Raw genomic sequence first — 72,089 nt, 5'->3', positions numbered from 1 at the left:
CAACACAATTGAGGTGTAGAGGCAGTCACAAAATGCCTTATTGATGCAAAATTCTCCCCTGAGCAAGTTGATTTTATTGCTTTCCTACTTGAAAACAATTATTTTCTGTTTCATAATCCAATTTTTTTTCTTTTGCAGAAGAGGGTTACTGCGATAGGAAGTAATGTAGCACCGACTTATGCAAATATGTTTATGGCGCACCCTGAGGAGATGTGCGTCTATGTGTCACACCACTTCAGGAAAGATTAACGGCCGTTAGTTGTGACGGAAGAAATAACGGCACATGCAAGAATTTTTCTTCCGTCACAAGAAAGGAGTAAATTAATGGATGCTATTTTTAACATTGAAGTCTATGGCTGACGGATGAGCCTTTATGTCATCCATTTGAACGCAGTTTACAAGATCCGTTATTACTTCTGAGCATGCTCAGAAGAGGTGACATCAGCAGACTCCTGCAGTGCTGAGGGACTACTTCTACTCCCATCATGGAACAGACTTGTTTCCATGACAGGAGTAGTAATTCCCTAGCTGTAGTCTGCAGACAGATGGGGAGGCTACATTAGTGTTTGTACTACTACCCAACATCATGGAACATAATCTGTTCTATGATGGGGGTTGTAGTACAGGGGCTGAGGGATTGATCGCACCGAGTTTCACTTCTGGGACCCGATGCAATCCGAAGTTATTAAGCAGGGGAGTGGGCAGCAAGCTCCGCAACCCTGCAATGTATCAGTGTGTTTTAACTTTCATTTTTGAATCCCTCGCGTGGAGCCCTGAATGGTCGGTACTGAGAAACCATTCAGGGCTCTTAGCTGGAGGTTTAAAAATGAACATTGGGAGTAGCAGGGGCCAAAAAACACTGTGGGGGCAAGATATATAGCGCTGACGAGGAGGGCAGACATATAGCCTATATATCAAGCCCCCCAGCAGCGCATTATGACCCCCGCTGGCGCATTAATAAATATATAACCCCCTGTTGGCGCATTAATAAATATATACCCCCCTGTCAGCGCATTAAATATATACCCCCCGCCGGTGCATTAAATATATACCCCCCCCACCGGCGCAGCACTTCTGTATACCTATACCTTTTCATATGGCGGCAGGGGTATATGTATATAGAAGCACTGGGGGGCAGACATATAGCGTTATCTGCCCTCCACAGCGCTTCTATATACATATGCCACTGCAGCGCTATGTATGAAAAGGCCGATGCTGCTGCTAGTATGCTTTTCACATATAGCGCTGCAGTGGCATAGGTATATAGAAGCGCTGCACTGCAAGGGCACATATACATGCGCTGCGGGGGGTATATACTTATTGCACTGACGGGGAGTATATATTTAATGTGCCGGCAGGGGGTACATATTTACTAATGCGCCGGCGGGGGCCATATCTAATGCGCTGCTGGGGGGCTAGATATATTGGCTATATGTCTGCCCCCCTCTGCAGCGCTACATATCTTGCCCCCCACAGTGCTTTTAATATAGATATGGCTCCTGCTACTCCCAATGTTCATTTTTAAATCTCCCGCTGAGGGCCCTGATTGGCTCCTCAGTACTGATCATCCAGGGCTCCCCGCGGGGGATTCAAACATGAAAGTTAAAACACACTGATACATCGCAGGGTTGTGGAGCTTGCCGCCCGCTCCCCTGCTTAATAACTTCAGATCGCATCGGGTCTCAGAAGTGAAACCCAGTGCGATCAATCCCTCAGCCCCTGTACTACAACCCTCATCATGGAACAGACTATGGTCCATGATGGGGGTTGTAGTACAAACACTAATGTAGCAATGTAGCCTCCCCAGCTGCCTGCAGACTTCCGCAGACCAGCCAGGGAATTACTACTTCCATCATGGAAAGAAGTCTGTTCCATGATGGGAGTAGTAGTAATCTCGGCTGTGGGAGTCTGTAGGCAGAGGTGTTCGGCCATACATGAGGGATAACGTGGTCTTAACGGATGAATATTTATTCAGCCGTTAGCGCCCGTTATTTCATCCGTTATTAAACGTCCGTTTTTACACAGAAAAGGGATGTTTAATAACGGATGAATGCTCATAGTGTGAAAGCAGCCTAAGTTCTTGGGCTCAGGCATGTATGTTCAAAGGACCATGAGGGTTGTTTTGGTGGTAATTGAGCTGAATACTGGCAGCTATTCTGCAGTCAGTGTCTGTGTTTCTTGCCCACAAGTCAGACTTGTCCGCAGCAGAGATGTGGACCTGTGTGAATTTTCGCATAATTTTGCTATATATGCTATTGACAGAGCGAATGTGGAGCCATCCCTTTTCTCACCCCTAGCAGTTGATCGGACAATCTTTTTTTTTTTTTTTTATTAAATTGAAATATTTATTGGAGTTTAACAAGGTATATAAACAGATATGCAAAAGTGCAATTGGAAACAGGGAAGAAAGGTTCCCTCTATCAATCAGTAAAAGAAATAAACACTTGAATAAAATATACATTAGAGATTCGCAACAATGAGTAGTTACAATGTTTTCCCAAAGTATCAGTATATCATAGAGAAGCAAAACATTGTAAGGTATAGAGAATTGGATTTACACTCAATGCGATACATATCTAAGACACGGAGGTGTTTGGAGAGAAATCCCAAAAATAGAGGAGGGAACATGGGAAAGAAAGGGCCGGGGTAAGGGGAGAAGAACAGGGAGGGGGAAGAACAGAACAAGACAAAAAGTAGAAAAAAAGAGTAAGAAAGAAAGACTCATGGACAATAACGAAAGATACAAAACAGGTAAAGAAAGAACTGACTGTGTAAACGGGTTGGACACCATAGGAATCTTCAGCAACCACAGGAGTAGATGGTAGTATAATGAAAAGAACAAGGATATTACGAATGATAATAGGCAACTGATGGTAGTGTAAGGGTAAGATGAAAACTAAGTCTTCAGATATACGCTACCAAATTCCAGGGATGACATGAAGGTCAGCCCGGGTGCCCAAATCACACAATATTTTTCATGTTGTCACTTAGAGTCTGCCAAGAGTTCCTCCATGTGACAGAGATGTGAAACTTTGTGTAGCCAGGAAGAGAAGGATCGGGTAATCTCAGATTTCCAGTTACGGGGTATAATGGCTCTTGCTGCTATCAATAGAAAATGGATCAGCCTGGAAGTTGGGCGAGGCGTAGACTGGGTAGAACAGAAAGTAGTAGAATAGATGGAGTCCGGGGGAGAGTGAGCGAGGTTAGTTTGGAGATAGTCTTAAGAATGTGAGACCAAAATGAGTCCAGTTTGGAGCAGGTCAGCAAGATGTGAGTCATATTACCACCATGTCTCCCACAGCGCCAACATAAGTCTTGGACTGAAGGGTACATGCAACATCATAAGGTAGGTACTCTGTACTATCTGGTTAATATTTGATAATTTGTCTCCTGTGCTTTACAGGACACTGAGGCCTTGTGACAGAGAGCAATAGCTCTCGCCCAATCCTCGTCTGGGAGGAGAGAGACCATTTCTCCTCCCAGACCACTGGGAGTCATCATCTAAAAGGAGGGAGTACAGGATACTGATGGCATGAGATACCTGGGAGAGGTAGTGCATGTGTGTTCGAATCTGGTGAGCGCACGGTGTAGTTTAAAATCCGTTTTATGAGAAGTGTAAAAGTGGAGTAGTTGGTTAAATTGAAAGATATGGGGTATGGACTGAGTGGAATTATTTAATATATCTGGAAGGGGTTTCAAATCTGACAGGGTAAGGAGGGAGTGGTCAGAGGAATACAAAGAGAAATGTGAGACATGTGCTCTGAGTATTGATTCTAGTACAGGTGGGAGGGTACTGGGGGTACGAGAGGCAGCTGGGGGGGGGGGTGTCTCAGCCACAATAACACTCTGGGGTCAAGATCGGCGATCCCACCTTCAAAAGCCACCCATTGCTTTTCATTATTATTGTGGAAGCAATCAAGGACTCGGGTGAGAACTTCTGCCAGATAATATAGGAAACAATTTGGTAGGGCCAAACCCCCATTTGTCTTTCATCTTCACCAAACATGGATGTTTGTCAGCCCATATACAGCCTGACTGAAGCGCAGAGACCTCTTTAAAGGGTAGCTTCCACCATCCTATTTTTTTTTTGTCCCTGCCTATTGCCAATCTATCCCTAACCCCCTCCCGGCTTTTAATTTTATTTTTACTATATTAAAAATGCCTTTTGTCTGCCTGGCAGTGTGCTCACTACCAGGCAGACTTCCCCAGCAGGCACCACGTCACTGATGCCTGCTGGGGGGGACTTCCGCCCTTAGTTCATCTACATAGGGTGCCTCCAGCTGTTTCACCACTACAACTTTTTTTTGAGGGAAAGTGTATCCCCAAATATTTTATGTAGTGTGTGCACCATTTAAAAGGGTATGATGCTTTAAGGAGACAAACAGTTTGAGGAGTACGGGTGATGTTTAATCCCTTAAGGACCACAGGTGTATGGGTACGCCCTTGCTCGCTAGTACTTAAGGACCAAGGGCGTACCTGTATGCCTGTGGGAATTTCGGTCCCCGTATCAGCCGTGCGGGGACCGGACCAGGGTGACTGCTGATATCTATCAGCAGGCACCCGTGCAAATGCCCAGGGGGCCCATGTTGGCGATCGCTACAAAAAAAGTAGTCTGGACAGAGCAGGGGAACCGACTGTGACCGATGCCGAAGGTGTCCACTTACCCATAGGTGGCAGAGGATGGCAATGCGGCTCCCTGGATCCTATGGAAGCCGGTGAGTTACCTAGTAACATCTGGAGGGCTACAGTTTGGAGCTGTTTGCTGTGTGGGCATGCTGGGATTTGCAGTTTGGCAACAGCTGGAGGTCTACAGTTTGGAGATCACTGTACAGTGGTCTCTAAACTGTAGCCGTCTACATCTTGCAAAACTACAACTCCTAGCATGCCCACACAGCAGTTTGCAGTCTGGGCATGCTGGGATTTGTAGTTTTGCAACATCTGGAGAGCCACAGTTTGGAGATCACTGTGCAGTGGTCTCAAAACTGTAGCCCTCCAGATGTTGCAAAACTGCAAATCCCAGCATGCCCAAACAGCAGACAGCTCCAAACTATAGCCCTCCAGCATCTATTTCTCCTATTACCCCTTGTGAAAATTCAAAAACTGGGTCTACAAGAACATACGAGTGTAAAAAATGAAGATTTTGAATTTTCTCCTTCACTTTGCTGCTATTCCTGTGAAACACCTAAACGGTTAACACACTAATTGAATGTCATTTTGAATACATTGAGGGGTGCAGTTTTTATAATGGGGTCATTTGTGGGGTATTTACAATATGAAGGCCCTTCAAATCCACTTCAAAACTGAGCTGATCCCTGAAAAATTCCGATTTAGAAAATTTTGAGAAAAATTGGAAAACTGCTGCTGAACTTTGAAGCCCTCTGATGTCTTCCAAAAGGGAAAACATGTCAACTTTATGATGCAAACATAAAGTTGACATGTTGTATATATGAATCAATATACGGCCTATGGCTGCCGTAATTTGGTTCCTGGTTTTATTTATCTGGCCAGGTAGGTTAGTTGATAGGACCCGCATCATTTGAGAAACCTTGGCGTGGTGTGCGGGCTCAAGTGTGTCCTTCATATAAGGATATACTGGCTAATGTCTCAATTTTACATCAGTTTTGAGGGTTAGCTAATGTCATTGTTTACATTAACGACAGCAGTGAAACCACATTGTGATCCATAGGTGCAGGTCCTCCACTCCAATGTAGGTGCACAACTGCACCTGGAGTTGAGCACCTTGTATCACTTTAGATCACATCAATGTAAGTGGATGAATCAATAGATAATTTATTTGGAATGTCTATTTTCATACAAGCAGCAGCTTCAAAGTTAGAAAAATGCAAAATTGTAAATTTTTTCATCAAATTTTCGATTTCTTCAAAAAAGAAATGATGCAAATATCGACAAAAATTTACCACTAACATAAAGTAGAATATGTCCCGAAAAAAAATCTCGGAATCAGAATGCAAAGTAAAAGCATCCCAGAGTTATTAATGCTTAAAGTGACAGTGGTCAGATGTGCAAAAAATGCTCTGGTCCTTAACCCCTTAATGACCAAGCCCATTTTCACCTTAAGGACCAGGCCAATTTTATTTTAGTGTTTTCGTTTTTTCCTCCCCATAACATTCATAACTCTTTTATATTTCCATCTACAGACCCATATAAGTGCTTGTTTTTTGCGTGACCAATTGTACTTTGTAATAAAACCTATCATTTTACCATAAAATGTATGACGAACCCAAAAAAAAAAAATGTTTAGGGAGGAAATTTAAATGAGAACCAAAATTTTGCACATTTTGGAGGGTTTTGTTTTCACACTATACACTTTACGGTAAAAATTACATGTGTTATTTATTCCGTGGTGAATACGATTAAAATGATACCCATGACTAGATACTTTTATATTTTTGTACTGCTTAAAAAAAATATAAACTTTTTGTACAAAATCAGTAATCTAAAATCGCCCTACTTTGACCACCTATAACTTTTTCATTTTTCCGTATATAGGGCGGTATCGGGCTAATTTTTAGCGCCGTCATCTATACTTTTTTTTTTAGATACTACATTTGCATATATAAAACTTTTAGATAATTTTTTATTTTTTTTTTAAATAAAATGTGACAAAAAGGAGCATTTTTGGACTTTTTTTTTATTTTTTACGTTTACGCCATTCACCATATGGGATCATTAACATTATATTTTGATAGTTTGCACATTTACGCAACGGCGATACCAAATATGTTTATTTAAAAAAATTACGCTTTTTGGGGGTAAAATGGGAAAAACGGACAATTTTCATTTTTATTGGGGGAGGGGATTTTTACACTTTTTATGTCCCCATAGGAGACTATCTATAGCAATCCTTTGATTGCTAATACTGTGCAGTGCTATGTATAGGACACAGCACTGCTCAGAATTTTCAGTGATCTTCTGCTCTGGTCTGCTCGATCGCAGACCAGAGAAGAAGACCCCGGGAGACGGCCGGAGCCAGGTGAGGGGACCTCTGGCCACCATGCTGGATGATCCGATCATCCAATCAAAGTACCGCAATGCCGCAGATGCCGTGATCTGTATTGATCACGGCATCTGAGGGGTTAATGGCGGACATCTGCGTGATCGCGGATGTTGGCCATTACGGGCGGGTCCCTGGCTGCTGCTAGCAGCCGGAACCTGCCGTGTATGACGCGAGCACCCTTCCGATGCTCACGGTCATACACAGGACGTAAATGTACGTCCTGGTGCGGGAAGTCCCGCCAAACCAGGACGTACATTTACGTCCGTGGTCGTTAAGGGGTTAAGGTGAAAATTTGCTTGGTACTTAAGGGGTTAAAGTCTCACTTTAGGGGGTTTAAGTTTTTAATTACTATAGTCTGAAAACTGGTGGATCGGACACTCTTGTTCTGTGCTGACAGGACTAGTCCGATTGTTCTGGCTGCAGTTGCCATACTAGCCAGAAAATTACCTTAATAAAGATGGCTGTGCTGACTTTCTGATTTGCAGTGCTGAAGTCAGATGGTGATTACTATAGTGATGCGGATGCATCTATCTGATTGGCTGACTACTCTGCTGTGTTTCTTGCTCTCGATGCGAGAACGAGGCTGTGCATGCGCAGTGGTCTCAGACCACGCTGCCGTGCATTATGGAGTCCATACAATAAATTGTTAGCAATGTCGGTGAGTGATATCTCTATCCCCCTTTTATTAATTATCTATATGTGTACATTCTTGAGCAATTAACATGAATATGATTTTAATATGTACTGGACACTTTGTATAATATTAAAGATGCACTTTACTGGAATAAAAGGACATAATATAGCACTTTATGTACACATGACATGTTGTTTGCCCATGTATGATGATAAATATTATAATTTATTTGTTCTTGATGCACTTTGGTACATACAGTGGGGATCAAAAGTTTGGGCACCCCAGGTAAAAATTTGTATTAATGTGCATAAAGAAGCCAAGGAAAGATGGAAAAATCTCCAAAAAGCATCAAATTACAGATTAGACATTCTTATAATATGTCAACAAAAGTTAGATTTTATTTCCATCATATACACTTTCAAAATAACAGAAAACAAAAAAATGGTGTCTGCAAAAGTTTGGCACCCTGCAGAATTTATAGCATGCACTGCCCCTTTGCAAAGCTGAGACCTGCCAGTGTCATGGATTGTTCTCAATCATCATCTAGGAAGACTGGGGGATGTCAGTCTCAAAGGTTTTAAATGCCCAGACTCATCTGACCTTGTCCCAACAATCAGCACCATGGGTTCTTCTAAGCAGTTGACTAGAAATCTGAAACTGAAAATAGTTGACGCTCACAAAGCTGGAGAAGGCTATAAGAAGATAGCAAAACATTTTCAGATGTCAATATCCTCTGTTCGGAATGTAATTAATAAATGGCTCCAGAAAGATCTGGCAGACACTGGAGTTGTGGTACACTATTCCACTATAAAGAGATACTTGTACAAATATGGTCTTCATGGAAGAGTCATCAGAAGAAAACCTCTTCTACGTCCTCACCACAAAAATCAGCATCTGAACTTTGCAAATGAACATATAGACAAGCCTGATGCATTTTGGAAACCAGTTCTGTGGACCGATGAGGTTAAAATTGAACGCTTTGGCCAGAATGAGCAAAGGTACGTTTGGAGAAGAACGGGAACAGAATTTAATGAAAAGAACCTCTGTCCAACTGTTAAGCATGGGGGTGGATCAATCATGCTTTGGGGTTGTATTGCAGTCAGTGGCACAGGGAACATCTCACGAGTAGAAGGAAAAATGGATTCAATAAAATTTCAGCAAATTTTGGATGCTAACTTGATGCAGTTGATACTTGATACTAAGCTGAAGTTAAAGAGAGGATGGCTTCTACAAATGGATAATGATCCTAAACACACCACAAAATCCACGGGGGAATTAGGGTACCCAAACTTTTGCAGACACATTTTTTTGTTTTCTGTTATTTTGAAAGTGTAAATGATGGAAATAAAATCTAACTTTTGTTGACATATTATTATAAGAATGTCTAATCTGTAATTTGATGCCTTTTGGAGATTTTTCCATCTTTCCTTGGCTTCTTTATGCACATTAATATACATTTTTACCTGGGGTGCCCAAACTTTTGATACCCACTGGGGTGCCCAAATTATATTATTTGTGAGATTCACTGATTGTACAATGCTTGAAAAATACCAGGTGAGCTGGTTGAAATGTCGCTTGCTGTGAGACACTTTTTTATGGAATAAACACCAAAGTTTTTTCACCTTAAAAAGTGTGCTGTGGGCATCTACTTTATGCTATCTATCTATATAGTTGTACATCTGAAAAAAAAATATATATATAAATATATATATATATATATATATATATATATACATACACACATAATACATACACACACACACACATATATATATATATATATATATATATATATATATATGAAAAATAGCCCCACAATTTTGCAATTTGAAGGGATTTTAGTTTTTATGCCATAATAAACTTGTTTTCTTTATTCTGCATATGAGCACATTTACAACACTATCCAGTCTTCCAAATTGTTGTCATGTGTTATTACTTCAATAACTTTTTGTGCTGTGCAATGGCTATTTTTAATTTTTTCAAATATTTTTTTTTTACTTTTAATGTTTGTCAATACTAATTTGTGTAGATGGGACTTTTTTGATGTTTGATATTTTATGTAACCAAAAATGCAATTCTGGCATTTTTTTTTCTCCTTTTGTCATATTTTAATAGTTTGTTTTCTTGAAAAAATGGCAAAGGCAGTGATTTATTGGGGGATAGATATTTGAACATTTTTTAAACATTCTTTTTTAACCTTTTAGGTCCCCCTTGGGGACATTTATAAATAACCATTGATTTTACTGGTCAGTGCAGTGCCATTGATGAACTTCCTGCTAAGTAGGTCACCTTGTAGGCTTTTGGGGCAAGAGTTGCCATAGCGGTATCACCTACAAAGATGTTAAGAATATTAATGGGGAACAGAGGATATCACTTTAAATTAATGAAGTATGATAGTTTAAATGTGAGAAGGAACAACTTGCAGTCTTTCTACATGCTTTTCCTAAAGCTGAGCATACTGTCAGCACTGGGAGGACGCAGTTTTGGGGAGTCAGTGGGGGTTGTCAGAGAGGTCAGCCTGAAAGGGAGCTAAGAAAGCTTGGGTTGTTGGATAGTTCTACCCTAGTAAAAAAAAAAGGTTATAGCTTGGACTGGGAGGGCTGTGATATGTGTGAACATAAGGAGGAATATAAATTCAGCATCTAGATCAGTAGCTGCCTTGCGACATGTTACATGGCTTGGAAGGTTCCATTTTGCAACACAATGGGATAAACAAAAGTAAAGGAATGGGATGAAAGGAATGGGATGATCAAAGAGGGACTCTCAGGAAAAGGAATGACTTTGTAGAGTGACCCTTCTCCTACTTAATAGTGAAAGGTTAGTGTAAAAGTAACACTAACATGAGATACATGGGAACCCTACAGCGATTTGGAAGTTAAAACTGAATGGAATTGGCTGTTCAAGTTTCAGAATAAGTATTCCATAGTGCTATTTAAGGTAATTGTAACCACCAAGCTTTGGAACCTCTCAGTATGAACTTAGACCATTAAAGAGTACCTGTCATTTAACCTTATTTTCTAAACTAACTCAGATTATACTCCCTAACTACTCCTAACACCCCTCCGGCCCTTAAAAATGTTTTCTGAGCTTTAAAAAGCTATGTATCATACCTTTCCCCTTGCTTATATTGTGTGAGCTCCCGGCAGGAGAAAGTGGGCGTTCTCCAGCATGCGTAACATCACTGAAGTCTGTGAGAGCTGGGCTTTGCTATGCCCTGCATGGACTTCCTGAGTTTTGTCTCTGGGGGGGGGAGAACCAAACTAACTGCTTGACTTGCATCAGGGAATAGAACAGAGCCACCTATAGGTCATTTTTTCAATCACATTAAAAATAGATAATGGTTGAGAATTTTAACAGCAAAGTGTCTTATAATTACATAAGGAACAGTATATTAACCCGTTTATGCAAAATCAGGTACATGTACGTGGTGATTAGGGATGACTTCCTGCATCACCACGTAATGACAGCACAATTGAGTTCCCTTATGAAAAGTTCATCAAAGATACATGCCCGTACTCTTGGAGCTCCACTTCATTCCACTAAGCACACTGGATAATACACATACATAGGGCAAAGATATACTGACTGTACGCCAACTATAGTAAATTACAGCAAGTGAGTTGAAATTCAAGACATAACTCTCGATTTCTTTGGAAAAATTCTTCTGGCTTTAATTCTTTTTTTTTTCATTTTTCATATTGCACATCGGCTTGTCTCGCAGGACCTTTATGACAGCATATTAGCAGCAGAAAATAGCACCATATTCTGTAGTTTAACCAGTCATGGCACAACGTTTCAGGGGCGGACCCCTTATTCATATGCATTGACTGCTGGGAACACGAACTCCTAAGTAAGAACTCCACAGCTGCATATAATTAGCAAATCTCTCATAGTATTAAAGTGCACACAGAGCTAAGATTCTTATTATACACATAGCAAAGATTCTTATAAAGATTCTTTTCATTAGTGTGAACCGTAACCTGTTCCAAAACCTGCCAACTCAATTCAGCTATTTGATGATCTTGTTCTTTAAAATGTCTTGCAACTGTAGTCTTACCATATTTAGTAGATATTATTTCCAACACATCCTGTACATTTTTTAGGGCTTTCCTTATTGCTACTTTATGTTCATTAATACGAATTTTAATTTTTCTAGATGTTTGTCCTATATAACCCTTGCCACAAGGACATTTTAATAAATATATAAATTACTTGCAAATAAAAAACCCTTTGACTTGAATTTTATGACCTTTAGTGGGATGATGGACCACCTCTCCTTTGATACTGTTACAATTCATACAGGATAGAAAAGGAAATGTACCCTGTCTACGAGATTATAGAAAGGTCTGTCTATCTTTCTTTTTTTTTTATAGCAATGTCACTTTTAATCAACCTGTCACCCAGTGATTTTCCCTTTTTGTGTACATACATAGGTAAATCAGTAAATAATGTAACATAATAACATAGTTCATTAGGTGGAAAAAAGACCAGAGTCTATCAAGTTCAACTTATAACCCTAATGAGTCCCTACTGAGTTGATCCAGAGAAAGGCAAAAACCCCTCACACTGGAGGTAAAAATTCCTTCCCGACTCCAAATATGGCATCAGAATAAATCCCTGGATCAACGTTCTGTACCTATAAATCTAGTATACATAACCAGTGATGTTATTATTCTCCAAAAATGCATCCAGACCCCTTTTGAATTATTTTACAGAGTTCACCATGACCACCTCCTCAGGCAGAGAATTACACAGTCTCACTGCTCTTATAGTAAAGAACCCCCGTTTGTGCTTGTGTAGAAACCTTCTTTCCTCTAGACGTAGAGGATGCCCCATTGTTATAGATACAGTCCTGGGTATAAATGGATCATGGGAGAGAGCTCTGTACTGTCCCCTGATATATTTATATATAGTTATTAAGTCTCCCCTAAGCCTTCTTTTTTCTAAACTAAACAACCCTTATTCAGAAAATTTTTCTGGGTACTGTAGTCCTCCCATTCCCTGTATTATTCTGGTTGCCCGTTTTTGAATCCTCTCCAGCTCCACTATATCTTTCTTGTACACTGGTGCCCAGTACTGTACACAGTATTCTATGTGTGGTCTTACTAGTGATTTGTACAGCGGTAGAATTATTTCCTTGTCGTGGGCATCTATGCCCCTATTGATGAACCCCATAATTTTATTTGCCTTGGCAGCAGCTGCCCGAGACTGGTCACTACAGCTAAATTTACTGTTAACTAAGACTTTCAAGTCCTTTTCCATGTCAGTCGTCCCAAGTATTCTCCCATTTGATACATAATCCCAGGCCGGATTTTTCTTCCCCATGTGCATAACCTTACATTTATCAGTGTTGAACTTCATCTGCCACTTCCTAGCCCAAACTTCCAACCTATCAATATCCATTTAGATTATTAAAAACCTATTTCGGATCTGTTTTTAATAATCCCCAATATTTTTTTTAACGTTTTTTTTTTTTTTTTTTTAACAAGATTGCTTCTTTTATCATATGGGCCTACGTATACCACTGTATTTCTTTTTTCTTTTTTTCGTCCATATTCTCAATTGTTTTCTTGTTAATTCTCTCACGTAATTTTTTTTTCAACTTTTTTCTGACTATATATCCCTTCTCAGTAAATTTCTTAACTATGTTATCCCCTACTTTTTATATTCTTCATTGGTATTAGTTATCCGATATGCGCAAATGAACTGACTTCTTGGTAAACCCTTGAACACTGAAGGGGAACTACATTGATATAACATATTGTTCCTGTCCGTAGGCTTAGTGAACAGAGTAGTTTCAAATCCTAATTAAGTTTTTTTTAACCTCCACATCTAGTAAATGTATTGTAGTAGTATAATAACTAATCGTAAATTTGATTGTTTCTAGTAAACCATTTTACTCCTCTACGAAATTCAATAGTGCCTCTTTTCTTTCATGCCATAATAGGAACACATCGTCCACGTAGCGTAACCACATGGACAATGTGTTCAATAATCCTAGCAAGAAGATGTACCGGTCCTCAAATGTATTCATGAATACATTGACTAATGATGGGGCCACTGAGGACCCCATCAAAACACCATATGTTTGTAAAAAATATTCTTTGTCCAAACGAAAATAATCTTTAGTTAATACGAATTCCAATAAAGTCATGAGGAATGATAACATTCTATTGTCAAGAGTAGCATTTCTAGATAAAGCTTCACGTACATATTCTATGCCCTCCTCCTGAGGAATTTGCATATAAAGACTCTGTACATCTAACGTACCCAAAAAGGTGACATTCGTACTTGGTATACGTGCTAGTTGTAATAAAAAATCGGTGGTATCTAGTAAACATCTAGGTAGTTTTTTAACCTCTTTTTGCAGAAAGCTGTCCTCAAGGATCGCAAGAGGCTGGAGCAGGAAGCCCGATCCCGATACGATCGGGCGACCTGCCTGCCTTTGGCGATCCTTGTGGACTTTGGGTATAGTGTACAACACCGGTACTCTGGGATAGTCAATAATTAATTACATTTTTTCAGACATAATTCCGTCATGAAAACATTGTGTTATGCAAGTGTCTACGGTATTCTTAAATTCATGTGTGAGATTATTTTTAATTTTTTTTTGTAAACTTTTTCATCTGCCAACTGATTTTGAATTTCCGACACATAATAACTTTTATTCATAACAACAATGGCACCTCCCTTATCTGTTCTTATTATTATAAGGGAGGGGTCATTCCACAAAGCATTTAGAGCAGTCTGCTCCTCTTCATTTAAATTTGATTTTACATAAGGTACATTAAACCATAATTTGTCAATTTCCCTCAGGACTGTGTTAACATTATTATTAATAATGCGATCAAAAGTTGAAGATTTTCGTAAAGCTGTAGGAATCTAATCATGGGGGGACACTCTACCTGGTATGGAGCGATTTATATCAAATAAAAACATCTGCATTCTTATATTTCCACAGAATTTATAAAATTCTACTTTGAAATTGAATTTAGACTTTTCCTGATGCGGAACAAAATTTAGTCCTCTATTGAGAAGATTTACTTCATCTTGTGAGAGTGTCCGATCAGAGATATTAATTACTAAATTATTTATTTTGTTTTCTTTGATTTCTTTTTTTTCTCCCAGCATTTTCTTCTTCGTCTTTTTCTTTGTCTGACTGTGTAGAAGTCTCCCCTGTTGTTTCTCATGTAACCGTAGTTTGTTATCCCTTGGGCTGGCTTCCATTTGGTTTTCCCTAAAAAAAGGGACGGTTCGTGTCCTGTTTGTGTATTCATGCATTGCGTTTTTTGTTCTCCTTTTCAGACGTATCCGATGATGAATAATATCGGATGAATGCTGCACTGTTAGCAATATCAAATCCAAAGAGTGACGGTTGTTCATAGCATACCATTTCTGTTGAAACACAGCGTCATCGGGAAGCAAATTAGCGGGTAGTTTACACCTTAACCCTCTCGGTATACGTTTCACTTTTAAATACTTTGTTATACCGTAGTGGAAGCATGAAAAGACAGGTTCATTTATTTTTTAGTTAGCATTTCTAATCTTTTAGCATAGTCCACCTTGCAATTGTCTTTAGTGGTAGAAAACGAAAAACCTGCTTCAGTCGCTTGGGCCAGAATATTATTACGCTCATGTTCAGAAAATGAAAATATTTCAGCTGCATTTTCAGTGATTTGGGATAAATCGAAAAACAACATTATTTAAACAATGGAACTCCAAATTGAATGGATATTGTAAGTTCACGTAACGACAATACGATTGTGGTCCCTTATGAAAAGTTCATCAAAGATACATGCCGGTACTCTCGGAGCTCCACCTGCATCATCACGTACATGTATCTAATCGTTTTAAAATGGTCACAGCGCCGCCGGGTGCTGTGACAGTTTATTGGGCTCGGCTGTGCTGCACTGGCTTTGCTGCACTGTGCTGCGCTCTGATCATAGGTTAATCCTGTAGATGCTGCTGTCACTGAGACTGCAGCATCTATTTGGGTTACAGAGGGAGGGAGCTCCCTCTATCACCGATCGGCGGTCTGCAAAATGAAAGCAGAGCAAGCATGGTTGCCATGGCAACCAGAGGCCAGACAGTGGCATCCGTTGTCATGGCAACAGGATATCAGTCTAAGGTAGAGACTGTACTGACAGACATAGACATAATTCAATGGAGTATAAATGTGTATTCCATTGAATTATGTGTATAATAGTAAAAAGAATAATATTTGGTGTCCCAGTACAGGACCTCGTCCTGTCCCTGTCTTAAGTCCCCTCAGTCCCTCCATTCAACAGGGCTCTCATGCAGGGCTTTTCCCCCCTTGTTTATCAACTACACCTTCTGAAAGGCATTATAAATGTATTGCATGTATTGTTCCCTTTATGTATAAAGTTGTATAAAGGTATAGGACCTTCCTGGGTCATGTGATACTGTCATGTGTTGTACCTAGAGTTCTCTGTGTTCAGGACCTACAGGCTTTTCCACCGATGGGATTAGTCCAGCCTCCTTAGAACGTAAGGGGCTGTAGTCTCCAAATTCTCTCTTGTTCCTGACACTCAAGCAAGTGTGGAACCAGAAGCCACTACAAAACCGTGAGTTGCCAAGCTCTATCTACAAATTCCTAGTGGCTACTATTCAACTCAAATCCTATAATTAGAAGCACAGTGTCCTGCTTAAATCTCAAGACTACTAGTCCCAGCAAAGCCTGTGAGGAACCTGCATCCCGGTTATCTGAGGAGAAATTGTATAATTGTAAAGACTGTTTGCACAAGAATTTAAGTAAACGTTCCAGTTATCTCAAAAATCCTGCTGTGGACATTCCATTTATTTCCTGCCATTTTTGGGCCGGTTGTCAGAAGGGCCTTCTATACCAAACATCCGCGCCCTGGCGTCATGATAAATCAAGGGTTAACACCACCAGACCCTGTAACATCATTGCCTCACCCAGTCACCACAAATAAATAAAATAAAAATATAAAAAATTATAAAATTATGTATTGTTACGATTCTGGATGTGGATCCTACTAACCTGTGTGACGTTGACTCAGACCGTCTCGGGGAGCGGAGTCTAAGGTGCCATTGAACTTCACCAGAGCCTGCCACAAGGCAGGATGGGCTTGCTGCAGCAGGTGACACCCAGGTTGCTATCCCAGACACGGCTTGACCACACAGGTAGCTGGGCAAAACGAGGCACCAGAGGATGAGGCTGAAGCGTAGTCAAACTTGGCAGGAGGTCAGGGCAGGCGGCAAAGGTGTTTGGTCAAATAACGTAGCAGGAAGGTCTGGATACACAGGAAGAAGCAAACAGGCAAAATGAATGATTAATCTCAAGCTAGGGGCACTTAAGATCCAGCAGGGAAGTGGTGGAGGAGCTGGCATAAATAACATATGGGATGGACCAGACACCAATTTGTGGTGCAATGACCCTTTAAATCTAGAGAAGTTGCCGCGCGCACGCACTAGGAGATGGGGGCGTGCGCGCGGGGCAGCAGAGAGCCGGGCAGCAGGAGGTAAGCAATGGGCTGCATTTCGCATGTGGTCCCAGACGGCAGGCGCTCACGGTCAGGGTGCAGGACTGGAGCACTTGCTGTGACACTTGCCGTGACGGTCTAAAATAGCGCGCTGGGCTGGATGTCAGCCGGTCTCCTCGCCACTGTGTGAGTGCGTGCCGTCGTTTATACTTCTTAGAAGTCTTCAAATTGGTTGCCGGGTCGAGGTTGATAGTGAGACCCTCGCTGGCAAAGAGGCTTCATGTGACCCATACGGTCTTATTAAGTATAAGAGCATATATGACAGTGTTGGATTACAGTTGATCTGTTTTTTATATCACTCCTATTATTCTATTAAACACCCCTGATGACGTCACTGAACAACAAGTGATAGAAACGCGTCGGGTGATTTGGTCGCCGTATTGAGTGACCAAGGGGGTATTACCCAAAAGAGTACTCCTATATAGGTGCTCTGAGGGGGTCTGGGAGTGCTTTTTGCAAAATAGTACAGCACCGCTGACCAAAATTATATTTTAACATCTCTTTATTATTTTGGTATCAATATATCAAATTGCAAGCACTTATACACAATTATTGCTTTAAGTTTTAAAAAGGACTATTAAAAGTTATACTTTAAGCACCTCTAAACACCAAGTTCATATTTATTTATTTATTTTGCCAGCTGGTGTTTCAAATTATTTTCTTATAGGGACCCAAAAAGCGAGGACCCAGTTTATAACTGGGTACCTTTAAAAAGGATATACTTTGAAGACAAGTGGTAGAAAAAAAAGGGTGATGATAATATATAATAAAAATGAAGATTATATTATAATACAATTGGCTGAGACCGTGCTTCAGTGAATAAAAATGAATAAGATTTATTAAAATAAAAGATCAAATACATATAAATTCCCCTCACATGGCCATTGGGGGAGGAATATTTACATCAGAAGCATAAAATGCAATGGCAATTTGTTAGAAATAATAATAGCTGCCAAAGGATAGGGACAAGATGTCAGATCGCTGGGATCCCACTGCTGGGGACCCCTGGGATCTCAACTGCGGCACCCACTATCATTACTTCACAGAGCAGACTCACTCTGTGCATAATGACGGGCAATACAGGGGCCGGAGCATCGTTACATCATGGCTCCGCCCCCTCGTGATGTAATGGCCCGCCCCTCAATACAAGACTATGGGAGGGGGCTTGGCGGCTATAACTCCCCCTCCCATAGACTTGCATTAAGGGGGCAGGCCGTGACGTCATGAGGGGGCGGAGCCGTGATGTAACGATGCTCCAGCCCCTGTATCGCTGGTCATTATGCACGGAGCGAGTCTGCTCTGTGCAGTAATGATAGCAGGGTGCCACAGCGGGACCCCGGCAATCTGACATCTTATCCCCTATCCATTGGATAGGGGATAAGATGTCTAGGGGCAGAGTACCCCTTTAAATGAACAAAAATTTTTAAAAGTATATAAATTTGGTATTGCCATAACCATATCAACCTCAGAGTAAAGTTAACATGTCATTTATACCGCATGACGAATTACTTAAAAATCTTTTATAAAAAACAGCCGCAGAATAGATTTTTTTTTATGCACACCACCTCATAAAAAATAAAATAAAAAATGATCACAGTGGCACATGTACTCCAGAATGGTACCAATGAAAGTGTTTTTTTTTTCTGGCACCCCAAGGCCTCTGCAACTTTATATGATGCCAACAAAATATCCTAAACTAAAAGGAGGCCCTTCACGTCTGAGGCCTGTGTGAGAGACACATAGCGCACAAAGGTCACATATGGGATATTTCTAAGTGCGTCAGAATTCGGGGAATAATTCTTGAGTTTTATTTATTTGTCAACACCTACTGTGTTACAGAAAAATTATGAATTACAATAAAAAATTCTGCAAAAATTTTTTATTTTTTAAAATCCGCCTCCACTTTGTTTTCATTTCTGTGAAACACCTAAAGGGTTAATAAACTTCTTTAATGTCATTCTGACTACTTTAAGGAGTGCATTTTTTAAAACTGGGTGATTCATGGGGGTATCTAACATACAGGTCCCTTAATTCCACTTCAGTACTGAACTGGTCCCTGGAATATCAGATTTTGAAATTTTCTAAAAAAGTAAAATACTGTTTATCAAATTATGGGAACATAAAGCAGACATATTAAAGATGTGAAGTAATAATTAATTTGGTGCGCCATGACTGTTTATCGAAGGACAGAAAATGCAAAATCTAGAAAATGCTAATTTTTCATTTTTTTAACAACATTTTTCATTTTTTTTACAAAAACCGTTAAATATATCAATCAAAATGTACCACTAATGTAAAGTACAATATGTCATGAAAAAACAATCTCATAAGTAAAAGCGTTCCAAAGCTATTACCAAATGAGTGGGCACAGATTTAGAAAATTTGCCTTGGCCATTAAGGTCAAAACAGGCTAAGGATTAAAGGGGTTAACGTTTAGTTTGGTGACAGGTACTCTTTAAGTCTGTTGTGCCATTATTATTTGAAGAAAATATTTTGTTTAACTAATATAGGCTGGGACTATGTCACACATAGGCAATCCTTTCAAGCATAGTGTGTGTGTAATTTAATTGCTAAAAAATGATGCACCAAGAAGGAGCTTTAGAATTGAATAAAACTTTACATGGAAATGTTATGATGATATAAGTAAGTTATATAAGTGACTACAATGTTAGTGCAGTCAGATTGTTATTACTCTGTTGGGCCACCCCTAGCCTGCATACAAGATAAGATTCAGTTTGTAATGCAGGCATACAGGATCCATGTGGCATGCTTCATGTGGCATGTCACATTTGCTGGCAGATGTTACATCTGGGCCTTTAGATTTTGCACGCTTGTAGGTTGCTGAAGCTGGCATTCCAGGTGGTTCCATAAATGATTGATTGACAATATATTTGGTCATTGGGCTGGTCAAGGAAGGGTTGCAATCTGGCAGAGACATTCCTGAGTAACTTTTGCGCTGTAGGGGTGAGCATTATCCTTCTTAAAAATGCCAGTTGTAAGCCCTGCAATGAGAGGCAACATGTTGCCACCGTATGTCCTGCACATATTTCTGATCTACTAGTGTCCTTCTTATTGCTACTAGGGGTGGCCGGCTGCCATATGTGATGGCTTCTCAAATTATTACACCAGCGGTTGGGGCTGTATTGGGTGTGTCTGCCTGTGGTTCTGTCAGTAGTGTCAATTTCGTCTGTGTTTGGCTGTTGCATTGCTTGTTGCCTTGACGACACCCGAGCTAATCAGGGGGCATGGATGAAAAGCCAATGGCATCTGGCTTCAGCGTCTCTGCCCTTCCAAAGGGGGCTATAGAACCTTAGTGTGTTCTTTACACAGTGTCTGTGATAGAGATTATTTTATTACAATCGCTCCTGTCTTGTACTTTGCTATATTGAACCCTGCCAGTCCTGACCTTGGCTTGTGACTTGGCCTTCCTCTTGCTTTCTGATTTTGTACTGTGCCACTATCTTGGTTTTGACTTTGCTTGCCTTACTTTTATGTCTGTTTTGTTATTGCTTCCTTGGTCTTTGCCTCTTTAACCCACTGTGTTCTGACCTGCTCCCTAAATTCTTTACAGTGTTTGTCTAATTGTTTTTTGACATTGCTACACCCAGAACCTTAACCTCTTAAAGACCAAGGACGTATGAGTATGTCCTTGGTCCCGCTCCCTTGATATAACGCGGGGTCCCACGGTGACCCCGCATCATATCATGGTGGGCCAGGCATCATAGTGAAGCTGGGACCCGCCGCTAATAGCACGCGGCACTGATCGTGGTGCCGCACACTATTAACCCTTTAGCCGCACGCTCAAAGCTGAGCCACGCGGCTAAAAGTAAAAGTAAAAAGTGCCGGTTAGCTCAGTGGGCTGTTAGGGATAGCCACTGCAAAATCACGGCAACCCGAACAGCTTACAGGACAGCCGGAGGGTCCCTACCTGCCTCCTCGCTGTCCGATCGCCGAATGACTGCTCAGTGCCTGAGATCCAGGCATGAGCAGTCAAGCGGAAGAATCATCGATCACTGGTTTCCTATGAGAAACCAGTGCTCAATGTGAAAGATCAGTGTGTGCAGTGTTATAGGTCCCTATGGGAGCTATAACACTGCAAAAAAAAGTTACAAAAAAAGTGAATAAATATCATTTAACCCCTCCCCTATTAAAAGTTTGAATCACCCCCCTTTTCCCATAAAAAAAAAACAGTGTAAATAAAAATAAAAATAAACATATATGGTATCACCGCATGCGGAAATGTCCGAATTATAAAAATATATCGTTAATTAAACCAAACGATTAATGGCGTACGCGCAAAAAAATTCCAAAGTCCAAAATAGTGCATTTTTGGTCACTTTTTATATCATGAAAAAATGAATAATAAGTCCTATCATTGTAAATAGTACCGTTAAAAACTTCAGATCATGGCGCAAAAAATGAGTCCTCATACTGCCCCATACGTGGAAAAATAAAAAAGTTACAGGGGTCAGAAGATGACAATTTTAAACGTATTAATTTTCCTGCATGAAGTTATGAATTTTGTCCAGTAGTACGACAAAATCAAACCTATATAAGTAGGGTATCATTTTAATCATATGAACCTACAAAATTAAGATAAGGTGTCATTTTTACCAAAAAATTTACTACGTGGAAACGGAAGCCCCCAAATTTTCAAAACTGCGTTTTTTTTTTTTTTCAATTTTGTCTCAAAATGATTTTTTTTTTCCATTTCACCGTAGATTTTTGGGCAAAATGACTGACGTCATTACAAAGTAGAATTGGTGGTGCAAAAAATAAGCAATCATATGGAGTTTTAGGAAAAAACCCCGGTGCTTAAGGGGTTAATAGGGTAGGTAGTGACACTGTGGTTGAGGTCATTGTATAAAGGAGAGGGGCACCCCAAAAGGTAGAGACAGGCTTGGTTGAGCTCAGGGTCACACTTATGCCAGCCGATGTGACATGTCGTATTGCTTCACACTGAAATCAGGTTTGATTATCCACAATTATACAGTTCTAGTCCTTGGCAGTCTAGATTCTTGTTCATGACACCACTGCAAACAATGGCAGGAACAGGTGTCAAACACAAAATTTCCTTCTGCTAAGCTCTTGAAAATGATCTGGAAAAAGACAGTATTTTCCTACATAATCTTTTGAGGTAGTCACTGTGATCCAGTGATTTCTGTAACTCTCAATGAGATTCTAGACTCGTCTACTGATATTGTGTCCCACTCCTCATAAGATACTTCTCCAGCTGTCTCAGGTGTGAAGTTCTTTCTCCAAACTGCATGTTTCAGCTCCTTTCACAGATGCTCTGTAAGATTCAGATTAGGACTCGTAAAAGGCCACTTCAGGATAATCCAATGTTTTGCTCTTAGACATTCTTAGGTGATTTTAGCTGTGGGTTTTGGGTCATTGGGTCTGTGGGAAGACTCATCACCTGTGACTGAGACCAAGCTCCTGACACTGGGCAGCACATTTTACTCTAGAATTCATTGATAGTTTTGAGATATCATTGTACCATGTACAGATTCATGACACCTGTGCCAGATGCAGCAAAGCAGCCCCAAAACATACCCAAACTCCTCCATGCCTCACAGTAGGTATAGTGAAGCATGCTCAGGAAGGTCAAATTGTGTATACATAAAATTTATCAAATAATGTGCATCATAAAGTGCCAATAATCAGTGTAATCATAAAACAAATAAAGTACCTGAGGAGGGAGCACTCATTACCTTTCTATAGTGAGCTGCGTGTAATAGCAATGTATAAACCATCTGTCTCAGCATTCCTTCCTAGCTACTGAACATGCTCAAAAATATCCAATCATTCACCAGTATAGAGTATAGTCTGTATATAGCAATCCTGTGTATGCATGATCACTGCAACTGTCTGTTCACACTAGAAGTCAGCAAAAGAAAAAGTTTAAAAGGTTTTAACATTTTATGTACTTTGGTGGTACCATCTAATTCTAATTGATCGTCCATACACGGATTCTAATAATATTGCAATTATCTAAGGTATGATGAACTACATAATAGGTATTAGCGTTTTTAAGTGTATCTTAGTTCTTTTTTCAAGACTTTATTATATTGCTTCCTAGATGCTAAATATGGAATTCTCATGTGAAAATATAATGTATCCTAATAGTTTATATTTATAATAAGCGGAAAGTTGATCTTGCCTTTTAGTTTAGAGCCGGGTTATTCTCTAAAGCCTGAGGTGTCTTTCAGTAACCTTTGCTGTAATTTCGGGTTTATTTAATGTTCTGAGCCATAAAAGGTTTCCTTAAAAGAACAAACTTTCACATTGAAAAAAATAAGTTTCACCCTCTTGGGCACATTCCCATTGACTCCAGTTTATTATCCTTTCACATAGAACACTCACATCATGTCTATAATGCAAATACAGACCTACAAGAGAGGCCTGGAGCCTTGTATTGTTTTGAAAGCAGATTTTGTCTCCATGCTCTGCCATAGCCTTGCATCTCCAGCTTTTTTGTTAAGGAATGCTGCACCCCCATCTCGTAAGGTTCATGTGGTCCTCTGGGTACAGAGATGGGTCGGAGGTGCTGGCCAGAGCTGCCAGAATAAATAAGTGCCGCAGAGTATACAAGAAAAGGCTCTTTATACAGCCTTAAGAACAAGAAGAGGAAATGTATGTGGCTGTACATCTCTAATGATTCTCACCCTTCCCTTTTATTTGCCTCTGGGAATTGCTATTTACTATTTCTCAGTTTTTAGTTCCTTTATTACAAATGCTTACAAAGGCTATATTTTTAAATTTGTATTCATGTTTGCAGCTTTTTTTTTGAGCATTTCTCTCTATAAAATACCTTAGGTCTTGGTGATCATCTTTTATGAAAGTTATGCAATTCTATATTTCTTATATCTGTCTACAAAAATGTTACTATAAATCTAGTCACCAAACAAGGATCTGTTCATTCGGGCAAGACACATTTGCTGTTTAGAATGTTTGATTTTTGTAGCAAGAGATGCTACAATAGCAATAATAGGTGTCATTCGGCTCTTCTAATACATTTGTAACTCCAAACTAGAATAAATCATTAAAGGGGATTGTCCATTTTGTAAAATGATGGCAGATCCCTAAGGTCCAACCTGTGGACATGCCACCGATTGTGAGAATGAAACTAAGCCAGTATTGCATCCTCTTCTTAATTGTTCATGCACAGTGGCATTCTCAACCATACTGTACTGTACTGTTTAATTAAATGGTGCCATGCTCCAGTTTCCTGCACAGTCAAGTGGCTAGGGTGGAGGGGAAAACACTTATGGGGGGGGGGGGGGGGGGCCCTGCTCTACACCATTGCTGCCTTTCTTTTTTTTTTCCGAAATACTTGGAAGCGGGGAAAGCTGGGTTCTGTCGGGCACAATCCACCAGTGAAAAACTTGCATCAGGGTTACAATATGTAATGGAATTGAACTTAAAATACACAGACGCGTTTTAAGGGTTTAGTACCTCTATCTCAATGTGAGTATGGCTTCTTCCGATTAGTAAAATTGACACTTTACTTGTCAACCTCTTGCAGGACTGTCTTTGTTTGCTTTTCTTCACTTACTTTAAAGGGAGATGAAACTTTTCATACTTTTTCATATTTATATTTATCAAATGGATTCTCTCTCTCTGTCAGAATACTGACTAGATTCTAAACTTTCTATCAATGTATAACTCTGCACAAAGAGTTTCTCATGTGTTTCAATCTGGACTAAATAAGCAGACACTGTGCTAGGGGGATAATTACCACAGTACAATAGATGACATGGGGGCGGGTATTTCAAATGCAGTGGTTTTGCAAGGAGCTATGTAAGTGTGAAAAAAACATGAAACAATAGTGGCACAGCAAGAGGAAGAGGTTACACCAAACACTGAATTGCTGCTGACTAGATTGCAGACTTAAGGGATGGGGGAGGGGGAGATAATATTAAGGATGCCGAACTATGTCTATATACAGTATTAAGAACACAAGGGGCAGCTTACCAGAATTTTATATGTGGTCAGAAATAAAAGTGAAGCCTTGTTTTACCTCTAAGACTTGGTGACTATTCTAAAGGGAGCAGAAAGGCTCACAGATTGCAAGTACACAGCCCAGTGCTTCTTTACTGGACATAGCACTAGCCAAGCCCTTCTGCCACATGTGTTAATTCATAGTTTTAATGCCTTCAATGTGAATCTACAATTTTCATAGTCATGAAAATAAAGAAAACTCTGAATGAGAAGGTGTGTCCAAACTTTTGTTCTGTACTGTATATTAAAGGAGTAATCCACTGGAAAACTTTTTTTTTTTTTTTTTTTTTTTAAACCAACTAGTGCCAGAAAGATGAACAGATTTGTAAATTATTTCTATTAAAAAATCTTAATCCTTCCAGTACTTATCAGCTGTTATATGCTCCACAGGAAGTTTCTTTCTTTTTGAATTTCCTTTCTGATTGACCACAGTGCTCTCTGCTGACACCTCTGTCCATGTCAGGAACTGTCCAGAGCAGGATAAGTTTGCAATGGGGATTTGCTCCTGCTGTGGACAGTTCTTAAAATGCACAGAGGTGTCAGCAGAGAGAAAGCAAATCCAAAAATAAAAGAACTTCCTGTGGAGCATATAGCAGCTGATAAGTACTGGAAGGATTAAAATGTTTAAATAGAAGTCATTTTCAAATCTGTTTAACTTTCTGCCACCAGTTGATTTAAAAAAATAAAATGCTTTCCAGTGGAGTACCCCTTTAAGTTCAGGATATATGTAATATAGTCATTTAAAGGTTAATCACCAATATTTACAAGGCAGATATGTAAAATGTATGTTCATATTGTGACTAAGAGTGGGTTAAAATAAGAAACATGCATAAAGCTTCATAGAGCTGAAAGGATGTAGATATATCTTTCTTTTCTTTATTAACACATCAGTCTTCTGTATACTTCAAGGGAGCCATCCACTTGGTATCTCAATAATCTTCATTATGTCTCATGTAAATGATACTATACTGTAACAGTAATGAGCAAAATTTAAAAGCAATTTGCTCAATCAGAAAAATAATCAGATTTCACAGCTACAACCAGACAGGCAGGAAATCGCTAAAAGCCAGAAATATTACAAAGAACAAGGTAGAAAAGAGATAGTAGGAAATGAAAACCACAAATGATGCAATGACTTATCTATATCCTTCTGGTTAGAGATGAGTGAATCGAAGCTGGCGAACCCGAATTCCTTACGAATTACATGAAATATTAGATTTGCAATTAGTGTGAATGTCGCTGCGATTCTATTGCGTGAATCGCTTCATTTAACTCCATTTACTGCAGTCCAGGCTCCAGGGCATCTAAAATGGCAGATCCACATGTGAGTACATGGGGCAAGGAACACTGGGAAGGCTGGAAGGGAAGTAGGCGGGATGACCCTGAATGACATGCAGGATGCAGATTATCAGCAGCCAGTCACCCCTGTGATGTCACAGCCCTATATATTTGGCAGCCATTTTGCGGCTCGTCATATCATTCATTACACTGCATAGAGATAGGACGGACATCGCTGTGTGTGTGTGTTACACAGAAAAGCTTGTTGCAGCAGTGTTTCACCTCAGCAGCGTTTCACCTCTCTCGCACAGAAAATAATTCTTACTGCAGCGATTAACCCCTCAGTCTATGTAAACAGCATTGTATTACAGAGAGGGGCAGGGAGCTGTGTGTTGCCTCAGCTGCAGAAAAGTTTTCACAGGAGAGAGAAATAATTTTTTTAGGGCAAATCTGTGTCTTTGTTCCACAGCAACTGGTCTGCTGGTTATACTATTCTGTAGACGGTATAATCCATACCCAGCTGTCCATTCCTAATAGTATTTGAGAGAGAGTCTTTTAGCAATTTTGGGTTTAGTACACAGTGACTGTGTGCTCCAGCATTCTTGTGCACTGCTGGCAATGTCGGCAATTATTATTGTTTTTTTTTTTTTTGTGTACTGTAGCGCATTTTTCTGCCCTGTTTGTTCCACCACAAACGGTCTGCTGGTTATACTAGTCTGTAGACGGTATAATAAATACCCAGCAGTCCATTTCTAATAGTCTGTGAAAGAGTGCAATTTTGGGTTTAGTACACAGCGACTGTATGCTGCAGCACTGTTGTGTACTGCTGGTGTTGTGCAAAAATAAGTTTTTTAAGCATACTGTAGTACATTTTTCTGCCCTCATAAGTGCATATCACATACCTACAGTGTATTATTTTGTACCTGTTAATCTGTCAAGGGCCTACATACTGTGAAAGTCCCAGCAAAAGTAATCACCAGGTGGTCTTTTACTCCAATACTTTTTTAAGCGTACTGTAGCACATTTTTCTGCATACTGTAGCGCATTTTCCACAACACCAGCAGAACACAACAGTGCTGCAGCACACAGTTGCTGAGTAATAAACTGAAAATTGCACTTTCTTACAGACTATTAGGAATGGACTGCTGGGTATGTATTATGCCATCTACAGGCAAATGCCTGATGAAGCTGCTTATGCAGTGAAACGCGTTGCATTCTGGGAAAATTAAATATCCTTGCTTTTACCTGTTTCTTGCTGCCTGTGTCCAGCTCCACGTTGAGCCGGCGTCTCCTTCGAAGCTACTCCTCTCAATATCCATTCTCTGTCATTGTGCCGCCATGTGACATGTGACTCCTTGTTAAATTTGGTCCTTTGTACCCACACGCCGGGGCCTTTTCAATTTAAAAATCCTGAATTTCAATTTAAAAATCTTAAATTTAAAAATGTTAATTTCAATGGTCTCTTCATGCTTCAGCCACCTCCAGGCTGTGCCATTCAGCCACTATAGGGTCTCCTCATGATCCAGCCACCTCCAGGCTGTGTCATTCAGCGAATATATGGTCTACTGATGCTGCTGGGCCTGGGCCTTAAATTTTTTATGGTAGCACTAGCTACCATAAACATTCAGTTTAAATTTCAAAATTCAACTTTCAATCTTAGGGATTGTAAAGCCCTAGTGTCTACTCATGCTGCTGCCAGCTCCAGGCTGTGCCATTCAGCAACCATATGTTCTCCCCATGCTGCCACAAGCTCTAGGCAGTAATTAATAGTGTTGCTCGCGAATATTCGCAATACGAATTTTATTCGCGAATATCGCATATTCGCGAATTAGCGAATATTCGCGAATATAGCACTACATATTCGTAATTACGAATAATCGTTTTTGTTTTTTTAACAGTACACATCACAGTGATCATCCCTCTCTGCTTCCAGCTTATGTGGTGTAAAGAAGGCTGAAATACTACTGTGTGAGACTGGCGAGCGAATTTTCGCATATGCGAAAATTATCATATGCGAAAAAAAATCATATTTAAATTTTCGCATATGCTAATTTTCGCGTATGGTATTTTTTGAGATGCTAATTTTCATATATGCTAATTTTCGCACACGCGAAATTTCATATGCGAAAATAAAACGCGAATATTACGAATATGCGAATTTAGCGGATATGTGACGAATATTCGTCCATATATTTGCGAAATATCGCGAATTCGAATATGACCTATGCTGCTCAACACTAGTAATTAAGCCACTATATGGTCTCCTCATACTGACACCACCTCCAGGTTATGTCATTGTGCTGCCATGTGACATGTGATTCCTTGTTTGATTTGGTCCTTTGTACACACACACTGGGGCCCGGGAGAATAGAGCATGGAAGTTAAAATTTTTATTTAAAAATCCTCAATTTCAATTTAAAAATCTTAAATTTAAAAATCTTAAATTTCAACGGTCTCCTCATGCTTCTGCCAGCTCCAGGCTGTGCTATTCTGCCACTATATAGTCTTCTCATGCTTCAGCCACCTCCAGGCTGTTCCATTCAGCCACTATAGGGTCTCCTAATGATTCAGCCACCTCCAGGCTGTGTCATTCAGCCAATATATGGTTCACTGATGCTGCTGGGCCTGTGCCTAAAAATAAATTATGGTAGCACTAGCTACCATAAATATTGTATTTACATTTCAAAATTCATATTTTAATCTTAGGGATTGTGAAGCCCTAGTGTCTACTCATGCTGAGTAGCCCTAGTGTCTACTCATGCTGAGTTAAAATTTCCTTTTCAAAATCCTCAATTTGAATTTCAAAATCTTACATTTCTATTTCAAAATCTTAAATTTCAATGGACTCCTCATGCTTCTGCCAACTCCAGGCTGTGCCATTCAGACACTATTTGTTCTCCTCATGCTTCAGCCCCCTCCAGGCTGTGTCATTCAGCCAATATATGGTTTACTGATGCTGCTGGGCCTGGGCCTAAAATTTTTTATGGTATCATTAGCTACCATAAATCTTCAATTTAAATTTCTAAATTTATATTTTTATCTTAGAGATTGTGAAGCCCTAGATTCTACTCATGCTGCTGCCAGCTCCAGGCTGTGTCATTCAGCAACTATATGGTATCCTCATGCTGCCAACACCTCCACGCTGTGTTATTTAGCCACTATATGGTCTCATAGTGATGCCACCTCCAGGCTCTGTCATTGTGCCGCTCTGTGGCATTGATTCTATAAGCGATGCCTATAATCTGCATCTCATTCTGAATAACAGTATTATTTCACTACCCCAGCACACTCCATATGCATGTTAGAACAAAGCCTATTGAGGCTCTCTGTGGGCCAGAAATAGCCGTTTTTAATATAGATTTGCAACAAATAAATTCAACACAAAAAACATTTTTTTAAAATTTGGCAAATCGGACGAATCTATTTTTTCAAAAGTTTGCTCATCTCTACTTCTGGTCTCTCTGAGTAGTCCTATCAAGACAATTCAACCATTACTTAGTTTTACATGTCTGTTCTTTATTAACTTATTTATCAGGTGTGTCTTGTGAGATTACCAGCTCTTCACAACATCTTTCATGAGATGGATCTGCTGTATGTATCTATGTGTGGACACCCAGTGTTTGCTTTGTAAATAAAGCCCATATATATTGTTATGTATATGACTGTGGGCACTATACAAAGTGATATTTACCTCCTTTAATTCTCAGCAGCTGTGTTTCGGTCAGCTATTGTAAGTGTGTAAGTAATCTTCTTCCCCTCCTCTTGTAGATTGTAAGCCCTCCCAGGTAGAGTCCTCTCTCCCTCTATATCAGTCTGTTCATGTCTATTGTACTTTACTTTATGTATTCTAGCCCGTTGTGTGTACAGTGCCCTGAAACCAAGCGCACCATAAAAATAAATAAATCATTCATACTACAATAAAATTTATAAATATATTATTATTAATAATGATAATAACCATAATGCTTATTCTGCTAATGGGACATAATGATTATGCCATGAACAGTATGTGACATGGGACATATTATCAAACCTTTCTTTCTTTGCCATGAAATTAAGATACAGTGCAGAATACAATCTTTGTCCAAGGTAAAGGAAAGCCTAGACATAACTCTGCATAAAGACTCATGCACTAGGGTGCAGAACTTGCATTGCAGAGCATGGGGGTTTACATTTTTTTTCTTTTTTTAGATCTGCATAGTCTCATGCACTGTCCATCCACAAGTTATGACTATGGAAATATCCTTCCCTAGAAGTGTTTCTCTCAGGTGAGAATACAGATGTACACATGGAATTCAATGGTGCTTGCAATATTTTTTTTTCCATAAGATTCATATGCAATTGGACTCAAAAAATATGTGAGCCACAGTATAAAGTCAGTGGCATGCAAAGGTATTAATGAAGTCCTTTGTAACTCTGTGTTATCACAGCTCTGTTCCACATAGCAGTTATCATAAATATTGTCACTTCAGGGGTATGTAATGAAGATAAAGTGTAGTCAGACAAAAGCATCTCTACTCGTTGTCAACAAAGCTTAAAACAAACTGAAGACAAAAGAAAGATCACACTGTTTTAACTTTTGAAATCATTAAGTACTGTTTTTGTCCTTTTATGTGTCTAGTCACTAGCTGTACCATATAGTGTCCACCAAAGGTTTGCCAGTCAATAAATGTTCTTGTCCTTGAGCTACAGTAAATGCTTCTGACATGGAAAAGGTAATAAGTGGATTTTGCAGACCAATAATCTGTATCCTGGTTATATATCATTGTTATTATCTTGAAGTGTAATTATCTTCTAGATTCCAGCCCTGCCCTGAGACATAGTTGTGGAGATCAAGTGGGATTTGACACATTATTACAAATAAATATGATTTATTTGAGATAGATTTCATTTGGTGTTAACAACGGAGTATGCTTCTCCATGGTAACTTTAACAAGAATGACAGACTGCAAATGTGACCAATTCACTGAGCGACTTAAACCTTGCCTGGAGATATGATAATTAATTGGCAGCCATCTAGACGTGACAGACACATGGAAACCCTGGAATATTTCATCTGCACATAGCTCAAGAGCAAAAAAGATTAACAGAAATAGTTTATACATATTTCCACAAAAACCACACTGACACCTCTAAAATCACTACTACTTGCACCAAATATACCACAACACATATATTTGTGGATACAAAAAGTCCATTAAGATGTGTGTATAGTGTTTAAAATACATGGGCATCTACATCCATATTGTATTAGAATTGCATGTATTTGTTTGGAAAGGTCTGGGTAAAGTTTCACTTAAAGTTGTACTCTGCTCCTTGGCACGTTATCCCATATCCAAAGGATAAGGACTAAGATGTATGATCGTGGGTGTCCAGCCGCATGGCCCGTTGTTCTGAACATTTATGTTCAGAATGACGGGGTGCCAGCACGGAGATTGCAGGGGGTCCCTACGGCTGATCCTCTCCCGCACCCCTCCTCCCGGGATCAGACATCTTCTCCTCTATCCTTTGTATATAAGGGATAAGATGTCTAGGGGCGTAGTACACATTTAAACAGCCTAAAAGTTATATGAGATCACTAATAAGCACTCCAGCAGGGATTTACTAGCGTAGTATGAATGCTACAATACACCCACTCTACAACTTTATCAAATGGTTGTTTGTTTTAACAAACTTTGTATAAATCAATAATACAAGTAAATATGAGAAATTTGTAATGTAATTTATCGTAGAAAAAGTTAATCTTGACTTTACAAGATACATTACCAGCTCACTGAAGAATGATGTCCGTAGAAATCTATGGAGAGGGGAGGGGGGGGGGGGGGAAAGTGGCTATAGAGAGCCAGAGGCAGACAGACAGACTGAATAAAGAGAACACCATTTTACTGTGTACCTCTACTTGTGGCAGTGGCGGATACAGGGCGGGGGGCAATGGAGCAATGCCCCCCCCCCCCAGATTAATTTCCCCCATCCCCTTCAGGACATCCCTGTGTCCTGAAATATCTTTTTGGGAGACAAGGATGTCCCGGTTACATCTCTCGGGCCCCGCGTCACCTTTAAAAATGCAGAGGCAGCCGTGAGGTAGCACATGAAGGGACGTCACTGACATCCCATGCATGCGCCCATATTAAGAGAGCGGAGTGGAGCAGCGAGAATGTGCATATGGTAGGTTACCAGCTGCACGTCATCTTCTGTGCTCCGACCACCGCTCTTCCGGTCCCGGAACCTACTGCTATGGCCTATAGGCCATAGAAGTAGATCAAGACCCCTGACTGGAGGAGCAGTGGTCGGACCACTGAAGTGGAGCAGTTCACAGACATACAGCCTCCAGCCGTACACTGTATATGGCTGGAGGCTGTATGTTTCTGGGGGACACTGCCTACTTAATGTGGGGGAACTGTACTGCCAACCTAATCTGGGGGAACTATTCTGCCTACCTTATCTAGGGGAACTATACTGCCTACCTAGTGTGGGGGAACTATACTGCCAACCTAATGTAGGGGAACTATACTGAATACCTAATGTGGGGGAACTATACTGCCAACCTAGTATAGGGAACTATACTGCCTACCTAGTGTGGGGAATGTGGGGGAAATATACTGCATACCTATTGTGGGGGAACTATACTGCCAACCTAGTATGGGGGAACTATACTGCCTACCTAATGAGGGGGAACTATACTGCCTACCTAATGTGGGGGAACTATACTGCCTACCTAGTGTGGGGGAACTATACTGCCTACCTAATGTTGGGGAACTATACTGCCTACCTAATATGGGGGAACTATACTGCCAACCTTGTGTGGGGGAACAATACTGCCTACCTAAAGTGGGGGAACTATACTGCCTACCTAATGTGGGGGGAACTATACTGCCAACCTAATGTGGGGGAACTATACTGCCTAGCTAATGTGGGGGAACTGTACTGCCAACCTAATGTGGGGGAACTATACTGACAACCTAATGTGGGGGAACTATACTGCCAACCTAATGTGGGGGAACTATACTGACAACCTAAAGTGGGGGTACTATTCTACCAACCTAATGTGGGGGAACTATAACCCAATGTGGGGGAACTATACTGCCTACCTAATGTGGGGGAACGATACTGCCAATCTAATGTGGGGGAGCTACAACGTAATGTGGGGGAACTATACTGCCTACCTAATGTGGGGGAACTATACTGCCAACCTAATGTGGGGGAACTATACTGCCAACCTAATGGGGGGGGGAACTATACTGCCATCTTAAAGTGGGGGAACTATACTGCCTACCTAATGTGGGTGAACTATACTGCCATCCTAATGTGGGATAACTATGCTGCCAATCTATTATGGGGGAACTATGCTGCCAACCTAATGTGGGGGAACTATACATCCTACCTAATGTGGGGAAACTATACTGCCAACCTAACGTTGGGGAACTATGCTGCCCACCTAATGTGGGGGAACTATGCTGCCACTCTAATGTGGGGGAACAATGCTGCTAACCTAATGTGGGGGAATTATGCTGCCAATCTAATGTGGGGGAATTATGCTGCCACTCTAATGTGGAGAAACTATGCTGCCAATCTAATGTGGGGGAACTATGCTGCCAATCTAATGTGGGGAATTATGCTGCCAATCTAATGTGGGTGAACTGTGCTGCTAACCTAGTGTGGGGTTACTATGCTGCCATCCTAGTGTGGAAGAACTATGCTGCCAACCTAGTGAGGAAGAACTATGCTTACAACCTAGTCTGGGGGAACTATGCTGCCTACCTAGTGTGGGGGAACTATGCTTCCTACCTAGTGTGGCGGAATTATGCTACCTACCTAGTATGGGGGAACTATGCCGCGTCCCTTGTGACGTCACACCACGCCCCCTCAATGCAAGTCTATGGGAGGGGGCATGTCGACCACCGCACAATACTCTGATAGTGCCCCTCCCGAGACTAGACTCTGGATCCCCCCTGACTTGTGATCTTGGCAGCAGCATACTGTATGTGGTTACATTTCATTGCAGCTTCTGATCCCATGAGCTGCTCCAAAACTATGGCGATGGATTTGGAGGAAGTCCCAGAGACTTGTATTGGATTTTCATGAAAATGTGTTTCCAGATCACAGTAGTTTTTAGATCTTTAATGTATTAGATTTGACATTAAGGAGATCTTTCGCAGAAATGTACTTATACCCTGTACACAGGATAGAGCATAAGCAGCTGATTGCGAGGGATGCTACTATTGGGGACCCTATGATGACTCGGCCAGCACGCGCTCCATTTATTTTTATGGGCATGCCGAAAAGACCTGAGTATGGCTCTCGGCATCATTGGCGCTCCCACAGAAATAAATGGAGTGTGTGCCATCTACCGGTAGATGCCTTTTGCTCCTCACTTAGAGCGCCGGGGTCCTGTTGATCGCAGGGGGGCCCAGTTGTTGGTCGTCCCAGTTGTTGGTGCCCCCCCCCCACAATCAGCTACTTAAGGGATAAGTACATTTTCGCCGGAGTACTCCTTTAAGTTCTTCATTCATAGCTTAGTTTGCCCAGTACTGCTTTATAATGTCCCCATGCTGATGCTGCTCCTAAGGATGTGCTTAGGGTATGATCATATTTTCTTTCTGTGTGTATTGTGTATGGGAGGAATTATACAGATAAGGCTGATCCTTAAGATCAGAGACAACTAAAAATTGAATATGGAACCTGCAACACATTATTATATAATGACTATAAATAGTTCTAATCTTCTTGACCTCATGACAACTCACCATGAAAAGTTAACTAAAAGCTTTGCTAAAAAAAAAAAAAAAAAAGATCTCAATATGCAATAGGAATACAATGCTAATGACTTATGGATGTTACTGTAAATGATCCCTTAACCTGGTAAGTACACAGGGCATATGGGTATGCCCTTGTGTCCTTGTACTTAAGGATGCAGGGCATACCTGTACGCCATGGTCCCGTTACCGGTGTTTGAAGTATGCTCTCAAGCTGAGCACGCATCATACCCGATGTACCTGACTTTTATCAGCAGCCCGGATCCAGGGTTAATGCCGGGCATCGCCGATCGGGCCACTGCCCGTTATTAACCCTTTAGAGGCCGCGATCAGAGTTGATTGCGACATCTGAAATGTAAAGAAAATGATCCTGGCAGCTCAGAGGAGCTGATCGGGACCATCGCGATGAAATCATAATGTCCCAATCAGCTGAGAGGACAGCGGGAGGGCCCTTACTTGCCTCCTTGCTGTCCGCTCAGTGCTCTGAAGCTCCCAGCCAGCAATGGCAGGTTGGAGCAGCAGAGCACCGATAACACTGATCAGTGGTAAGCCAAAGATTAGCATTAAAAAGTGTATGTAATCTAAAGTTACAAAATTATGTTTTAGTTTTTTCGTCTTTCACCCCACAAATATATATATTTTTTGCTGCAGATTATGTTATAAAATAAGTGATGTCATTACAAAGTAGAATTGGTGATGCAAAAATCAATCCCTTATATGGGTCTGTAGGTACACAATTGAAAGTGTTATAATTTTTAGAAGGGGAGGAAACGAAAGTGCAAAAACCAAAGGCCAAAGGCCAAAATGGGCTGTGTCCTTTAAGGGGTACTCCACTGTAAACATCTTATCCCCTATCTAAAGGATAGGAGATATGATGTTAGATCACGGGTGTCCCGTCACTGATCTCCGCGATCTCCGCTGTGGCACCCCTGTCATTCGTGCAGGGAGCAAACTTCGCTCCTTGCCCGATGACTGGCGATGCTGGCCGCCACGCGCCCTCCATTCACGTCTATGGGAGGAGACGTGATGGCTATGTACTAGCCGTCACACCCCCTCCCATAGTCTTGAATGGAGGGGGCGTGATGTGACGTCATAAACGCGGAAACTGCAAGCTTCCATGTTCCGGATGCCGCCTCTACCGGCCCAGAGATCGTGGGGGTCCCCAGCGGCGGGACCCCCGCAATATAACTTCTAATCCCCTGTCCTTTGGATAGGGGGGATAAAATATTTACAGTGGAGTACCCCTTTGAGGGGTAATACAGCCATATTTTGGACCCATAGTATACTTATCAATGCTTCTATGTTCAATCATGTTTGTTTCTTCAAGGTTGCGAGACCAAAGGGACACTGAAATACAATAATAGTTGTTTTCAAATGGATTATTGGAGAGTTTCACAAGTATTTTTTTATGAGATGAATGCTAACATGTTAACAAGATTTTATTGGACTATTTTATTCATCAAAATCTAAGTGCATTCCAAAAAAAATCTAGACAACAATAGAAAGAAATGCATAATAAGAAAAGCATGGTATCAAAATGGAAACTAGAACTGACAAAACAATCCTCTCCCAAAAGTAAGATGAAAAGGATAATGAATGCCTGAATAATGGCCAGCTGGGTAAATAGATGAGAGGAGAGAATGTCTCCTGCTTCATTTTACTCAATTATTTGAGCTATTGACCAAATAGTTCTATTTTTATTTAATCATTTGTTCAATTTTCTATTGCATCAGAGAAATCATATGTATGAAGATGCTTCACATTTTTGACTTGTGTTTCTTTGTTTCTATATCCTAAGAATACAAAGCACATATGATGCATTACTTACGCAACCTTGATATAACAATCACATCATAGTCAAGTAGCAGGGGGCCATATGGTCAATTACAAAAATGTTTGCCCATGTAACCTATTAGAGATGAAAAATTATTTTTACTTTCAATAATTGAAACAAGTCTTTTAAAGGGGTACTCCGGCCTTAAGACATCTTATAATGCCGGGTCATGACTACAGGGCCGGAGTATCGTCACTAGAGATGAGCAAACTTTTGCAAAATTTGATTCGGACGATTTGATGAATTTTCCGGAAAAATTTGTCTCGATTTGAATTTATCTGCGGCAAATCTATATTAAAAACGGCTATTTCTGGCCTACAGAGAGCCTAAGTTGGGGTGTAGAACACTTTGTTTTGTTCTAACACGCGTATGGAGTGTGTTGGGGTAGTGAAATAATACTGTTATTCAGTATGACATGCAGATTACAGGCATCACTTTTAGAATCACTGCCGCAGAGCGGCAAAATGACAGAGCCTTGAGGTGGCATCAGTATGAGGAGACCATATAGTGGCTGAATGACACAGCGTGGAGGTGTCGGCAGCATGAGGAGATCATATAGTGGCTAAATGACATAGCGTGAAGGTGTTAGCAGCATGAGGAGACCATATAGTGGCTAAATGACACAGCGTGGAGGTGTTGGCAGCATGAAGAGACCATATGGTGGCTAAATGACACAGCTTGGATGTGGCTGAAGCATGAGGAGACCATATAGTGGCTGAATGACACAGCGTGGAGGTGTTGACAGCATGAGGAGACCATATAGTGGCTAAATGACAAAGCGTGGAGGTGTTGGTAGCATGAGGAGACCATATAGTGGCTGAATAACACAGCTTGGATGCGGCTGAAGCATGAGGAAACCATATAGTGGCTAAATGACACAGTGTGGAGGTGTTGGCAGCATGAGGAGACCATACAGTTGCTGAATGACACAGGCTGGAGCTGGCAGCAGCATGAGTAGACACTAGGGCTTCACAATTCCTAAGATTGAAAGATGAATTTAGAAATTTCAATTGAAGATTTATGGTAGCTAGTGCTACCATAAAAATGTTTAGGCCCTGGCCCAGGCCCAGCAGCATAAGTAAACCATATATTAGCTGAATGACACAGCATGGAGGTGGCTGAAGCATGAGGAGACAATATAGTGGCTGAATGGCACAGGATGGAGGTAGCTGAAACATGAGGATACCACATAATGTCTGAATGGCACAGCCTGGAGGTGGCTGAAGCATGAGGGGACCATATAGTGGCTGAATGGCACAGCCTGGAGGTGGCTGAAGCATGAGGAGACAATATAGTGGCTGAATGGCACAGGATGGAGATAGCTGAAACATGAGGATACCACATAATGTCTGAACGGCACAGCCTGGAGGTGGCTGAAGCATGAGGATACCATATAGTGGCTGAATGGCACAGCCTGAAGTTCGTGGCAGCATGAAGAGACCATATAGTGGCTGAATGGCACAGCCTTGAGGTGGCTGAAGCATGAGGAGACCATATAGTGTATGAATGGCACAGCATGGAGTTTGTGGCAGCATTAAGAGACCATATAGTGGCTGAAAGGCACAGCCTGGAGGTGGCTGAAGTATGAGGAGACCATATAGTGGCTGAATGGCACAGCCTGGATGTGGCTGAATCATGAGGAGACCATGTAGTGTCTGATTTGCACAGCCTGGAGGTGGCAGCAGCAGGAGTAGACAGTAGGGCTTCACAATCCCTAAGATTAAAAGATTAATTTAGAAATTTTGAAGATTTATGGTAGCTAGTGCTACCATACATTTTTTTAGGCCCAGGCCCAGCAGCATAAGTAAACCATATATTGGCTGAATGAAACAGCCTGGAGGTGGCTGAAGCATGAGGAGACAATATAGTGGCTGAATGTCAGAGGATGGAGGTAGCTGAAGCATGAGGTTACCACATAATGTCTGAATGGCACAGCCTGGAGGTGGCTGAAGCATGAGAGGACAATAGTGGCTGAATGGCACAGCCTGAAATTTATGGCAGCATGAAGAGACCATATAGTGGCTGAATGGCACAGCCTTGAGGTGGCTGAAGTATGGGGAGACCACATAGTGGCTGAATGGCACAGCCTTGAGGTGGCTGAAGTATGGGGAGACCACATAGTGGCTGAATGGCACAGCCTGGAGGTGGCTGAAGCATGAGGAGACCATATAGTGGCTGAATGGCACAGCCTGGAGTTGGCTGAAGCATGAGAAGAGACCATATAGTGGCTGAATGGCACAGCCTGGAGGTGGCAGCAGCAGCATCAGGAGTCCTGAAAGTGGCCCGGTGACAGAGTGGTGCGGTGGATGGCAATACCAGTACCTAGTGACAAAGGTAGGTGAAAAAAGGTCTGATGTGGAGGGATGTTTGTCATTGGGGAGCAGCGCCTTAGATCTGTTTGGCACTATCCATATTTGTGAAAATGTTGGTGTGGCACGATTATCAATCTACTCTCATGCATCAGGCAATGGTGGTTGGAAAACCTGGCTGATCCATGCCTGATTCATCTTCACAAAGGTCAGTCTCTCCACATTTTTCGTGGACAGACGAGTTCTGCTTGGGATGACTATGGTCCCCGCCACACTAAACACCCGCTCTGATGGCACACTACTGGCAGGGCAGGACAGCTTTTCCAACTCTGCTAGTTGTGGCCACAAATCAAGTTTGCCTGCCCAGAAGTTCAGCGAATCTTTAAGGCGTGTTGCCTTGGACATGTCAAGGTATGCCTCCCCCTGCTGGTTCAGGTCCTGCTCCAGGTGTACTGGCTAATTATGAGTTGCTTCACTATGCGGGTGAAGAAAGCTACTCATCAGCTGTTACGCCGAGCGCTCCGGGTCCCCGCTCCTCCCCGGAGCGCTCGCTTCACTCTCCCCGCGGCAGCGCTCCGGTCACGTCCTCTGACCCGGGGCGCTGCGATTCCGCTGCCAGCCGGGATGCGATTCGCGATGCGGGTAGCGCCCGCTCGCGATGCGCACCCCGGCTCCCCTACCTGACTCGCTCTCCGTCTGTTCTGTCCCGGCGCGCGCGGCCCCGCTCCCTAGGGCGCGCGCGCGCCGGGTCTCTGCGATTTAAAGGGCCACTGCGCCGCTGATTGGCGCAGTGGTTCCAATTAGTGTGTTCACCTGTGCACTTCCCTATATCACCTCACTTCCCCTGCACTCCCTTGCCGGATCTTGTTGCCTTAGTGCCAGTGAAAGCGTTCCTTGTGTGTTCCTTGCCTGTGTTTCCAGACCTTCTGCCGTTGCCCCTGACTACGATCCTTGCTGCCTGCCCCGACCTTCTGCTACGTCCGACCTTGCTTTTGCCTACTCCCTTGTACCGCGCCTATCTTCAGCAGCCAGAGAGGTGAGCCGTTGCTAGTGGATACGACCTGGTCACTACCGCCGCAGCAAGACCATCCCGCTTTGCGGCGGGCTCTGGTGAAAACCAGTAGTGGCTTAGAACCGGTCCACTAGCACGGTCCACGCCAATCCCTCTCTGGCACAGAGGATCCACTACCTGCCAGCCGGCATCGTGACAGTAGATCCGGCCATGGATCCCGCTGAAGTTCCTCTGCCAGTTGTCGCTGACCTCACCACGGTGGTCGCCCAGCAGTCACAACAGATAGCGCAACAAGGCCAACAGCTGTCTCAACTGACCGTTATGCTACAACAGTTACTACCACAGCTTCAGCAGTCATCTCCTCCGCCAGCTCCTGCACCTCCTCCGCAGCGAGTGGCCGCTCCTGGGATACGCTTATCCTTGCCGGATAAATTTGATGGGGACTCTAAGTTTTGCCGTGGCTTTCTTTCCCAATGTTCCCTGCATCTGGAGATGATGTCGGACCTGTTTCCCACTGAAAGGTCTAAGGTGGCTTTCGTAGTCAGCCTTCTGTCCGGAAAAGCCCTGTCATGGGCCACACCGCTCTGGGACCGCAATGACCCCGTCACTGCCTCTGTACACTCCTTCTTCTCGGAAATCCGAAGTGTCTTTGAGGAACCTGCCCGAGCCTCTTCTGCTGAGACTGCCCTGTTGAACCTGGTCCAGGGTAATTCTTCCGTTGGCGAGTATGCCGTACAATTCCGTACTCTTGCTTCAGAATTGTCCTGGAATAATGAGGCCCTCTGCGCGACCTTCAAAAAAGGCCTATCCAGCAACGTTAAAGATGTTCTGGCCGCACGAGAAATTCCTGCTAATCTACATGAACTTATTCACCTAGCCACTCGCATTGACATGCGTTTTTCCGAAAGGCGTCAGGAACTCCGCCAAGATATGGACTCTGTTCGCACGAGGCGTTTCTTCTCCTCGGCTCCCCTCTCCTCTGGTCCCCTGCAATCTGTTCCTGTGCCTCCCGCCGTGGAGGCTATGCAGGTCGACCGGTCTCGCCTGACACCTCAAGAGAGGACACGACGCCGTATGGAGAACCTCTGCCTGTACTGTGCTAGTACCGAACACTTCCTGAGAGATTGTCCTATCCGTCCTCCCCGCCTGGAAAGACGTACGCTGACTCCGCACAAAGGTGAGACAGTCCTTGATGTCTACTCTGCTTCTCCACGTCTTACTGTGCCTGTGCGGATGTCTGCCTCTGCCTTCTCCTTCTCTACAGTGGCCTTCTTGGATTCTGGATCTGCAGGAAATTTTATTTTGGCCTCTCTCGTCAACAGGTTCAACATCCCGGTGACCAGTCTCGCCAGACCCCTCTACATCAATTGTGTAAATAATGAAAGATTGGACTGTACCATACGTTTCCGCACGGAGCCCCTTCTTATGAGCATCGGATCTCATCATGAGAGGATTGAACTTTTGGTCCTCCCCAATTGCACCTCGGAAATTCTCCTTGGACTTCCCTGGCTTCAACTTCATTCCCCTACCCTGGATTGGTCCACTGGGGAGATCAAGAGTTGGGGGTCCTCTTGTTCCAAGAACTGTCTAAAACCGGTTCCCAGTAACCCTTGCCGTAACTCTGTGGTTCCTCCAGTAACCGGTCTCCCTAAGGCCTATATGGACTTCGCGGATGTTTTCTGCAAAAAACAAGCTGAGACTCTACCTCCTCACAGGCCTTATGATTGCCCTATCGACCTCCTCCCGGGCACTACTCCACCCCGGGGCAGAATTTATCCTCTCTCTGCCCCAGAGACTCTTGCCATGTCCGAATACGTCCAGGAGAATCTAAAAAAGGGCTTTATCCGTAAATCCTCCTCTCCTGCCGGAGCCGGATTTTTCTTTGTGTCCAATAAAGATGGCTCCCTACGTCCTTGCATTGACTACCGCGGTCTTAATAAAATCACGGTTAAGAACCGCTACCCCTTACCCCTCATCTCTGAACTCTTTGATCGCCTCCAAGGTGCCCACATCTTCACTAAATTGGACTTAAGAGGCGCCTATAACCTCATCCGCATCAGAGAGGGGGACGAGTGGAAAACGGCATTTAACACCAGAGATGGACACTTTGAGTATCTGGTCATGCCCTTTGGACTGTGCAACGCCCCTGCCGTCTTCCAAGACTTTGTCAATGAAATTTTTCGTGATCTGTTATACTCCTGTGTTGTTGTATATCTGGACGATATCCTAATTTTTTCTGCCAATCTAGAAGAACACCGCCAGCATGTCCGTATGGTTCTTCAGAGACTTCGTGACAACCAACTCTATGCCAAAATTGAGAAATGTCTGTTTGAATGCCAATCTCTTCCTTTTCTAGGATATTTGGTCTCTGGCCAGGGACTACAGATGGATCCAGACAAACTCTCTGCCGTCTTAGATTGGCCACGCCCCTCCGGACTCCGTGCTATCCAACGCTTTTTGGGGTTCGCCAATTATTACAGGCAATTTATTCCACATTTTTCTACCATTGTGGCTCCTATCGTGGCTTTAACCAAAAAAAATGCTGATCCCAAGTCCTGGCCTCCTCAAGCAGAAGACGCCTTTAAACGACTCAAGTCTGCCTTTTCTTCGGCTCCCGTCCTCTCCAGACCTGAACCTTCCAAACCCTTCCTATTGGAGGTTGATGCCTCCTCAGTGGGAGCTGGAGCTGTTCTTCTACAAAAAAATTCTTCCGGACATGCTGTCACTTGTGGTTTTTTCTCTAGGACCTTCTCTCCAGCGGAGAGGAACTACTCCATCGGGGATCGAGAGCTTCTAGCCATTAAATTAGCACTTGAGGAATGGAGGCATCTGCTGGAGGGATCAAGTTCTCCTGTTATTATCTACACCGACCACAAGAACCTCTCCTACCTCCAGTCTGCCCAACGGCTGAATCCTCGCCAGGCCCGGTGGTCTCTGTTCTTTGCCCGATTTAATTTTGAGATTCACTTTCGTCCTGCCGATAAGAACATTAGGGCCGATGCTCTCTCTCGTTCCTCGGATGCCTCAGAAGTTGAACTCTCTCCGCAACACATCATTCCACCTGACTGCCTGATCTCCACTTCTCCTGCCTCCATCAGGCAGACTCCTCCAGGAAAGACCTTTGTTTCTCCTCGCCAACGCCTCGGAGTCCTCAAATGGGGTCACTCCTCCCATCTCGCAGGTCATGCGGGTATCAAGAAATCTGTGCAACTCATCTCCCGCTTCTATTGGTGGCCGACTCTGGAGACGGATGTTGTGGACTTTGTGCGAGCCTGCACTATCTGTGCCCGGGATAAGACTCCTCGCCAGAAGCCCGCTGGTTTTCTTCATCCTCTGCCTGTCCCCGAACAGCCTTGGTCTCTGATTGGTATGGATTTTATTACTGATTTACCCCCTTCCCGTGGCAACACTGTTATTTGGGTGGTCGTTGATCGATTCTCCAAAATGGCACATTTCATCCCTCTTCCTGGTCTTCCTTCTGCGCCTCAGTTGGCTAAACAATTTTTTGTACACATTTTTCGTCTTCACGGGTTGCCTACGCAGATTGTCTCGGATAGAGGCGTCCAATTCGTGTCTAAATTCTGGAGGGCTCTCTGTAAACAACTCAAGATTAAATTAAATTTTTCTTCTGCATATCATCCCCAGTCCAATGGACAAGTAGAAAGGATTAACCAGATCTTGGGTGATTATTTGCGACATTTTGTTTCCTCCCGCCAGGATGACTGGGCAGATCTCCTCCCATGGGCCGAATTCTCGTATAACTTCAGGGTCTCTGAGTCTTCCTCCAAATCCCCATTTTTCGTGGTGTACGGCCGTCACCCTCTTCCCCCCCTCCCTACTCCCTTGCCCTCTGGTCTGCCCGCTGTGGATGAAATTTCTCGTGACCTTTCCATCATATGGAGAGAGACCCAAAATTCTCTCTTACAGGCTTCATCACGCATGAAGAAGTTCGCGGATAAGAAAAGAAGAGCTCCCCCCGTTTTTTCCCCTGGAGACAAGGTATGGCTCTCCGCTAAATATGTCCGCTTCCGTGTCCCTAGCTACAAGTTGGGACCACGCTATCTTGGTCCTTTCAAAATTTTGTGTCAAATTAATCCTGTCTCTTATAAACTTCTTCTTCCTCCCTCTCTTCGTATCCCTAATGCCTTTCACGTCTCTCTTCTCAAACCACTCATCCTCAACCGTTTTTCTCCCAAATCTGTTCCTCCCACTCCTGTTTCCGGCTCCTCGGACATCTTCTCGGTCAAAGAAATTTTAGCTGCCAAAAAGGTCAGAGGGAAAATTTTTTTTTTAGTGGACTGGGAGGGTTGTGGTCCTGAAGAGAGATCCTGGGAACCTGAGGACAACATCCTAGACAAAAGTCTGCTCCTCAGGTTCTCAGGCTCTAAGAAGAGGGGGAGACCCAAGGGGGGGGGTACTGTTACGCCGAGCGCTCCGGGTCCCCGCTCCTCCCCGGAGCGCTCGCTTCACTCTCCCCGCGGCAGCGCTCCGGTCACGTCCTCTGACCCGGGGCACTGCGATTCCGCTGCCAGCCGGGATGCGATTCGCGATGCGGGTAGCGCCCGCTCGCGATGCGCACCCCGGCTCCCCTACCTGACTCGCTCTCCGTCTGTTCTGTCCCGGCGCGCGCGGCCCCGCTCCCTAGGGCGCGCGCGCGCCGGGTCTCTGCGATTTAAAGGGCCACTGCGCCGCTGATTGGCGCAGTGGTTCCAATTAGTGTGTTCACCTGTGCACTTCCCTATATCACCTCACTTCCCCTGCACTCCCTTGCCGGATCTTGTTGCCTTAGTGCCAGTGAAAGCGTTCCTTGTGTGTTCCTTGCCTGTGTTTCCAGACCTTCTGCCGTTGCCCCTGACTACGATCCTTGCTGCCTGCCCCGACCTTCTGCTACGTCCGACCTTGCTTTTGCCTACTCCCTTGTACCGCGCCTATCTTCAGCAGCCAGAGAGGTGAGCCGTTGCTAGTGGATACGACCTGGTCACTACCGCCGCAGCAAGACCATCCCGCTTTGCGGCGGGCTCTGGTGAAAACCAGTAGTGGCTTAGAACCGGTCCACTAGCACGGTCCACGCCAATCCCTCTCTGGCACAGAGGATCCACTACCTGCCAGCCGGCATCGTGACATCAGCGACTGTAGGTGTAGCTGGTTCTGCTCCTGCCACCCCACCCCTCCCCAGCAGCCATTGTTAGGATGTCTTGCAAATGGGGGGAACACTTCAGGAACTGCTTCACAACCAGATTGAACATGTGTGCCATGCAGGGCAGACAAGATGTTCTTCCCGTTGTCAGTCACCATGGTTCCCATTTCCAGTTTTCATGGAGTAAGCCAGGCTCTGATTCCTTTATGAATGACTTTTAGCAGTTTCCTCCCCTGTGTGACTCCATTCGCCAAGGCAAACCATGTGAAGAACAGCGTGACACCGCCGTGCCCTGCACACATGGTATGCTGAAGAGCCACTGAGACTTGTCCTGGCAGTGGAGGCTGAGGACACGGTGGAGGATGAGGAGGTGGAGTTGCACATTGTCATAGGACCAGTGACCTGAGAGCGTGGAGGAGGAAGCGGCATTACCTGTCCAAGATGGTGTTGTGGTCGAACAGGAACCACATTCACCCAATGAGCTGTAAAGGACATGTATTGTCCTATTTACAGCTCCAGACTTGAATGCTGCTGTGCACTTTGGTACACACCGACAGGCTCAAGGGCTGGCCCACCTTCTCTTCCACAAAATTGTGCAGGGCTGGTACTGCCTTCTTTACAAAGAAATGACAGCTTTGCACTCTCTACTTAGGCTCGACACAAGCCATCAGTTCTCTGAAAGGTGCAGAGTCCACCACTTGAAAAGAGAGGGACTGCAGCACTAGCAACCTGGACAGGAGCACATTAAGCTTCTGCACCATTGGATGGGTGGGTGCATACTGTTGTCTCTTGGACATGGCTTCGCCGATGGATTGTTGGCGGAATGGCTGACTAAAAGTAGGAGGAGCAGGAGCATCTGGAGCGACAGAAGGGTATGACACACAGCTCCCTTCGGCTGAGGTGGTGGAGCCTTGGCTGGCTGAAAGATGGAGTGGCATGCTACTGGGTGATGCAGCAGGCTGGACCACTACATCGGAGCCACGGTTCTCCCAGGCCGCAGTATGGTGGCAAAGCATATTTTGACGCAGGGCAGTGGTGCCAACATTGGGACCCTGGCCAAGCTTCACCTTCTGCTGACATATATTGCATGTGGCTGTGTGAACCTCCTCCAAATGCTTGATGAAAAACTGCCACACCGCCGAGTAGCTGATTTTCCCACCAACAGTCTGCACTAATTGACTGCTACTGCCGCCGTCTCCAGGAACCCCTGTTCCCCTACCTTCCCAAATGGTAGGCTGCCGCGAAGCAGGTGGTTTCCCCCAGGAACGTTTGGCTCCAGAATTTCCCCTTCTGCCACCATGCTGACTGCCAACCATGCTACGACCTTGCTGGCTCAGCTACTGCCTCACGGGCAACCTGCAACTCTCTTCTCCTGATGATGATGAAGCCCCTTCTGTACCCGGCTCCCAATTGAGATCGGCTTCATCATCATCAACAAGTGTCAGCATGTCACTGATCTACTCCTCAGGTTCCTCAACAGTGTCTGCTTCAGGACCCTGAAACCTGGCAACACCGCCTCCCATGCCTAGCGAGGGAAGCGGCAGATGTCTCCTCCACTTCTTGGCTGGGCAGTAGCTGCTGACTGTCCTCTATTTGATCGTTCTCACTGAATAGTGGAGCTGAACCCACAGCATAAGATACTTCTTTAGGTGAGGGAACAGCATAGGACAGAGGCAATGGGAGGACAGGGACTGCCTGAATAACACAGCCTGGAGTTGGCTGAAGCCTAAAGAGAACATATAGTGGCTGAATGGCACAGCGTGGAGGTGTTGACATCATGAGGAGACCATATAGTTGCTTAATGAAACAGCCTGGAGCTGGCAGCAGCATGAATAGACATCAGTGCTTCACAATCCCTAAGATTAACCCCTTAAGGACTCAGCGTTTTTCCGTTTTTGCATTTTCATTTTTTCCTCATCACCTTCTAAAATCATAACGCTTTAAATTTTGCACCTATAAATCTATATGATGGCTTATTTTTTGTGCCACCAATTCTACTTTGCAGTGACATTAGTCATTTTACCAGAAAATCCACAGCGAAAAAAAAATCGTTGTGCGACAAAATTGAAGAAAAAATTTCATTTTGTACCTTTTGGGGTTTCCGTTTCTACGCAGTGCATTTTTTGGTCAAAATTACACCTTATCGTTATTCTGTAGGTCCATAAAGTTAAAATGATACCCTACTTATATAGGTTTGATTTTGTCGCACTTCTGAAAAAAATCACAACTACATGCAGGAAAATGTATACGTTTAAAATTGTCATCTTCTGACCCCTGTAACTTTTTTTTTTCTGCGTACGGGCTGGTATGAGGGCTCATTTTTTGCGCCGTGTTCTGAAGTTTTTATCTGTACCATGTGATGATCGGACTTTTTGATCACTTTTTATTCATTTTTTTATGATATAAAAAGTGACCAAAATACGCTATTTTGGACTTTGAATTTTTTATTGCGCGTACGCCATTGACCGTGCGGTTTAATTAACAATATAATTTTATAGTTCGGACATTTACGCACGCGGCGATACCACATATGTTAATTTTTATCTTTGTTTACACAGTTTTTTTAATGGGAAAAAGGGGGTGATTCAAACTTTTATTAGGGAAGGGGTTAAATGACCTTTGTTAACTTTTTAACCCATAGGAAGCTATAGCACTGCACACACTGATCTCTTATGCTGATCTCTGCAAAGCCATAGCTTTGCACGGATCAGCGAGATAGGGGCTCGATTGCTCAAGCCTGTAGCTCAGGCTTGGAGCAATCAAACCCCGATCGGATGCCACGGAGAGAGGTAAGGAGACCTCCGCCTGTGTCCCAGCTGATCGGAACATCGCGATTTTATCGTGATGTCCCGATCAGCCCGACTGAGCTGCCGGGAAGCATATACTTTCATTTTCAGACGCGGCAGTCAACTTTGATCACCGCGGCTGAAGGGTCATCAGCGCGCGGCACAACGATCGGTGCCGCACGTTGTTAGCCCAGGGACCCGGCTATCGTTAGCAGCCGGGACCGACCCGGTCTGATGCGGGGTCACGGCGTGACCCCATTTTTCACACCGGGACCGGGCTCAGGGCGTACAGGTACACCCTGAGTCCTTAAGAGGTTAAAAGATGAATTTTGAAATAAAAATTGAAGATTTATGGTAGCCAATGCTACCATAAAAATTTTTGGGCCCAGGCCCAGCAGCATCAGTAAACCATATATTGGCTGAATGACACAGCCTGGAGGTGGCTGAATCATGAGACCATATATAGTGGCTAAATTGCACACCCTGGAGTTGGCTGAAGCATGAGGAGACCATTGAAATTTAAAATTTTAAAATTTAAGATTTCAAAATTGAAATTGAGGATTTCGAAATTGAAATTTTAACTCCCAAGTTTTAGTTTCCTGGGCCCCGGCATGTTGGTACAAAGGACCAAATAAAACAAGGAGTCTCATGTCACATAGCAGTACAATGACAAAGCCTGGAGGTGGCATCTGTATGAGAAGACCATATAGTGGCTGAATGACTGTTTGGAGTTTGTGGCAGCATGGGGAGACCATATAATATCTGAATGGTACAGCCTGGAGTTGGCTGAAGCAGGAGGAGACCATATAGTGTCTGAATGGCACAGCCTGGAGCTGGCAGAATCATAAGTAGACACTAGGGCTTCACAATACCTATGATTAAAAAGATTAATTTTGAAATTATGAATGAATATTTATGCTAGCTAGTGCTACCAGAATTTTTTTTAGGCCCAGCAGCATCAGTAAACCATATATTAACTGAATAACACAGCCTGGAAGTGGCTGAATCCTGAGACCATATAGTGGCTGAATTGCAAAACTGGAAGTGGCTGAAGCATGAAGAGACCATTGAAATGTAAGATTGTTTAATTTAAATTTAAGATTTTGAAATTGTGGATTCTGAAATTAAAATTTTAACTTCCAAGTTTTAGTGTCCCGGACCCCGGTGTGTGGGTACAAAGGACCAAAGTTAAAAAGGAGTCACATGTCACATGGCAGCACAATGACACAGCCTGGAGTTTGTGGCAGCATGAAGAGACCATACAGTGGCTGAATGGCACAGCCTGGAGTTTGTGGCAGCATGAGTAGACCATTAAGTGGCTGAATTGCACAGCCTGGAATTGGCTGAAGCATGAGGAGACCATATAGTGGCTGAATGAGACAGCCTGGAGGTGGCAGCAGCATCTGGAGTCCTGAAAGTGACCCTAATGCAGAGGAATTTCTGAAACTGAGGATCAGCACCTTAATTATGTTTTGCAGTATCCATGGCAGCAAAATGAGAGACACACTGACAAATCCTGGAGGTGGCAGCATCAGCATAAGGCGACCATATGGTGGCACAATGATAGGGTGTGGAGGTGGTAGCATTAACATGAGTAGACCATAAAGCAGCACAATGAGAGAGCCTGGAGGTGGCAGCATCAGCATGAGGAGACCATATGGCAGCACAATGACAGAGCCTTGAGGTGTTAGCATTAGTATGAGGAGATCATAGAGCAGCAAAATGACAGAGCCTTGAAGTGGCAGCATCAGCATGAGGGCCATGCCAACTGAGGGTTGGTGTCTGAGGAACCCACCGACTGTTGACTGGGGGTGTCAGATGTCACTTGGGATGAAGTGGATGACTGAGTGAACCAATTAAAAACAGCTCCTGGGTTGCTGGTCGAGACACGACTGCTAGCTGACACTCGGAGCTCAGACCTCTCGCTGCGACTACGGCTGCCACACGCCCCTACTCTGCTGCAACCTCTGCCTGCGCCTGATGAATTTAGGCCTCTGTCACAATACAGAGTACAATACGCTTCACTATGCTTAAAACAGTATTTGTCTAGAACAGCAGCAGGTGTGTACTTTTGGCTTCCCTTTCACAGTATATAGGCCCTTGACAGCTTAACAGGTACAAAATAGTACACTACTTAGATGTAGGTATGTGGTATGCAGTTATGAGGGCAGAAAAATGCGGTACAGTACACTTAAAAAGTATCTAAGTGCTCAGGCTTAACTGTCAATATCAACAAATCTGAAATTCTTTATTGCAATGTTCAGCTACCCTTACAACGCCTAATTTCTCTCAACTTTTTAGTTTTAGAGACTCCTCTTCTGGCCTTTCCTACCTTGGTATAAAACTTACTCCCTCTTTACGCTTCTCATATACCTATAACAATCTCTCTCTATATGGGCGGACCTAGCAAAATGGAATTACCCATTCCTGTCTTGGATAGGGAGGGTCAACGTAATTAAAATGGCAATATTGCCCCACCTACTATACCTCTTCCGCTCACTCCCAGTTCCTGTCATTAAAACTTATCTATTTTCCTTGCAGAAGGATGTTTTTGCCTATACCTGGGCTTACAAGTAACCATGCATTGCTAAATCAGTGATGTATTATCATAAGAGACTGGGAGGTCTGTCTGTTCCGAATTTTTTTAAATATTATTATGCGGCCCGTTTAGCTCTGGCGCTTAATAATGTTCCGTTGGGGGCCCCTAAATGGGTTTTTCTGGAAGACTCCCTGCTTGCACCGTACTCGTATGCAGCGTTTATGGGGTCCTCCTGTCCTGTCTCCACCCTGTTGCCTTCTTTGGCTCTTGTGGCCCTTCACTCACTGTTTCTCTGGCGTCAGCTTCGCTTTAAGTTTCGCCTTCAATCTTCTGTTTCCCCACTGTTACCTATTCTCTTTAATCCTCTTTTTTCTCCAGGTATGACCCCATCGAGTTTTTCTTGGTGGAGTTTGGCCAAACGTACTAAACTTTACGATTTCCTGACTAGACAAAGTCTTCGTTCATTTGAATCCTTTCGTCTGTCTCATTCTGTCCCCAGTGCTGAACTTTTCAGGGCCCACCAGATCTTTTCTTTTGTCCGCTCACAAGTGCCCCCCCTCGCACACCTTTCACCCCACCTTCTTTGAAGCCCTCTCCCTGTACACACCTCCCGGGTCTCCTGTCCTTACTATACTCCCATCTAAATGCACTCCCATCTGACAGAAAACTGAAGTATATGTCGCCGTCTCAGTGGCGAGTCGTGGTAGTTGGCAGGTGTCCTTGATGGAGACGGCTCTGAAGGTCCTTCATAGAACTTACTTGGTCCCTGTTAGATTGCATTCCATATACCCCAATGTGTCACCGCACTGTTTCCGTTCCTATGGTCTGTTGGGTACATTCTACCATATATGGTGGTCTTGTCCCGTGGTCTCCACTTTATGGACACAGGGGCTGGACCTTCTAGACTCTATTTTACCTTGCCGGGTCCCAAGGACGCCTGCCTTTTGCCTCCTAGGCTGTCGACCCACTAGGATGCGATATAAAAATTTTGCATTGCACAACACATCCTGATGGCAGCTAGGATTCATACTGTTTCGCAGTGGAAACAATCGGGTCTCCATGTTGGGACTGTAGTCTCTAGAATAAACCTCATTATGCTTTGTTAAAAACTATCTGCAGTCAGAGAAGATATGGTAGACAACTTTAACATTATCTGGGAACCGTGGTTATCATCTACGCTTTGTCCAGATATGACACATTGCTTGTCCCTTTATTGAATGGTACCACTTTGCTGCTCTGTGAGGGGGTCAGCAAGCAAATTAGGTCAGCTGTATTGTTTCTTTTCACTTTATTGAGAGCCATCCTTTTGTACTTGTATTTGTAGGTGTATCACTGTACTTTGTATTTTGTTATTTCGGTCTTCGGACCGTTATTGTTTATTCATTGGAAGCAATGATTTACATGTTCATAATGCATCAACAAAAGCTTCATGGTTTGACTGCTAAAAAAGCTAGTGAGTACTCTTGCCTGGACTTTCACAGTATGTAGGCCTTTGACAGATTTACAGGTACAAAATAGTACACTACTTAGATGTAGGTATGTGGTATGCACTTATGAGAGCAGAAAAATGTGCTACAGTACACTTAATATGCTGCAGCAAGCTTTTCTGTGTAACACACACACAGGCTGTCCATCCAATATGTGACATTACAGGGGTGACTGGCTGCTGATAGGCTGCATTTTGCATGTGATTCAGGGTCATCCCGCCTGCTTTCCTTCCTGCCTTGCCTTCCCGCCTTCCCAGCGTTCCTTGCCCCATGTACTGACATGTGGATCCGCCATTTTTGATGCCCTGGAGCCTTGACCGCAGTAAATGGAGTTTAATGAAGCGATTTGCATGATAGAATCACAGTGAAATTCACATTCATTGCGAATCGAATATTTCATGAAATTTGTAACGAATTTGGGTTCGTCAGCTTCGATTCGCTTATCTCTATTCCCTATGCCTCTCTGGCAAACATTGGATTATTTCTCTTAGTCCTACATGATTGAGATCATATTTCTAGCAGTATTAGTTCTTTGCTGGGAACTGTTGCTTAACCCAGACCGCCTGAGTCTATCAAAAAGATCTGAACTCCAATTAACCCTTCCTGTTCTCGCAGCAGCGGCCCATTGGCAATGCTTGCAAAAAGTTGGTTAGCGATCTGTCGAAGGTACTTCACCTCAGTAATGCACAATTAGCCAGTTACCTCTCGGGAATAGATATATTTCACTGTATTCTGATTGTATCTCAAAACTCCCCAAACTTCTGTGAAAAAACAAACAAAAAAAAGTCATGCTACTGTGGTGTCCCGATACCGGATTGCATCCCTTACCTTGTGGTGAGGTCCCCAAAGTCAGAGTCCCTAGGTACCGGTGGGGTCCTCATCAATAGTTAGCCCCTTGTCACCCCTTTAAAATTATTCAAATTCAATGTGTAAATATGTAAATAAAGTGTACTTACCTTGTTGTGGCATCGCAGGACCTGCGGGTCACGTGATGCGTTCCAAAACTCTATGGTTTTCTGGTTCAAGGACCTTTGGAGGAAGTCAGGTGATCACCCACCATGCATTGTAACGGTGAGTGACAGCTGACACGGACCAATCCAAAACGGCCCTGCCCCTGCCCATATAAGGGAGCGGCGCCCATTAATCTCTCTCTTTCCTCGTGGGCTGCTGATGGAGGAGGATCTGCGCAGCTGTCATCAGCAGTGACTAGGCCCAAGCCTTGCGGCAACGGCCATCTTTACAAAACTGTGAGTTACCTCAATCCCTGTAAACTCCGCAAGATCACCGGACCTAAATAGACCCCTAAATCCGGACGGATCTCTGCACCAATCCTAATTCTAATAATCCTTTGGATAAGTCAATGGTCCTCAGCATCTGTCAATCACTGCCGTGCTGTATAGAGACTGTATTGCTAAGACTGTTGCTGTTAATTGGATGTACCGCAAGTACCTCAGTAAAGTTTATGCAAGTTCAAGTTCATCTCTATTGTGGACCTTCATTCATTTAAGCACGCACCTATCATTTCTGGGAAGGGTGGCGATAGGCCGAAGATTTACCTCAGCATATTAACCACCACCCTGGCGTCACAAGTGACAAGGGTTAAATTAACCCCTCATATATTGAAGCAACACCCCAACTACACTACACCCCAAGGCAGTTACCACAAAGCCTTTTTGGCATCGCACGAACAGGATTAGGGTGTGTGCCTACTACTGTTGCCACTAGTGAAAGTGTACTCCCCCCTAAGTAACGGACTTTATTCATGTACTGTGATTTATACTCCGGAGTAAGGGGTTGCGCGCATGGTGCTGTGTGGAGGAAGTGCGCATGTAAAGTAAGGGGGAAGCGAAGAGTACAGCAGAGTTACAAGTTGTGAGAGAAAGAGCTGAAGTTAGCGCGGGGACTTCCTGCGCACGTGATCCAGAGACCCCTCCCACTGAAGCCCTCGGTGCCGCGGCGGTCATTTTGTTGGAGGCTAGTGCCGGAGACCAAAAAAGAGAAAAAGCAGGAAAAGGCACAGAGTGCGACAGCGGGATGGAAGTTGTAAGGAGCCGGAACAGTACGGGACTCTGAGACACATGATTGCCAAATTGAAGTCTTATATAGAGTCACTTCAGCTGCCGATCAACACACTCAAATTTCAACTAAAGGCTATTGAGTTTCAAGTCACTGCTCCCAAATTTGAAATCTACGTTCTCAAGTTCCAGATTAGAGAACAACTGCGTATCCCCTCGGGACCTAGGAGTTCAAGATTTATTTAAAGGCCAGCATACCAAATACAAAGATGTCAGAACCTGCAGCGCCACAGTCCCCATCTGAGCAGCAAGGGGGCGATGCTCCAGTGACCCCCCCAATGGGGTCTCCACCCCTAGTCAGAAGGGTGCTGCCGCCATCACCAACACTTTCTACCTCACAAAGACGTGCTCTCCCTGTGATTCCAGCAAGACCTTCGTCACAGGCGGAGCAGGATCCAGCAAGTCCACCTCCAGTCTCTCCCTATGTATTGGGAGCCCCTGTTGTTGCACCTGTCTTCTTGGGGAATCCTGTGCTTCCCACCTACAATGGTGACCCTTTTACATTGAGAGACTTTAAAGAAAAGTTCTACAGCCTCTTTGGATTTTATGCATTGTTGCCTCATCAACAGATACAGTTGCTTCTGGGACAGCTTCAGGGACCCGCCTTGGAGGAACTTTGCACCTGGCCAGCGGCTGACAAAGCCACAGTGGGACAGATTTTTGAAGGACTTTCTCAGGTGTTTGAATCTCATTCTCCCTCGGAGGTACGCCTCAGACTATATGAACGATGTCAGAAACCAGGTGAGACTCTCAGGGCATATGCAGTAGCTTTACAGAGCGCATTATGGGTGGTACAGAAGTTGGACGGCATCACGCCCGATCAGGGCAACCGAGTGCATATGGACCGTTTTATAGAAGGGGCACTGTACAAATGGGACAAAGCCCAACTTAGGATGCTGGCCGTGCAAAATCCTGACATGGCTTTCCCAGCTTTTAAGAGACTAGCGGTTAAAGTGATCGAATCAGGACCCAAGACGGAGGAGGTTAGTGTTCCCGCAACAGAATCTCCGGGGCCCTCACCCCAGCCACCTACAAGACATTAACTCATTAAAGGGTTACTCCGCCCCTAGACATCTTATCCCCTATCCAAAGGATAGGGGATAAGATGTCAGATCGCTGGGTTCCCACTGCTGGGGACCCCGGGGATCGCTGCTGCAGCACCCCGCTATCATTACTGCACAGAGCGAGATCGCTCTGCACGTAATGATGGGCAATACAGGGGCCGGAGCATCGTTACGTCACGGCTCCGCCCCTCGTGATGTCACGGCCCGCCCCGTCAATACAAGTCTATGGGAGGGGGCGTGGAAGTTGTCACGCCCCCTGCCATAGACTTGCATTAAGGGGACAGGCCGTGATGTCTTGAGGGACGGAGCCATGACGTCATGCTGCTTCGGCCCCTGTATCGCCCGTCATTACGCACAGAGCGAACTCGCTCTGTGCAGTAATGATGGCGGGGTGCCGCAGCAGCGATCCCCGGGGTCCCCAACAGCGGGACCACGGCGATCTAACATTTTATCCTCTCTCCTGTGGATAGGGGATAAGATGCAAGGAGCGGAGTAACCCTTTAAGGACTTAGCCCTTTTTCACCTTTTGCAATTCTGACCACTGTCACTTTAAACATTAATAACTCTGGAATGCTTTTAGTTATCAGTCTGATTCCGAGATTGTTTTTTCGTGACATATTCTACTTTAACATAAAGGTACATTTTTATGATAACTTGCATCCTTTCTCAGTGAAAAATCCCCAAATTTGATAAAAAAAATTGAAAATTTTGTACTTTTCTAACTTTGATGCTCTTTGCTTGTAAGGAAAATTGATATTCAAAAAAAAAATAATAATTTGGTTCACATATACAATATGTCTACTTTATGTTTGCATCATAACATTTATGAGTTTTTACTTTTGTAAGACACCAGAGGGCTTCAAAGTTCAGCAGCAATTTTCAAACTTTTTTCCAACTCACTATTTTTCAGTGACCAGTTCAGTTTTGATGTGGATTTGAAGGGTCTTCATATTAGAAATACCCCACAAATGACCCGATTATAAAAACTGCACCCCCCAAAGTATTAAAAATGACATTCAGTCAGCGTTTGAACCCTTTAGGTGTTTCACAGGAATAGCAGCAAAGTGATGGAGAAAATTCACAATCTTAATTTTTTACACTCGCATGTTCTTGTAAACCCAATTTTTGCATTTTTGCAAGGGGTAAAAAGGAGAAAATTTTTACCTGTATTTAAAACCCAATTTTTCTCAAGTAAGGACATACCTCATATGTCTATGTAAAGTGTTCGGCGGGCGCAGTAGAGGGCTCAGAAGGGAAGGAGCGACAAATGGTTTTTGGGGGGCATGTCACCTTTAGGAAGCCCCTATGGTGCCAGAACAGCAAAAAAACAAACACATGGCATACCATTTTGGAAACTAGACCCATCGGGGAACATAACAAGGGGTAAAGTGAACCTTAATACCCCACAGGTGATTCACGACTTTTGCATATGTAAAAAAAATATTTTTTTTTCCTAAAATGCTTGGTTTCCCAAAAGTTTAACATTTTTAAAAAGGGTAATAGCAGAAAATACCCCCCAAAATTTGAAGCCCAATTTCTCCCGATTCAGAAAACACCCCATATGGGGGTGAAAAGTGCTCTGCTGGCGCCCTAAAGGTCTTAGAAGAGAAGGAGTCACATTTGGCTTTTTGAAAGCAAATTTTGCTCTCGGGGCATGCCGCATTTAGGTGCCAGAACAGCAAAAAAAAAAAACACATGGAATACCATTTTGGAAACTAGACCCCTCGGAGAACATAACAAAGGGTAAAGTGAACCTTAATACCCCACAGGTGTTTCCCGACTTTTGCATATGTAAAAAAATATATATTTTTTTTAACCTAAAATGCTTGTTTTCCCAAAAATTTTACATTTTTTAAAAGGGTAAAAGCAGAAAATATCCCCCAAAATTTGTAACACAATTTCTCCCGAGTACAGAGATACCCCATATGTGACCCTACACTGCCTTGAAATACGACAGGGCTCCAAAGTGAGAGCACCATGCGCATTTGAGGCCTAAATTAGGGACTTGCATAGGGGTGGACATAGGGGTATTCTACGCCAGTGATTCCCAAACAGGGTGCCTCCAGCTGTTGTAAAACTCCCAGCATGCCTGGACAGTCAGTGGCTGTCTGGTAATACTGGGAGTAGTTGTTTTGCAACAGCTGGAGGCTCCATTTTGGAAACAGTGGCGTACCAGCCGTTTTTCATTTTTATTGGGGAGGGGAGGGGGGCTGTGTAGGGGTATGTGTATATGTAGTGTTTTTTACTTTTTATGTTATTTTGTGTTAGTGTAGTGTAGTGTTTTTAGGGTACAGTCACACGGGCGGGGGTTCACAGTAGTTTCTCGCTGGCAGTTTGAGCTGCGGCAGAAAATTTGCCGCAGCTCAAACTTGCAGCCAGATACTTACTGTAAACCTCCACCCATGTGAGTGTACCCTGTACGTTCACATTTGGGGGGGGGGGGGGAACATCCAGCTGTTGCAAAACTACCACTCCCAGCATGCGCTGACAGACTGTGCATGCTGAGAGATTTAGTTTTGCAACAGCTGTAGGCACACTGGTTGTGTATCACTGAGTTTGCGACCTAACTCAGTGTTTCACAACCAGTGTGCCTCCAGCTGTTGCAAAACTACAACTCCCAGCATGTACGGTGCATGCTGGGAGTTGTAGTTTGCAACAGCTGGAGACACACCGGTTGTGAAACACTGAGTTAGGTAAAAAAATAAAAACTCTGAGTTTCACAACCAGTGTGCCTTCAGCTGTTGCAAAACTACAACTCTCAGCAGTCACCGACAGCCAACGGGCATGCTGGGAGTTGTAGTTATGCAACCAGCAGATGCACCACTACAACTCCAAGCATGCACTTTAGCTGTTTGTGCAAGCTGGGAGTTGTAGTTACACAACAGCTGAAGGTACACTTTTCCATAGAAAAAATGTGCCTCCAGCTGTTGCAAAACTATAAGTCCCAGCATGCCCATAAGGGAATGCTGAGAGTTGTGGTGGTCTGCCTCCTGCTGTTGCATAACTACAGCTCCCAGCATGCCCTTTTTGCATGCTGGGAGCTGTTGCTAAGCAACAGCAGGAGGCTGTCACTCATCTCATGCTGATCCACGCCGCCGCTGCAGGTCAGTCCCTCGCCGCCGCCGCTCCTGGGGCCCTGATCCCAACATTGACGCCGGGGATCGGGGTCCCTAGCTCCCGGGGTTCTCTTCCCGTACCCGATCACGTCCTCCGGAAGAGGGGCGGAGCGGGTTGCGGGAGTGACACCCGCAGCAGGTGCCCTCATTGGTCGGCCGGTAAACCGGCCGATGAATCAGGGCGATTGTGAGGTGGCACCAGTGCCACCTCACCCCTGCTGGCTATGGCTGTTCGGGGCCGTTGGAGTACGTCCTGCGTCCTGAAGGGATTAAGCAGGACATTGAGCAGTTAGCCAAGGCCTTTAAAGAAATGGCTGTGCGGCCCAATCCTTCTAGATCTGCAACACCGCCACCTAAGAAACCTGACCCCTGCCCTGCTGATCCACCTAATACCCCTCCGGTGAGACCACCTGGAAGTCAGAGACCTGTCTGTAGTTATTGTAACAAGAATGAGAAGAGCCAATGCTGGGCTTTAAACTGGCGTCCCCTGGGGTCGAGGACCGCACCCCAGGAGTAGCTGCTGAAGGTCCAGAACTAACCAGCGACAAGAATGAACTGTCTATGTTTGTTGCTCCTTGTCCTTATGTACAGGTGATAGTTGAAGGTATCCGGTTACAAGATAGATAGAGGGTATTAGGTGTCCACTATTCCGCAGGGGTTTTTCTATAAGTATTGGGGTCCAGAAAGGTTGTGTGAATCTAAGGAGGCGGAGTTTAGAGTAATTGCAGGGAACGGGAAACCAGTGCCCAGGCATGGCTACTGGGAACCCACGGTGAAGGTGGGAGAGCATGTGTTAGAAAGGCAGGGTGTGATTGTCACCAATGTTAGCGATGAAGGGGCAGCTGACTTCATCTTAGGAATGAATATTATGAGGCACTGTTTTGATGATATTGTCTGTGCACTGCATGCATCTCTCCCTCACTTGTCACTTCCAGGCCGGCGAGGTGTCCAACACCACCTCAAAATCCTCCAAGCAGAACAGAAGTTTGTGAATCATCAAGGAGAAATCTGTCGAGTAAGGATCCAAGATATACATGCCGTTAGTCTACAGCCACAGACGGAGACAGTTATTTGGTGTCGTGCCCGACCCGGGGTGAAAAATCAAGATTATCAAGCGCTCTTGGAACCCATCATACTGGAAGATTGTCCCTTGGTGCGAGCAGCTAGAAGCCTGGTAACAGTACGTAATGGGAAAGTTCCAGTAAGACTCATTAATCTCTCTGAAGTTGCCGTCCGACTACCCGAGTATAACCCTGTGGCTAAACTGCACCATTTAGATGTCAGAGATGTGGTCTCGAAGTCACAAGTGGCCCAATGAGGACCTGATCAGAATCCTGCGGAACCTTCGTGGGGCCAACTACAAATAGGAGACGAAGATACCCCCAAGAGTTCAAAAGTATGCCCTTTGTACTGTGCAATGCACCGGCTACTTTCCAACGCTTAATGGAGCGATGTTTAGGACATCTTAACTTCCAGAGTGTTCTGTTGTATCTAGATGACGTCATTGTCTATTCCCGGACATATCAGGAACACCTGGACCACCTGAAAGAAGTTTTCAAAGTCCTCATCCAACATGGGCTCAAGGTTAAACCCTCCAAATGTCACTTGTTAAAGATACAAGTACACTATCTGGGACATGTCGTCAGTGCTCAAGGAGTCCAGCCTGATCCGGACAAAGTGAGTGTCGTGAAAGAGTGGCCTACCCCCAGGACAGTGCGAGACGTCCGAAGCTTCATTCCTAATTTTGATTTCAACATTAAGTACCGCAGTTGAAAAACTAACGTTAATGCGCATGTACTTTCTCGCATGGCCCCGGGGGAAGCACATCCTGCTGAAGATGTGTGGGAAGATGTGGAGATGCCTCCCTTCTACCGAAGGTTCGTGAGCCAGAGTGCTCTAACTGCTTAGGAGGGTGACGGACCTGAATCTCCCAAAGTACCTGAAGATTTATCCACCTGGAAGACACTTCAGGATGAAAGCCGGGTTATCGGGGAGCTCTTAGAATATTGCCTCCACAAGAAAGTGCCCACTCAGCTGCACAAGGGGACTTTGAATTGAAGCGGCTGTGGCGACAGAGGAATCGCCTGTTCCTGCACAAGGGGTTGGTCTACCGAAATTCCCTAGACCCAGTTTCCGGAGACCGCATACATCAGATTGGGGTCCCTAGGAGAGATGCAGCCATGGTCCTGAATGCCTATTAAGACCAGTTCGGAAATTTCGGGGTCCATAAGACTGAAGCCACCGTCAGAAGAAGATTTCATTGGATAGGGATGCGGGAGACTTTGAGAAATGGTGCGCCGAATGCTCATTATCAAATGTTATCAAAAATCCCCGAAAGGACGCAAGGGCCCCTTTATATCCCATCTGTACGGAGAGGCCGAACCAGATGGTTGCCTTAGATCATGTGAAGTTGGCCCCCACTCGATCGGGCTACTGTCATGCTCTGACCATGGTGGAGCATTACTCCAAATGGGTGGTCGTGGTCCTTGTCATGGACCTTACCGCTAAGACGGCTGCTCAGCTCTTCTATCGTCATTGGATCCAACCTCTGGGATGTCCCGAATCCATCCTCACGGATCGGGAACCGCCTTTGAAGCCCAGTTGTTCCAAGAACTTTGCCAGTTGCATGACAGCAAGAAGCTCCGGACGACAGCCTACCATCCCCAAAGGAATGGGCTCTGCGAGAGGATCAATCAAGTGTTCATCCAAATGCTCAGATCTGCCTCTATCTCAAAGCACGAAGAGTGGCTCCAGTTGTTGCCTGAACTCCTAGAAATTTACAACAACACTGTCCACTGTTCTACAGGGTATACGCCCGTTTTCCTGATGATGGGCCGACACGGCCAATTGCCAAAGGATCGGACCTTCGGGCTGCAGGCACCTTTCAACAATTCCCCCTCAGGTTTCCCAAGGGTGGGTGTCGCAGCATCAACAAAGAATAGAGGAGGCCAAAAACATAGTTGAGAAGAAAATGGGTAAAGTTCATGAGCGCCAGCAGAAAGATTATAATCGACATGCTTCGGCTCAGCCCTTACAGCTTGGGGATAAGGTGTGGCTCCGAAAGTTCCCTAGAACCCATAAATTGGACTCATTGTGGGAAACAGAACCATATACCATTACTGCAGTCCCTTACCCTGAAACGGATGTATATGAGATACAGAAAGAAGGGTTCAAGCCGCAGGTGGTCCACAGAAGCAGAATAAAAGTGTGCCTGAAAGAAGACATGCTTGGGCCACCTCCTTCTACTCCTTCTACTCCACCTCCAGCAAGACCAGTGAGAGAATACGTACCGGGAGAAGGAATTCATCCCACTATGGATGTTCCTTTGTTCCCATCTCAGCAGCCTACCATGTATTGGGGTATACCGTTTCCAGCTCCATCCAGCCAGCCGCCATTGGTTGCTCCGCCCAATCAGGTGCCAGTAGCTGTTCGACCCAACCAGTTACCAACAGCTGTTACTCCCCATCGATCACCATTGGTTGCTACACCAAGCATCAGTCCTACTCCTGTGGATGCTCCAAGTTTTGATGCGCCTTCTCCCCCTGACTTCAGAGAACCTCCCAGTCCAACCGAAGATATTGCTTCTGTTTCAAGCCTTCCAGCTGGTCCCTCAGGGACTGAAGTTCTTGCAGAATCACCAAGTGAAGGGACTCCTGATGACTCGGAGGTGGTGTTGCGGCGGTCTCAATGGACTACACAGGGCAAACTACCCTTAAGGTACCAAGATTCACATTCAGTACCTGCTCACATAGTACCTTTGATAACTCACTTCAATGCCCTACTTATAACTTTTAAGTACTCGAGACTACTCACTTAAATGTGCTACTTCAGTCTACTTCAGTACATACACAAAAACAAAATGTATCTCACATTCAAGAAACACTTAGGAATTGTAGCTTATTGATACCCAATTCCTGCTACTGTTAGGTACACTCATATTTCTCTTTTCTGTATTGCATGTGTGAGATGCTCTACCTGGCCAGTAGGTGCTCTTGCAAGTATAGAATTGAACACATAGTTCTAAAGGTAACCTAGGTAGGTTATTTTGAAGTGCACTAGGGGTAAGTAGCGTGTAGCCAATAGACCCTAGCAGCCAAACTTACTGTGACCTAGCTTCCGGCTAGCCAGTATACCTTTCGTGTACTAACAGGTAACTCATTGTTGGCAAAAAAAAATAAAAAATTGAGAAATTCCAAAATGTTTAGTTAGCTTGAAGCTAGATGTATAGAGAGCTGTACTAATGTCTAGTTAGCCTCATAAAATGTGTAGGAGAGCTAAAACAAAATGTTTTAGGAGCTAGCAACTAAATGTCAGATAGCTGCTTAGTTGTCTAGTAAGCTTTAAAATGTATAGTAAGCTTAATTAAAATGTCTAAGAAGCTAGAAACTAAAGGTCTAGATAGCTTCATAATTGTCCAGGAAGCCTTTATAAATGTCTAGTGAGAATGCTAGTCTAAAAATGTGTAAAGAGTTTTAATTGTCCAGTAGGATGACTAGTCTAAAAATGTTTAAAATGCCTAGAAAAATATCTAGTAGGTTTAAAGTACCTAATGTGTACAAAAGTTTTGTCAGGATATAGATTCTTTCTAGTTAGCAATCCTGTTCTACCTGCCCTAGTCCCTCTGCCTTAGGGGACAGGCGTCGGGGTCGACTTGTTTTAAGTAAGGGGGTTTGTGGTGTCCCGGTACCGGATTGCATCCGTTACCTTTTGGTGAGGTCCCCAAAGTCAGAGTCCCTAGATACCGGTGGGGTCCTCATCAATAGTAAGCCCCTTGTCACTCCTTTAATAGTTAAAATTATTCAAATTCAATGTGTAAATATGTAAATAAAGTGTTGTGGCATCGCAGGACCTGCGGGTCACGTGATGCGCTCCAAAACTCTATGGTTTTCTGGTTCATGGACCTTTGGAGGAAGTCAGGTGATCGCCCACCATGCATTGTAACGGTGAGTGACAGCTGACACGGACCAATCCAAAACGGCCCTGCCCATATAAGGGAGCGGCGGCCATTAATCTCTCTCTCTTTCCTCGTGGGCTGCTGATGGAGGAGGATCTGCGCAGCTGTCATCAGCAGTGACTAGGCCCAAGCCTTGCGGCAACGGCCATCTTTACAAAACTGTGATTTACCTCAATCTCTGTTAACTCCGCAAGATCCCCGGACCTAAATAGACTCTGGACGGATCTCTGCACCAATTCTAATTCTAATAATCCTTTGGATAAGTCAATGGTCCTCAGCATCTGTCAATCACTGCCGTGCTGTATAGAGACTGTATTGCTAAGACTGTTGCTGTTAATTGGATGTACCGCAAGTACCTCAGTAAAGTTTTTGCAAGTCCAAGTTCATCTCTATTGCGGACCTTCAATCATTTAAGCATGCACCTATCGTTTCTGGTAAGATTTACCTCAGCGTATTAACCCCCACCCTGATGTCACGAGTGACAGGGGTTAAATTAACCCCTCATATACCGAAGCAACACCCCAACTACACTGCACCCCAAGGCAGTTACCACTATACCATCACACTTCTGGCGTCTGGTACTTGCATGTCCTTTGGTAATGTAATAACTGCTATCAGAAGGTGCAATGGGTCACCAGACTTAGATTTCAGCATGGGAAATACACGTGGTATGCAGTTAATTTTATTAAACAGAAGTACAGAAGTTTTTTTTTTTTTTTAAACAATTCACTATATCACAACCAAGCTCTGGCACACTTTTATACTGATATATTAGATACAGCGGGCTGGGATTCCCTGGAAGAAACAGATGATGGATCATATATTTGATTTTGCCAAGGCAATAAGGGAGACGTAACCTAGCCAAGGGAAGAAGTAAGCACTGCTGTTGAACTTGGAAGTCTTTGAAGATGTAATTTGGAGGGGCTAATTCAAAGCACAGCACTGCAATATAAACAGCGCAGATGCCAGAAAGGCATTTGTAAATAAGTTTCAATAAGAGCCCGAAAAACAGAAACAGCTGTGTTTGGAGGAAAAAACACTAAGATCCTTGTTGGTTTAGCTCTTTAAAGAGGGATGCATAAATGTATATGTTATGGCTTCCGCTTTTTACAGTAGTTATGGAGGAAGAATGCTGGAAAAAAGCTCTATCCCTTTTTGGTAGGAGTGATTGCAATCAGGCAGTCCAGGTGTAGAGTTACTAGGAGATGACCAGATGCTGAGCTTTCTAATGGACTATTATAAGTCCCATTTCCACCTAAAATATTTCATCCTTTTCAAAAAAATTTCCACCATAGTTTACTAGATGTTGGAAATTGTGTTCAAGAATTTTCGTCTGTATCAAATCAAAACTTTTATGAGCTAACACAGCTCCTTTTGATAATGATAGTTGCCATTTCTGAGACAAAAATTATATCCTATGACACTATAAAGGGGATGATAGGCTGGTAGTACATTGTCTTTAACCCCTTAAGGACTCAGCCCATTTTGGCCTTAAGGACAATTTATTTTTTACGTTTTCATTTTTTCCTCCTCGCCTTCTAAAAATCATAACTCTTTTATATTTTCATCCACAGACTAGTATGAGGGCTTGTTTTTTGTGCGACCAGTTGTCCTTTCTAATAACATAACCCATTATATCATAAAATGTATGGCGCAACCAAAAAACACTATTTTTGTGGGGAAACTAAAAAGAAAAACGCAATTTTGCTAATTTTGGAAGGTTTCGTTTTCACGCCGTACAATTTATGGTAAAAATGACATGTGTTCTTTATTCTGAGGGTCAATATGATTAAAATGATACCCATTTTTACGTACTTTTCTATTATTGTTGTGCTTAAAAAAAATCACAAACTTTTTAACCAAATTAGTACGTTTATAATCCCTTTATTTTGATGACCTCTAACTTTTTTATTTTTTCGTATAAGCGGCAGTATGAGGGCAAATTTTTTGCGCCATGATCTGTACTTTTTTTGATACCACATTTGCATATAAAAAACTTTTAATACATTTTTTATAATTTTTTTAAAATAAAATGTATTAAAAAAGTAGCAATTTTGGACTTTTATTTTTTCATTCACGCCGTTCACCGTAGGGGATCATTAACATTTTATTTTAATATTTCGGATATTTACGCACGCGGCGATACCAAATATGTCTAATAAAATTTATTTTTACGCTTTTTGGGGGTAAAATAGGAAAAAACGGACGTTTTACTTTTTTATTGGGGGAGGGGATTTTTCACTTTTTTTTAACTTTTACTTTTACATTTTTTTTTATTTTTTTTTACACTTGAATAGTCCCCATAGGGGACTATTCATAGCAACACCGTGATTGCTAACACTGATCTGTTATATGTATAGGACATAGAACAGATCAGTGTTATCGGCGATCTTCTGCTCTGGTGTGCTTGATCTCAGACCAGAGCAGGAGACGCCGGGAGCCGGAAGGAGGAAGGTGAGGGGACCTCCGTGTGGCGTTCTGAATGATCGGATCCCCGCAGCAGCGCTGCGGGCGATCCGATCATTCAGTGAAATTGCGCACTGCCGCAGATGCCGGGATCTATATTGATCCCGGAACCTAAGGGGTTAATGGCGGACGCCCACGAGATCGCGGGCGTCGGCCATTGCCGGTGGGTCCCTGGCTGTGATCAGCATCCGGGATCAGCCGCGCATGACACGGGCATCGCTTCGATGCCCGCGGCTATGCACAGGACGTAAATGTACGTCCTGGTGCGTTAAGTACCACCACACGAGGACATACATTTACGTCCCGCATCCTTAAGGGGTTAAAGGGGTACTCCGGTAGAAAACTTTTTTTTTAAAAATCAACTGGTGCCGGAAAGTTAAACAGATTTGTAAATTACTTCTATTAAAGAAAATCTTAATCCTTCCAGTACTTATTAACTGCTGAATACTACAGAGGAAATTATTTTCTTTTTGGAACACAGAGCTCTCTACTGACATCCCAAGCACAGTGCTCTCTGCTGACATCTCTGTATCTCTGAGAGCTCTGTGTTCCAAAAAGGAAATAATTTCCTCTGTATTATTCAGCAGCTAATAAGTACTGGAAGGATTAAGATTTTTTAATAGAGGTACTTTTCCACCGGCATACCCTTTAGCTGCTTAAGGACTTAGGGCGTACCTGTACGCCCTGAGTCTGCTCCTGTTCTATAATGCGGGGCCATGCAAAGTTGATTGCCGTGACTAAAGTGAAACTAAAACATTGCCGGTTAGCTCCGGGGGCTGTTCGGGATCGCCGCGGTACCCTGACAGCTGTAGGACAGCAGGAGGGCCCCCTACCTTCCTTCTCACTGTCCGATCGCCCAATGACTGCTCAGTGCCTGAGATCCAGGCATGAGCAGTCAAGCGGCAGAATCATTGGATCAATGGTTTCCAATGATAAAGCATTGATCAATGTAAAAGATCAGTGTGTGCAGTGTTATAGCCCCCTATGGGAGCTATAACATTGCAAAAAAAATAAAAAAAAAAGTGAATAAAGATCATTTAACCTCCTCTCTACTAAAAGTTTGAATCACTCCCCTTTTCCCATTAAAAAAAAAAAAATTGTTTAAATAAAAAATAAACATCCAATTTCTAAAAATATATTGTTAATTAAACCGCACGGTCAATGGCATATGCGCAAAAAAATTCCAAAGTCCAAAATAGCATATTTTTGGTCACTTTTTATATCATGAAAAAATTAATGAAAAGTGATCAAAAAGTCTGATCAATACAAAAAACTTCAGATCACGGCTAAAAGAATGAGCCCTCATACCACCCCGTATGTGGGGAAAAAAAGTTATAGGGGTCAGAATATGACAATTTTAAACGTATACATTTTCCTGCATGTAGTTATGATTTTTTCCAGAAGTAACTGTTAAGGATGTTACTAATCCAGGTATTATAGAAATATGTGAGATTTAAAGGGGTACTCCCGTGGAAAACTTTTTTTTTTTAAATCAACTGGTGCCAGAAAGTTAAACAGATTTGTAAATTAATTCTATTAAAAAATCATAATCCTTCCAATACATCATGACCATAGTGCTCTCTGCTGACATCTCTGTCCATTTTAGGAAGTGTCCAGAGCAGCATATGTTTGCTATGGGGATTTTCTCCTACTGTGGGCAGTTCTTAAAATGGACAGAGATGTCAGCAGAGAGCACGGTGGTCATGATGTCAGCAGAGAGCTCTGTGTTCCAAAAAGAAAACCATTTCCTCTGTAGAATTCAGCAGGTAATAAGTACTGGAAGGATTAAGATTTTTTAATAGAAGTAATTTACAAATCTGTTTAACTTTCTGGCACCAGTTGATTTTAAAAAAAAAGGTTTTCCACGGGAGTACCCCTTTAACATCAGAATTCAAGAAACAACACATTTTCTTATGATCATTTACTGTGAAAGCACATCTAAGTGTTCAAAAAAAGTGTTGATGCACACTCTACATAGACATTAATTAGCAACAATAAAAATACATATTACAATGTAATTAGCAACACTATAAATAAATATTAGGCTAAGTTGCCACTTGTTTTTTTTTTTGTGCGTTTTTCCCAAAAAAAAACGCCAAAAGGGCCCCAATGGTCAGATGTTAGCTGTAAATCAATGAGAAATCACAAAAAAAATTCCACTTTGAGTTTTTCAGTTTGCCATTTTTTTTTAAATCCTTTTGGCGTTTTTCTGCTATTTTTGGCTCCTTGGCAGTTTTTCAAAAACGACCTCTTGTTGAGACTTTGGTGTTTTTTTGGGGAAAATAAATAGAAGTTTATGGGAGTGAAAAAACGCCACGAAAAACACCATCTGGGTTATAACTTTTGCGTTTTTGCTGGCGGTTTTTAATTCTTTTTTGGACTTTAGCGATCCAAAAAAGTGATGGAGATAACATTTTTTATTAACATTTTGTAGGGTACCATTAAAAAAAAATTATAATAAAAAAGATATAGTAGTGATGGAAAAAATAGTATTTAACAAAATATATATTTTTTATAACAACATTTTTATACATTTTTAAACAGGGATCAATTTATGTGGGTGGGTAGGGCACTAAAAATGTATCCAACAATAATAAAAATGTAGTGTGTGTCTGTTTTTAAATTTTTTGTTACATTTTTAGGTAGTACTACTACTCCCAGCATGGAACACACTGTTCCATGATGGGAGTGGTAGTACCTGTACTAATTGACAGATTGCCCCGGGTCCGTTGCCATCCTCCTGTATAATGTATAGATGTGGGTGGCCACTCTTCTTTGGTCCCCTGCACTGCCGTATATATACACCTAGGAGTTGTAGTTTTGCAACAAATGAAGGCTCCCTGTTTGGGAAAACATTGCATTATGTATTAACCAATTTTTTGTGTTTTTATTTTTCTTCTTATTTCAGATCCATGTATGCAAAGGCATTTTTAAATTGAATTTTCAGGCTTAGGGGAAGCTGTCTTATTGACGGAATCCATCACTAAGCCGGCAAAAACAAAAAAACGAAAATGTAGCCAGCACCTATACCCAATACACAGGTGGACGCTGCTGTGGCAAGTAAAAAACATGTAAAAAAAAAGAAAATGGCAGCAGCACACTTAGTGAACAAAATGGAGACTCTTAGTGCACTTTTTGATCAAAACGTGTCCCCCATCCACCACGCGGAGGTGGCCTCATATCGCATGAGGCTAACTCTGTGTGGTGGATGGGGGGACACGTTTTGATCAAAAAGTGCGCTAAGAGCCTCCATTTTGTTGACCAAGTGTGATGCTGCCATTTTCTTATTTTATTACGAAGCCGGGCTTAGCGTTAGCCCCAAAAACAGCTAGCGCTAACCCCAATTATTACCCCAGTACCCACCGCCACAGGGGTGCCGGGAAGAGCCGGTACCAACAGGCCCGAAACGTAAAAAATGTCGCACCTGGACCTAGGTGGTAACAGGCTGGCGTTATTTAGGATGGGGAGGGCCAGTGATAATGGTCCTCGCCCACCCTGGTAACATCATGTTGCTGCTTGGTTGGTATCTGGCTGAGAATAAAAATACGGGGAACCCTATGCATTTTTTTTCTTTCTTAAATAAAAAAAAAAATTAAAAACGTTACCAGGGTGGGCGAGGACCATTGTTACAGTGTTCTACACAAAATGTTATTTTTGACAGGCAAGGTTGTCAGACATTTTGACAGTAATATATTGTAGATTAAATTTATTAATGAGCAAGAGTATACCAAAAACAATAATATAGTTTTCCTTAGGACTATATTATTATTGTTTTTGGGATACTCTTCCTTATGAGTAGATGAAATCTGCAATATATTACTGCCAACATGTCTGACAACCTTGTCTGTCAAAAGTAACATATTGTGTGGAATACCGTACTGTGTAGACATCAACCACCTGAAGGTTTTCACCAAAACCAATGGTCCTACTGTGAATGTGTTTAATAGGTTTGGTTTATTTACAAACCTCCAGTAACACCAGGCGACACACAGGAGGTTCCGGCGCAGGTTTCTGTCACAAGGACAGGGGACCTGCTGTTATTAGGCATGCTCTTTTTTTTAGTGAGGGCCAGAATAGGGTCCCTTCACTATTCAATAAATGATCATAAGAAAATATGTTGTTTCTTGAATTCTAACTCTATTTAATGTAGCAATGCCATGTATTAATTTTATATTTATCTATTGTTTTATGATATTTTATTTTTTTTAATCTGTTTTTTCTTTTTAATGTTTACCTTTTGTCCCCTAGAGGACTTGAACAAGTGATTGCACTGCAATAATTCAGTACTGAGATGAAAGGCCTAAGGAACCTTACAGACCGCTCATCTTTCATCTAAATTGCTCCACACCTCAAAATTGCATCACTGGGGACAATCAGATAACAATTGGGCCCCAGTCTAACAGTTTAGATATTGACTGTGGTAGCTAAGTGGTTAAACAATTGGAATCATAGTTAAAGGGGTTATCCATAGAGGAAAGAGAAAAGACGGAGGCGCTCCTTGTGGAGTAAAATCACTACAATGTAGGGGGAGGGTAGGGGGAAGAATCATCACTCACCCGACATAGTTGTGTAGCCCATACACAACAATGGTGATCGCGTAGAAAATAATCCAGGTCTGCAGCCTTCCTGATATGAGACAATGGTGAACAGGACGGGCTTCTAGTTCAGGAATTCATCGGCGCTGATCGGGAGAAGGACATCAGACAGGTAGGATACCTTGACAGTGGATTTTATTGTGGATAATGCAACGCGTTTCACCACACATGCGTGGCTTCATCAGGCCCGCCCTGTTCACCAAATGGGTTATCCAGGAATCTAAAAACAAAGATAATTTCTTTCTCTTTTCAATAGATTTTTATTGAAAATTTTTCACAAAAATAAACATGCGAACATTCAGTTACATCACTGAATAATTTGTGATGTGGAAGATGAGAAAAGGACCTCTAAAGGCGCTGCAGACTCCAATGGAATTAAACCAGAGCCAGAGATGTAGCAATAGTACAAAACACTGGGAGGTTTATTGCAATAGATAAAACAATAAAGTAGATTACGCGTTTCGGGGGAGCCACCCCCTTCTTCAGATCAGAATACATGCAGTGGGATATGCAGAGTTTAAATATGTACAAAATGGGCGCCAACCACTTAAGTGGGAGGAGCCAAACATGTTTATGTCACATGATGCAATAACAAAAGAGTAAATGAATCTAAGAAAAACATTCAGTACACATTTGACAGTTATATCAGACCATTGTAAACATAAAAATACAAAAGCCATTTTAATAATACAGTAAAAGATCTGAAACAAGCATACAGAACATAAATCTCCGGTGGCAGTGTCCGGACCATCAGAGGTAAACATCCGGCACATGCTGGATGCGCCGATGCTGACACCAGATGTGTTTTTTCTTTCTGCAGGTCACATCACTGAATAATGACATTCACGGTAGGTTACAATGGAAACAAAAGTGAGTTTCGCCAAATGTCTGATATACTTATATGTCACCAAAGGTATATATAACCCTACATATATAGTAGGTAAAGGTATGTAATTGTAATTATGACACCAAAAAGAGAACCATACCAAACAGTAAACAGAAAAGTAATATAATGTACAAAATCAACTTTATTAATACAATTTAGTGATAAAAAATAGATATTAAAATTGGAACAAAGAGTAGATAGGCACTGGTGGACATACAAAGATATAGGATAATGGTAGGACACAAATACATCAAAATATGCAAGTATAAGGAATCAATGCCACGGTAGCTGGTAGGATACAAGAGTGATACCTGCCAGAAATATGCAATAAAGGGTGCCAAACCATACCTACACCTGAACCCCAACGATCGTTTCGCTGTTATGCCGCTTCTTCAGGGGGCGTCATATACTTATATGTGTAAAAAGGACGTTGATATGCAACTATTGTATTTAGCAGTTATTTCTAAAAAAAGAAACAAATTGTCAATATCAAGAACTATATAAAACTAGAAGAAACGACTTTAACACGTTATGTCTATAATAAATCGTGACACCCATTGAGCAGCCCCTATTTGGGGAAAATAGCAATTTTAGAGGAAGTCCCAGTATCATCAAGTT

The sequence above is a fragment of the Hyla sarda genome, chromosome 9, assembly GCF_029499605.1.
Source record: "Hyla sarda isolate aHylSar1 chromosome 9, aHylSar1.hap1, whole genome shotgun sequence".
In the NCBI taxonomy this organism is placed as follows: Eukaryota; Metazoa; Chordata; class Amphibia; order Anura; family Hylidae; genus Hyla; species Hyla sarda.
This window is presented reverse-complemented; position numbering follows the sequence as displayed.